The sequence below is a fragment of the Python bivittatus genome, unplaced genomic scaffold, assembly GCF_059951505.1.
Source record: "Python bivittatus isolate LINGU-HERP-01145 unplaced genomic scaffold, Pbiv_v1 ctg000430_np1212, whole genome shotgun sequence".
Lineage (NCBI taxonomy): Eukaryota > Metazoa > Chordata > Lepidosauria > Squamata > Pythonidae > Python > Python bivittatus.
Window position 1 is genome coordinate 5,698,406 of NW_028277071.1, and position 60,839 is coordinate 5,759,244.

Consider the following 60,839-nt stretch of genomic DNA (forward strand, 5'->3'; position numbering starts at 1 on the left):
GGGCGAAGTTCGGGATGAACTGACGATAGAAGTTCGCAAACCCTAGGAAGCTTTGGAGTTGCCTCCGGGTTCGCGGCGCTTCCCAGCCCAGGACATCCCTTACTTTCGCCGGGTCCATCTCAATTCCCCGGCTGGATATTCGGTAGCCGAGGTAGTCTAGTTGCTCTCGATGGAACTCGCATTTCGAGAGCTTTGCGTACAGCTGTGCCTTCAGCAGTCTCTGGAGCACCGTGCGCACCAGGCTCACGTGCTCCGCCAGGGTCTCGGTGTAGATGAGGATGTCGTCCAGGTAGACCAGGACGCCCCGGTAGAGTAGGTCGTGCAGCACCTCATTAATTAGCTGCATAAATACCCCCGGGGCCCCTTTTAATCCGAACGGCATCACGGAAAACTGGTAGCTTCCGAGCGGGGTGTTGAACGCCGTCTTCCACTCATCTTTTGCGCGGATCCTAACTCTGAAGTAGGCTTCGCGCAAGTCCAGTTTTGTGAACACCCTCCCCTTCGACAGATGCGACATCAAGTCCTTCATCAGGGGAGGGGGTATTTGTACTCCGTGCTGATTGCGTTCAGCCCCCGGTAGTCTACGCACATACGGAGCGAGCCGTCCTTCTTCTCCCGGAATAACACCGGGGCCGCTAATGGTGACTTCGCGGGTTGGATGAATCCCCGTGCTAGGTTCTTGTCTATGAACTCGCGCAGGGCTCCCATCTCCCTCCTCGACAGGGAGTACATTTTTGGCTTAGGCAGGGTCGCTCCTGGCTCTAGCTCGATGGCGCAATCACTGGGCCGGTGTGGTGGGAGCTGGTCAGACTCCTTCTCCCCGAACGCTGCCGCCAGGTCTCGATACTGCCTCGGGATTCCGCCGCCCGTCGGGGGTTCCCCGGGTCCGGCCCCTCGCTTTGCGGTTGCCTCGCCAGTCGCCGCTGCCTCCCCTCGCCTCGGGATCGTGGCGGGTCTCCGGGGTCCCGGCGCTGCTGCTGCTGCTGTTGCTGTTGCCGCCCGGGTCTCGGGCCCCATCTGCTCTCGCCCCGTCTCCCGGTGTCCCGGACCCTCCGCTTGTCCGCCGGTGGTTGCGGCTGCCTCCGTCTCCACGGCTCGGTCCCCTCTGCTCTCGCCCCTCGCTGGTCTGTCGACCCCGAACCGCACTGCCTCCGCCGTCCAGTCGACTCGTGGGTTCCGCCGCCGCAGCCACGCCAAGCCGAGTACCACCGCGTAGTCGGCCACCGGGACCACCACGAACCTCAGTTCTTCCCGGTGACTCCCGATCGTCATCTGGACCGGCTCGGTGTAATACTGAGCTGGCCCCCCCCCTGCCAGCGTGCCATCTAACTGGCTGAATGAAATGGGCTCCCGGAGGCGCCTCAGCTGTAGCCCGAGCCCCGAGACCACCGCTGGGTGCATCAAGCAGTGGGTGCAGCCCGAGTCCAGTAGCGCCCGTAGCTGCGCCTCCCTCCGGATCTCACCCCCGGACGTGTATCCTCACCCGGAACGGTGGGCAGTCCTCGTCTCCTATTGGGTCCGCGCGCCTCGACTCCCCTGCTCGCACTGGGACGCCGTTCAGTGCGAGCGCGCCTCGTTTCCCGCCGGCTCCGAGTCCTCTCCGGAGGATGCTGTCTCCGGGGTCGACCACCCCCCGCGTCCTTTCTCGGTCACCGCCGCCACTGCCCCCTTCCGCGGTCGGTCACCGGTCCTTTTCCCGTTCGCACGCGGGGTTTTGACTTCGGGCCGTGGTGGGGCGCCTTCCCGCTCCGTCGGGCACTGCGCCGCTCGGTGGCCTCTGCCTCCGCATCGGAAACACAGATTCGGGGCTCTGGTCGCCTCTCGCCTCCCGGTGGACTGCCGACGACCGCTCCGTCTCTCCTCGGGGGTCCTCTCCCTCGGCCGGTCCCTCGTCTGGTCCCGTCGTCTTGTTCTCTGTTGGATCTGCCGCCACGCCGATTCCGCCGTTCCGGCCAGCCAGATCCAATCCTTCACTGTGGCCGGGTCGTCCCGCCCCAGTGCCCGTTCCAGGATCTCTGGGTTGAGTCCCCTCTTAAAATACTTCACCTTCAGGGACTCCGGCCAGTCCGCGAGCTTCTCGGCCAACCTCCGGAACTCCAGGGCATATTCCGATACCGATTTGCCCCGCTGCCTGAATTGTAGGATGTCGTCCTCCGCCCGCTTGGCGCTCAATGTGTCCTCGAATCTGTCCCGGAGCACCTGCATGAAGTCCGGGAAACTCCGTAGTTCCGCCGCGTTGGCATCGTACAGCCCGATCACCCAGCTGGCGGCTTGGCCATCTAGCAGCTCGGCCACGTAGGATACCCTGTCCTCGTCTCTAGCGAACAGGTGACCACCCCTCTGCATGAACCCCCTGACGTGCGTCAGAAAGTGCGGCAGCTGTTCGGGGTCCCCTGAGAACTTCCCAGTGATACCTCGAAGTCTCAGGGCGTCTGCCGCCCGTTGGTCCTCCGACCGGGGCGCCGTGGGTGGTGCCGGCGGGGGTGTCGGACCGCCCCCCTGTCGCTCGCCTCCTCGTTCACCGCCGGTGGCCCCACTCTCTGCAGTAGGGTCTGGAGCATCGCCTCCACGGCGTCTAGGCGTCGCTCGACTCTCTCCTCTAGTCGGGCGAATTTCTCGCTCCACTCACGGTCCCGGAACCCCGAACCCCGGGTCATCGTAACGCCCGAATCGTCTGGTCCTTGATTCACGCCCATCGACCACCGCTCGGATGGAGTGCGCCCGGCCCTGGCCGCTGCCCCGTCGCTCCCGGGCGGCTCCGACCGCCCTTCCGCGAGCCTGGATCCCTCGCGCTCCAGCTGACCCACGGATTCCTCGTCGCTGGTCATGCCTGTATTGAGAAAGAAAACGCTCCTCGGTGGTACCGGGTAGCGCTGACGGTGAGTCCTGGCTTTATGTGAGATTTGCCCGTTCGACAGAGAAACTCTCGTGACACGTGTGGTTCACAAAGAAGGTTTACTCATGCGTAACGTAGTAGTCACAAGCAAAGCCAGGACTGGCTTGGTACAATTGCATCACTTGTTATATTCCCCCCTTCCCGCGCTTTTTCCCGCCTCGTGATCGCGTTGCGGCTGTGGGCTATTAGGCCCCCCAATGTCCCCCTGATCGTTCATGATGGCAGGGTCGGTCAGAGTCCATTGTCCTTGATTGCCAGTCCCCCTCCGGCTGGGTTGGCCCCTCCCTGCTACGTGCAGACCGCGGGTTCTGTGCTGCGTTGCGATCTTGTTCCGCTGCCCTGCGGCCCCGTTCCTTGCTTGCTCGCGCCGTTATCAGTTCGTAATTAAAAGCTTCCGCTGCGGTTTTCCTGTTTAGCTGGCCGCAGGTGGCTCGTTAATTAGCGGCGCTTTCGGTTCCTCTTTTCCCCGCTAGCTACCGCCGGTGGATTCCGCGTGGTCTGGTTGCGAGCTTCCCTGCAGCCCCGTGCTTCCCTGAAACCTCGTGCTGACCGAACCTGACAAGATATTGCACTTTTATTTCACTAGGTCATTTCAAAGAATTAGCCAGCCAAAGCAGTTTCTGAAATGGGAAGAACAGTTAAAAATTAATGTACATACTTAATATTTCAGGAAACAGAGGCAGTGTTCTTTCTTCCATTGACTATTTCCAAAAGCTTGTTCCTCCTTTCTTTAATTTTGGGCCATGTGATTAGCTAGTGTAAAACATGTGTGAGAGAATTTTTTCTTGTGTGAATACATTCCTTGATGTTTTTCACACAGTCCAATCCAATCCAAACTGATGCTACTGAATCAAACCCAATATATTTAACAAGAAAAATAGAGGAAGAATCCACAGTAAATATTACACAATTTGCTGATTTATTTTCTCTTTCCTGTCCCCTTTCATACTGTCATCTTTTTCCTAAGCCATTGCTCTGTCCTTCTCAGGACCCTGCCCAGAGCCTCCTTCACCTGATTGTTCCTCAGACAGTAGATCATGGGGTTGAGAAAGGGTGTAATGGCAGTGTAGAAGACAGTGACTGTTTTAGTGACACGTGACTGACCTTTCCCAGTTGGAGCTACATACATTCCTGCCACAGAACCATAGAAAAAGGTCACCACAATGAGATGGAAGGATATAGTGGAGAAAGCCTTCTTCCTGCTATGTTGGTTAGAGGATTTGATCAGCATGTGAATGATAGTGCCATAGGAAAGCATTACAAAGAAAAAGTTGCCCAATATAATCAAAATATTCATGAACATCTGGCTGATAAAAGAAGCATTTTTAAAAGGCGGGCAGGCCAGGGATAGGAGGATTTGATCACAAAAAAAATTATCAATAATATTGGAGCCACAGAAGGACAGCCTGGAGATCAAAATTACTGGGACAGCATATCCCAAGAACCCAGCAATCCAGCATCCAGCTACAAGCTTGGAACAGTTTTTTTGAGACATAATTGTTGGGTAGCGGAGTGGGTGGCAAATGGCCAAGTAGCGATCCAATGCCATGGCTGAGAGGAAGAAGGATTCAGTGCTGCCAAATGAGCAGAAAATGTAGAATTGAAGGAAACAGGTGTGAAAAGAAATGATTCCTTGAGGAGAAGCTAGATCGAAGAGCATACGGGGTACAGAAGTGGTCGCATAGCACATTTCCAACCAGGAAAAATTTCCCAAGAGGATATACATGGGCAGCTGGGCCAAGTGATCATCTAGATGTACCAGAGTGATAATAGTGGTGTTTTCAATCAAAGTAATTATGTAAATAAAACTAAAAAGGATAAGGAGGTAGAACCGCCTTTGCGGTCCACCCTCCAAACCCAGTAAAATGAATTCCTGGACTGTGGTCCTGTTGGCCAGCTCCATCTGGAATCAGAGAGAAAAAACAACAGAGTTCCACATTGTTAAAAAAAAGTACCATTCACAAATGTTTCTATATGTTTCTATCCAGGATCTAAAAATGCTTAAATATGGAAGAGTCAGAACTGATAATTTAATTTAATTTAATTTAATTTAATTTAATCTAGTTTTAATTCAATTTATTTGATTTAACTGATTGTGAACAACTCCAATAGTGAGAAGGAAATCTTCTGGCATTGCTTACCTCCTCTAAGGCTGTCCTTGAATAAAGTCTCTTCAAGAATGATGGAGAATGAACAACAGGTCAGAGAAAAGGATAGGAACCTTATGAACTCATTAGTAAATCTCTCTCTGAAAAAGCAAAAGGAAATCATGTATCAACTTGAAAAATTAAAAAATAAACTCTTTTTAGTTTCTTCTATCACTGAAGCCTTTTCAATGTTATTACTAAAGTATCATAGAAATTCAAGAATAAATGCTATGAGTACATCATTCACACAGCAGTCTTGACCTAAATGTTTGCACTCAGAGTTGTGCAACAAACCTCAGATGCCTTCATCCCATCAAGAGCCAAAGTCAACTATTCCATATATCATAGGACATAGATGAAACAAGATGTGATAGATACTGTTAGCTCTTCAAGATGGGCCAGACTAGGAAACCAAAGCTATGAATGCTAATACTACTTTTATTATAAGGTTACAGTAATAAAATCTTGGAATCCTGAATATGTAGCAGCTTAATGACGCTGGAAGTTGCCGGCCAGAAATGGTCGACACTTCAGTGGTTCGAGCCCAGCTCTGTGCGGCAGAGTGAGCTCCTGTCTCATCCCCAGCTTCTGCCAACCCAGCAGCTCGAAAGCATCCATGAGTAGATAAATGGGTACTCTCACCCCGGTGGGAGGAAAAACACTGGCAGCACCTTGCACAGGAGATGGGACCAGTTGCCGTTAACGCGGAAGCTGTGTGTGTCCAAAAAAGACATGAAGCAACGGAAACCCTGCCTTCCTGTGCCCATCAGCTGGGCTCCACTCTACGAAGGAGGCAATGGCAAACCACTTCCAAAACACCTTGCCATGAAAACTGCAGGGACTCGTCCAGGCAGGTGCCGCAGAATCCATCACGACTGAGTGTGGATAAAAAAAAGAAACAAACATTCCTTTATCTTCATGAGAATAAGGGTGGGTCCTATCCAAGTCGCTTTCTCAAATTACATTTCTGCCCCAGACTCAGATTTCTTTTATCTCACCATTGTCTTGCTTGTGGCTCTTCCTCCTGTTTCTGAAGGTTATTGCTTCTTCCCATACAGATACAGACCTAGAACCCCCCTTAACATCAGAGCAAGTAACAGAGCCAAACATAGAGGGCAACAGGGTGTGGGTGGGAGGTGTTGGAAAAGATAGCGCCTCTGATTACAACTGAGGTTGAGCACCAAGATGGAGATACGTGGGGGAAGATACAGTGGTATCTCGGGATACGAACTTAATCCGTTCCGTGACTCTGGGCGTATCCCGAGTTGGAACTCGGAGTAACGGAGTAACCCGACGCAAATTTCCCCATAGGGTTCAATGTAATTACCGTTAATCCGTTCTGGCGTCCGCGGACCACGCGTCAGGGGCAGGAAAACAGCTGCGGACCACGTGTCAGGGGCGGAAAAATGGCCGCGGACCACGTGTTGGGCAGAAAAATGGCCACAGACCACGTGTCAGGGGCGGAAAAATGGCTGCAGACCACGTGTCAAGGCGGAAAAATGACCGTACCCCGAGGCAGAGTTCTCACATCGAGGTAAATTTTTGCGGCCGGAGCTGGTCGTAACCCGAAAAGTTCGTTAGTAGAGGCGTTCGTATCCCGAGGTACCACTGAACAAAGCTTTGGATGCTTGCAGAAGAGCTAAACCCCGAGGTTGATGAATTACAGCACCTGCACTTAGATGTTGGCCGCAAAACTGGTGTCGCGTAGCTACGGGGCTCCAGTGTGAGGGTCTCCAAACAACACGCAGGATGAGAGAAATTCAACCCAACTCATTTATTACTGCAGCAATAAAGGAGGACATATCCAAGTGTGACTACATAGGGAGCATGCTCCGTGCTTGTCATTAGGCCTTTTATACAATATTCAAACAGAGAAAAAGAATATGATTGGTCAAAATCTGATACAGATTGCACATGCGTATAACACCTTGCCTATCCCATAATATACAAGTGGGGGTGCAATTATGATATAATTATAATGACATAGGAGGTATGGTTTTAGGGTCCTTTCATCATAAGGTTACAATAGTTCACCAGTCTAACCACAGAACCGGTCTTATCTGGTTCTGACCATTAGTCCTGAGTTCCCCTACTTGACCCTCAGGATCACAACCCCCTTTTCTGCCCAGAAACTGTCGTGCAGAGTGATAATCACAAACACTCCTGTTTGTGCAGAGCGCAGCAAAAACTCCAGGAAAAAATTAGCCATGAAAGCAAACACATCAACAGCTATTCACAATGCAATGTCCATTTCTTGTTTCCAAAGAAATCCAGTAAAAAAATATATACTAACTGGTGTTTATTGATAAAAATGCAAAAACTCCATAAAATGCAAATATCATACAAAATATAAAGAAAAACACATCTTCCCATTATATTGTAGCATCCAAGACTTATTAGCAACACAAGCTTAACAAAATCTCTAGCTACAAACTCTTAGAGAAGAGGTACACTACTTGGTACTTTGTTACAACTACGTAGCCCATAAAACCTACATAGTGGCTAACACTAAAACAACTAACAACTACTCTGAGAGGCTGAACATTTTCCTCTCCTTATATTATAGCTCTATGCCACCCCCACTGGGTACCTAGCATACATATGCCAATAGGTGGCAGTAAATAGCACAATACACAACACACAATAACAGGTGTTTTTCACATGATCTCTATAACCAAAATATTATTTGTTATTGTTGTAAAGATAACGGGATGAATCCTTTCCCATGAGAAAGAAAATCCTGACAGAAACAGACAATATAGACCTTCGTAGACCCTAGAGAGAAGTTCAGACTTCCAGGAGTCTGAGACAGATGTTCCCCATTCAGTGCACTATGAACATCAGGTTTCCCGAAATCTGGAGTAGAGCAGCTAATTTAAGGCATCACGGGACTTGTGTCTTGTGGGGTGTAAGCTCAGGCTTGACCTGAGAGGCTGTCCTGGAAAGAGAAATGAGGCAAGAACAAGAGAGGGCCAAGAAAAGATAATCAACTGTTCAGAGTCAAAATCTTTCTAGCTACTTCCCTGAGTAATCTAGTAAATCTGCCAGCACTGAATAAGTGGGTCACTTTAGCCACATTAATGCATCAGAGCAGAATCCTACTTTAGCTATTAATAGTGAGAGTTTGTGAAATGGTAGGGGCACCACATTTGCCACCATTCCGTCTCCTTGCCTGGCTATCGTGGAGTTTCTCTGGTTGGAAGGATATTTCCAGAGATACATTTTATCAGATTTCGTTCCAAATCCAATTTTATCTTCTTACAGGAGATCTGGAGGAAAGAGCACCTAATGCTAAATGGCTATTACTCAGTTTTCCTCAAGGAAACGGGGAACAGGGAGAGAGTTAGATTAAGTGCGGAGCTCACAACATTCATCTTTACCAAATTGCAGGCATCAGTCAATAAACCTGCTGCTTCTAAGAGAGGTGAAAGGGCAGTGCTGGTCAATTTCAAGCTCGGCAGCATATTGCTAATAAGCACCTCTTTCTCTCCTAGTAGATCAAAGATCTCTGTTCTGAATTAGGAAGTAGCACAGTTAAACTAATAACCATCCAGTCTGTGGCTTTGCACCTCTGAGTGGAGACTTTACTTACAGGACAGGCCAAATGACCCAGCCCTAGAATTTAGATGTAGAATTTCATCATCATCCTCTATTCAGCAGCTACTTTTGATCATCTTTTGTGGCTGGATCCAAACTGAGCACCATATATATCTCAAAGACTTTAAAAGCCTCCAGTAAATATTGCTGCTACCTTCTCTCCAGGCAGGTAGGGATCACTTACCCTGAGCTCCACTCCTTCACCCAGAGGAGAGGGATGTGTGGGTGAGTCCTTGTTGTTCTGTCAGCTGCAAATGAGGAATCAGGCTGAGGCTGCCTTGTACAAGATGGTCAATCAAAGTGACTTCAGTCTGGGCTGAGGTTTTGAATTGCTACAAGCATGGTCCAAAATCATTAGAAGCTACCCCAATGAACAAATGCTACTGTGCTATAAGATCCTGATTGGGCTTTTCTGGCAGATAACAAGCCCTTTCTGCATTAAGCAGGAGCATGTTATCCAGCATGGATCAAATCACTGGGGTGAACAGGATTGCTTGGGTTCACAGAAAAAGCCACCCGCTGTCATTTATAGCATCTTCTCACAACACTCCTTATCCAGTGGAGCATTATAAATAATTATTAGCAATTTAAAAAACAACAGAACACAGAAGAAGGTGCCTGGAAGCTATCAAGAGTGGTCGTGAGAGCGAATGCCCCAGATAAATTGTGGAGAGTTGCAGCAACAGGAATTCCCTGGGCTGGTGTGAACTGATTGGCCACCACTCGTGGATTTAGGAGACAAACTCATTGAACAAAGCAAATCCTTAAAAGCCCCCAAAGGGATTCAGTATCACCTGAATTCACAGAGAATTATTTTGCCTGGGGAGGATGTCAACCCTGGTTTCGGTCTTAACTTACAGTGAAAGATCGGCTGGTATACTCTAAGTGTGGAGGGGAGGTGGCCATAAATATCAGCACTTCCAGCTCTTGGACATCAAGCTAAGTGCTTCTAGCAAGTTTTATTCAAACACTTTGTCTTATTTTAGTGATTTGTACATTTATTTCTGGAACTCCTTGAGTGGCCCTCATAGTTGCATTATACCACAAGACTCATTGGAAGACAACGTGCAAATCAGGTCAGTTCATATAGAACAGCATCTCCATAAGGATGAATCCTTGCTCCACTCTCAGTTTTTACATCAGAGCAATGGGGCTATTTAACCAGGGAGAACTGTTGTCTCCTGAAGTTCATCAGGAAACGTGTGGCAGCAGTGATACTGGATGAAGATAGAGGAGGTCCAAGAGCCCCAGAGGTTCTAAGCAGAACAGTGAAAGCTTTGACCCTTCACCGCACATCAAATATGAGAAAAGTATGGTTAGCTAATCTGTGAACAGGCCCCAAAATTTGGCCTGGTAGCATAAGGCATTGAGCAGGAGTAGGAAAATGCCCCCATTACGCATGCTTTCTTAAACACCCAAAGGAGTTCTTTGCCCATTCTTTCCTTCTTCTGTTCCAGAAGGGCAGAATATTTCCCAGCTATATAGACCTATATAAATAAGCCATAAATGAATGTATTTGAGGCCTAGACAAGGATGCAACTCCTCTACAAATCCCAGCTAACCCCATGGACCAATTTTGCTAATTGTCAGGTGTTCAAAATTTCCAAGAAAGTGGTTTCCAGTTGGTTGATGTGACGTTACCATAAAGTGGTAAAGAACTGAGTACAAACTGGTACTACGCTCTAATGATTGGCTGAAGCTTAATTTTTTACACAAAGCTTGCTCTTTCTAACTGTGAGGAAGTAGGTGCCTAGCAGAAGTTGACTCCAATGATGTCATGTGGAGAAATGGGCTGTTCCTTGCAATATATTAAGTTCCTCTTTGTTCCACCTCAGAGTGGAAACTAAGCTAATTTTTGCAAAATCAGTCAGTTCACCTTTTGTTTCTTGTGTGCTCATAAACGAGCCACACAGGGTTTCAGGAGCGAAGCCCTTAACACTTGACTGTGTTCCTAGGCCTGGAGTTACTGTCTTTATGGAACCCTTGTTGTGGTTTTTCATGTTAGGGTTGTTCTCCTCTCTGGGCTGTTATATTTTGTTGTTACATCTTTAACTGTTCTAATTATATATTTGATAGGTTCGAAGCTACCCAGAGTCTTTTGGAGTGGGTGGCTATAAATAATAACTACTATTACTACAACAATCGGAAGATAGCACTCTTCCTGTCAATGGCTGAAGCAGACGCTCTTGAAGAATGCAATATATTCACATTAATAGCTGAAGAAAGAAATTACTTGAAAGCTCTGTTGCAAAACGTTCTATGACAAGCAGCAAAAGTCACTCAGTTACATTTTAAAATTATAGGACACAGCAGTGATAATATTGCAGGTTTCGCCATCACACAATATCAAGGCTTATGGCAAGGAAGGAGAGCCATGGCCTCTGGATAGTAACGTGGCTTTGACCCTAACAAAGGAACCAACAGCACGTAATACAGTATGTGAAAGTAAAGTACAACCCTGTGGAATTAATATCTTTCCAGGGCAATTCATGATCTGTTCCTTGCAACATGTGAAATTCCTTTCTGGGGGGTTCTTGCTGTTTTCTGCACTGATAACGTTACTTGGCCTGGTAATAAAACATCTTCAGGAACACAATGAAGCTCAGAGAACACCAAGAACCCAACAGTTCATCCCTGAGTACATATATTTTCTACTTGTGAAATTCCATTTTGTTCCAGATCAGAGTGGAGGTCAAGGTCCCCTTAAGAGAAAACACTTCACCTCGCGCGTCATTGTCTCCTTATGACAACATGTTAATTGGCCAATAAATATAGACTTTCCAGGCAATAGGACATCATAGACAACTTGCAATGCCAGGAGACTCTTGGTGTCTTGGGAGGCAAAGGCAAATTTAAGCACGGGAGCATTTTAGCACTGGATCATTCCAGTGACCCTGTTTCAATAAGATCTGTAGGAATTTCTCAGTATATTTTATGGACGACTCACATGACTGAATTAATATTTAAATTTAAAGCTTCCCATTCAATGCACTATGAACTTCAAGTTCCCCCCAGATCAGGAGCATAATTACTTAGGTATTCCCTATATAAAGAGGTCTCCTTTCTCCTCTCCTCAAAATTCAAGCAAACATGATGGAAGGCATGCTCTAGGTATCATTTGTCTACTTCCATAGCACTCAGGGTGTCAGTAAAGTTAAAGGTAATTTTACGGGATTTTTAAAATTCAGTGGCAAACCAATTTGGAAATATGTCAGAGAAAACATGATGTGAAACTGTCATGGTCTAGGAACAAGCAACTATGTATGTATATATGCACAACTGTTGCCTATCAGAAAAGTCATATCATTCATCCAGCCATGCAAAAGAGCAGACAGTCTATTTCATTTTATTTATGATGTTAGATATTGCACTTTTATTTCACTAGGTCATTTCAAAGAATTAGCCAGCCAAAGCAGTTTCTGAAATGGGAAGAACAGTTAAAAATTAATGTACATACTTAATATTTCAGGAAACAGAGGCAGTGTTCTTTCTTCCATTGACTATTTCCAAAAGCTTGTTCCTCTTTTCTTTAATTCTGGGCCATGTGATCGACTAGGGTAAAACATGTGTGAGAGAAATGTTCCTGGGTGAATGTATGCCTTGATATTTTTCACAAAGTCCAATCTAATCCAATCTAATGTAATTGAATCAAATCCAATTTATTTAATTTTTAACCTATTCTAAAAGACAAACAGAAATAAATTCCACCATAAATATTACACAATTTGCTGGTTTACTTTCTCTTTCCACTGCCCTTTTCATACTGTCATATTTTTTTCACCCATTGCTCCGTCCTTCTCAGCAACCTGCCCAGGGCCTCCTTCACCTGATTGTTCCTCAGACAGTAGATCAAGGGGTTGAGAAAGGGTGTTACAGCAGTGAAAAAAACAGTGACTGTTTTAGTGACACGTGACTGACCTTTCCCAGTTGGAGCTACATACATTCCTGCCACAGAACCATAGAAAAGGGTCACCACCATGAGATGGAAGGATATGGTGGAGAAAGCCTTCTTCCTGCTACGTTGGTTAGAGGATTTGATCAGTGTGACAATTATAATGGCATAGGAAATAGTGACAAAGGAAAAGTTGCCCAATATAATTAAAATATTCATGGACATTTGGCTGCTAAAGGAAGCATTTTTAAAAGGCAAGCAAGCCAGGGATAAGAGGACTTGATCACATACAAAATTGTCAATAATATTGGAGCCACAGAAGGACAGCCTAGAGATCAAAATTGCTGGAGCAGCATATCCTAAGAACCCAACAATCCAGCAACCAGCTACAAGCTTGGAACAGCTTTTTGGAGACATAATTGTTGGGTAGCGGAGTGGGTGGCAAATGGCCAAGTAGCGATCTAATGCCATGGCTGAGAGGAAGAAGCATTCAGTGCTGCCAAATGAGCAGAAAACGTAGAACTGAAGGAAACAGGTATGGAAAGAGATGATTCCTTGAGGAGAAGCTAGGTCAAAGATCATACGAGGTATCGAGGTGGTCACATAACACATTTCCAACCAGGAAAAATTTCCCAAGAGGATATACATGGGCAGCTGGGCCAAGTGATCATCTAGATGTACCAGAATGATAATAGTGGTGTTTTCAATCAAAGTAATTATGTAAGTAAAACTAAAAAATATAAGAAGGTAGAACCGCCTTTCCAGTCCGCCCTCCAAACCCAGTAAAATGAATTCCTGGACTGTGGTCCCGTTGGCCAGCTTCATCTGGAATCAGAGAAAAAAAATAACAGAGTTCCACATCGTTAAAAAAGTACCATTCACAAATGTTTCTATATGTTTCTATCCAGGATCTAAAAATGTTTAAATATGGAAGAGTCAGAACTGATAATTTAATTTAATTTAATTTAATCTAGTTTTAATTCAATATATTTGATTTAACTGATTGTGAACAACTCTGATAGTGAGAAGGAAATCTTCTGGCATTGCTTACCTCCTCTAAGGCTGTCCTTGAATAAAGTCTCTTCAAGAATGATGGAGAATGAACAACAGGCCAGAGAAAAGGATGGGAACCTTATGAACTCATTAGTAATTCTATCTCTGAAAAAACAAAAAGAAATCGTGTATCAACCTGAAAAATTTAAAAAAAAAACTCTTTTAATTTTCTTCTATCCCTGAAGCCTTTTCACTTTTATTACTAAAGTATCATAGAAATTCAAGAATAATTGATATGAGTACATCATCCACACAGCAGTCTTGACCTAAATATTTGAGTTTTCAACCAAACTTCAGATGCTTCATCACATCAAAGTAAACCATTCCATATAACATGGGATATAGATGATACAATAGATAGTAGAAGACACCTGCCAATAGATACAGCTTTAGAACTGCCACCTTAACATCATAGTAAGTTACAGAAGCAAAGGCAACACAGTGTGAGTTGGAGCTGTTTCAAAAGGAAGCTCCCTTGATTACAACTGAGGTTGAACTCAGAGACAGAGATATACAGGGGAAGATACAAAGCCTTGTGGCCTCATAGAAGAGCTAAACTCCAAGAAGGAGCTGTCATAATTCAATGAAAAACAGCACCAGCAATTAGACCCTGGAGGGAAGTCCAGACTTCCAGGAGTCTGAGGCAGAAGCTTCCCATTCAATGCTCTATGAACATCAAGTTCCCCCCAGATCAGGAGCAGAGAAGCTGTTTTGAGGCATCCTACACGTCCAGTACTTGTGTACTGTGGGGTGTAAGCTCTGGCTTGACCTGAGACGCTGTCTTGGAAAGAGGAATGAGAAGAGAACAAGAGAGGGCCAAAAAAAAAAAAAGTAACTGCTCAGAGTAAAACTTTTTCCAGCTACTTCCCTGAGTCATTTATTAAATCCACCAGGAGTGAATAAATGAGTCTCTTTAGCCACATTAATACACCAGAGCAGAATCATACTTTAGCTATGTTTTACACAGTGAGAGTTTGTGAGACGGCAGGGGCAGAACATTTGCCCCCAGTCCATCTCCTTGTCTGGCTATCATGGAGTTTCTCTGGTTGGAAAGCTATTTCCAGAGATACATATTTTATCAGATTTCGTTCCAAATCCAATTTTATCTTCTTACAGGAGATCTGGAGGAAAGAGCACCTAATGCTAAATGGCTATTACTCAGTTTTGCTCAAGCAAACGGGGAATAGGGAGAGAGTTAGAGTAAGTGCAGAGCAAACAACATTCATCTTTCCCAAATTGCAGGCATCAGTCAATAAACCTGCTGCTTCTAAGAGAGGTGAAAGGGCAGTGCTGGTCAATTTCAAGCAGCGTATTGCTAATAAGCACCTCTCTCTCTGCTAGTAATTGAAGTTCTGGAATAGGACGTAGCACAGTTAAACTAACGACCATCCAGCCTGTGGCTCTGCTGATCGGAGGTGGAGACAGGACAAATGACTCGGGCCCAGGATTTAGATGTAGAATTTCAGCAGCCTCCTTGACACAACAGCTCCTTTGGATCTACGCCAGTCCAGAGATAGGAAATGAAATATCACAAAGCATTTCCTGGTGCAATTTTCCAGCCAAGGAGATATCTCCATTATTAATGAAAATGGGAATGTTTGTGGGAATGGAATAGATCAGTGGAAATTACTTTGGGGGTGGATCTAAACTGAGCCCCCTTCATGGATCACTGCCTTGTCGTGGCGAAGGGGCTTGCGTAACTCAGTGAAGCCATGAGCTATACCGTGCAGGGCCACCCAAGACGGACAGGTCATGACAGAGAGTTCTGACAAAATGTGGTCCACTGGAGAAGGAAATGGCAACCCACTCCAGTATCCTTGCCAAGAAAACCCCATGGACAATGTTAAAAGGCTAAAAGATATGACGCCGGAAGATGAGCCCCTCAGGTCCGAAGGTGTCCAATATGCTACTGGGGAAGAGCGGAGGGCATTTCCAAGTAGCTCCAGAAAGAGTGAAGCGGCTGGGCCAAAGCCGAAAGGACGTTCTGCTGTGGATGTATCTGGAAGCGAAAAGAAGGTCCGATGCTGTAAAGAACAATATTGTATAGGTACCTGGAATGTAAGATCTATGAACCAAGGCAAGCTGGATGTGGTCAAACATGAGATGACAAGATTGAACGTCGACATCTTGGGAATCAGCGAACTGAAATGGACGGGAATGGGTGAATTTAATTCGGGTGACCATTATATCTGCTACTGTGGGCAAGAAACCCTTAGAAGAAATGGAGTAGCACTCATAGTCAATAAGAGAGTGGGAAAGGCAGTAATGGGGTACAACCTCAAAAACGACAGAATGATCTCAGTGCGTATCCAAGGCAAACCATTCAATATCACAGTCATCCAAGTCTATGCCCCAACCACTGATGCTGAAGAAGCTGAGGTTGACCGCTTCTATGAAGACCCACAACATCTTCTAGAACTAGCACCAAAAAAAGATGTCCTTTTCATCATAGGGGATTGGAATGCTAAAGTAGGAAGTCAAGGAGTAATCGGAATAACAGGCAAGTTTGGCCTTGGAGCACAAAATGAAGCAGAGCAAAGGCTAATAGAGTTCTGTCAAGAGAACAAGCTAGTCATAGCAAACACTCTTTTCCAACAACACAAGAGACGACTCTACACATGGACATCACCAGATGGTCAATACCGAAACCAGATTGATTATATACTTTGCAGCCAAAGATGGAGAAGCTCTATACAGACAGCAAAAACAAGACCAGGAGCTGACTGTGGCTCAGATCATGAGCTTCTTACTGCAAATTTTAGGCTTAAATTGAAGAATGTAGGGAAAACCACTAGACCACTCAGGTATGACTTAGATCATATTCCTTGTGAGTACACAGTGAAGGTGATGAATAGATTTAGAGGATTAGATCTGGTAGACAGAGTGCCTGAAGAACTATGGACGGAGGTCCGTAACATTGTACAGGAGGCAGCAACTAAAACCATCCCAAAGAAAAGGAAATGCAAGAAAGCAAAATGGCTGTCTGATGAGGCTTTACAAATAGCTGTGGAAAGAAGGAATGCGAAAAGCAAGGGTGAAAGGGAAAGATATAAGCAACTGAATGCAGATTTCCAGAGAATAGCAAGGAGAGATAAGAAAGCCTTCTTAAATGAACAATGCAAAGAAATTGAGGAAAACAATAGAATGGGGAAGACTAGAGATCTCTACAAGAAAATTGGAGATATGAAAGGAAAATTTAGTGCAAAGATGGGCATGATAAAGGACAAAAAAGGCAGGGACCTAACAGAAGCAGAAGAGATTAAGAAGAGGTGGCAAGAATACACAGAAGAACTATACAAGAAAGATCTTAATGTCCCCGATGTCCATACTGGTGTGGTCACTGACCTTGAGCCAGACATCCTAGAGAGTGAAGTCAAGTGGGCCTTAGGAAGCATTGCTAACAACAAAGCTAGTGGAGATGACAGTATTCCAGCTGAGTTATTTAAAATACTAAAAGATGATGGTGTTAAAGTGCTGCACTCAATATGCCAGCAAGTTTGGAAAACACAACAGTGGCCACGGGATTGGAAAAGGTCAGTTTATGTTCCAATTCCAAAGAAGGGCAATGCCAAAGAATGCTCAAACTATTGCACAATTGCACTCATTTCACATGCTAGCAAGGTTATGCTCAAAATCCTACAAGCTAGGCTTCAGCAATACATGAACCGAGAACTACCGGATGTACAAGCTGGGTTTCGAAGAGGCAGAGGAACTAGAGATCAAATCGCCAACATTCGCTGGATCATGGAGAAAGCACGAGAGTTCCAGAAAAATATCTACTTCTGCTTCATTGATTATGCAAAAGCCTTCGATTGTGTGGATCACAACAAACTGTGGCAAATTCTTAAAGAGATGGGAGTACCAGACCACCTTACCTGTCTCCTGAGAAATCTGTATGCGGGACAAGAAGCAACAGTTAGAACCGGTCATGGAACAACCAATTGGTTCAAAATAGGGAAAGGTGTACGACAAGGCTGTATACTGTCACCCTGCTTACTTAACCTATATGCAGAGTACATCATGAGAAATGCCAGGCTGGAAGAATCACAAGCCGGAATTAAGATTGCAGGGAGAATCATCAACAACCTCAGACATGCAGACGATACCACCCTAATGGCAGAAAGTGAAGAAGAACTAAAGAGCCTCTTGATGAGGGTGAAAAGGAGAGTGCAAAAGCTGGCTTGAAACTCAGCATTAAAAAAACTAAGATCATGGCATCTGGACCCATCAATTCCTGGCAAATAGAAGGGGTAGAAATGGAAGCAGTTACAGACTTCATTTATTTGGGCTCCAAGATCACCTCAGACGGAGACTGCAGCCATGAAATTAAAAGACGCTTGCTCCTTGGGAGGAAAGCTATGGCAAGCCTAGATAGCATATTAAAAAGCAGAGATGTCACCTTGCCGACAAAGATCCGCATAGTCAAAGCTATGGTTTTTCCAGTAGTAATGTATGGCTGTGAGAGCTGTACCATAAAGAAGGCTGAGCGCTGAAGAATTGATGCCTTTGAACTGTGGTGCTGGAGAAGACTCTTGAGAGTCCCCTGGACTGCTAGGAGGTCAAACCAGTCAATCTTAAAGGAAATCAACCCTGATTGCTCATTGGAAGGATCGATAATGAAGCTCAAGCTCAGATATTTTGGTCACCTAATGCAAAGAGAGATCTCTTTGGAGAAGACCCTGATGCTGGGAAAGATTGAAGGCAAAAGGAGAAGAGGACGGCAGAGGATGAGATGGTTAGATAGCATCACTGAAGCAATGAGCATGAAACTGAGCAAACTCAGGGAGGCAGTGAAGGACAGGAAGGCCTGGCGCAATATGGTTCATGGGGTCACGAAGAGTCGGACACAACTTAACGACTAAACAACAACAACTAAACTGAGCATCATATAGAGGCATCTCTCAGAAACATTTACAGCTGCTGATAAATGTTAATGCTACTTTCTTTCCAGGCAGGTAGTGATCACTTACCATGAGCTCCACTCCTTCATCCAGAGGACAGGGATGGGTGGGAGAGTCCTTCTTGTTCTGTCAGCTGCAAATGAGGAATCAGGCTGAGGCTGCCTTGTATAAGATGGTCAATTAAAGTGACCTCAGTCTGGGCTGAGGTTTTGAATTGCTACAAGCATGGTCCAAAATCATTACAAGCCACCCCAATGAACAGATGCTACTGTGCTACAAGATCCTGACTGGGCTCTTCTGGCAGATAACAAGTCCTTTCTGCATTAAGCAGGAGCATGTTATCCAGCATGGATCAAATCACTGGGGTGAACAGGATTGCTTGGGTGCACAGAAAAAGCCACCCGCTGTCACTTTTAGCATCTTCTCACAACATCAACTGAACACTCCTGATTCAGTGGAGCATTATAAATAGTTATTACCAATTTAAAAAACAACAGAATACAGAGAAGGTGTCTGGAAGTGATCAAGAGTGGTCGTGAGAGCGAATGCCCTAGATAAATTGTGGAGAGTTGCAGCAACAGGAATTCCCTGGGCTGGAGTGAACTGATTGGCCACCACTCGTGGGTTTAGAAGGAGACAAACTCATTGAACAAAGCAAATCCTTAAAAGCCCCCAAAGGGATTCAGTATCACCTGAATTCACAGAGAATTATTTTGCCTGGGGAGGATGTCAATGCTGGTTTCGGTCTTAACTTACAGTGAAAGATCGGCTAGTATCCTCTAAGTGTGGAGGGGAGGTGGCCATAAATATCAGCACTTCCAGCTCTTGGACATCAAGCTAAGTGCTTCTAGCAAGTTTTATTCAAACACTTTGTCTTATTTTAGTGATTTGCATATTTATTTTTGGAACTCCTTGAGTGGCCCTCATAGTTGCATTATACCACAAGACTCATTGGAAGACAACGTGCAAATCAGGTCAGTTCATATAGAACAGCATCTCCATAAGGATGCATCCTTGCTCCACTCTCAGTTTTTACATCAGAGCAATGGGGCTATTTAACCAGGGAGAACTGTTGTCTCCTGAAGTTCATCAGGAAACGTGTGGCAGCAGTGATACTGGATGAAGATAGAGGAGGTCCAAGAGCCCCAGAGGTTCTAAGCAGAACAGTGAAAGCTTTGACCCTTCACCGCACATCAAATATGAGAAAAGTATGGTTAGCTAATCTGTGAACAGGCCCCAAAATTTGGCCTGGTAACATAAGGCATTGAGCAGGAGTAGGAAAATGCCCCCATTACGCATGCTTCCTTAAACACCCAAAGGAGTTCTTTGCCCATTCTTTCCTTCTTCTGTTCCAAAAGGGCAGAATATTTCCCAGCTATATAGACCTATATAAATAAGCCATAAATGAATGTATTTGAGGCCTAGACAAGGATGCAACTCCTCTACAAATCCCAGCTAACCCCATGGACCAATTTTGCTAATTGTCAGGTGTTCAAAATTTCCAAGAAAGTGGTTTCCAGTTGGTTGATGTGACGTTACCATAAACCATAAATAAATGTATTTGAGGCCTAGACAAGGATGCAACTCCTCTACTTTTAAGGTCCCCTTAAAAGAAAAGAGTTCACCTCGTGTGTCATTGTCTCCTTATGACAACACACTAATTGGCCAGTAGATATAGACTTTCCAGGCAATAGGACATCATAGACAACTTGCAATGCCAGGAGACTCTTGGTGTCTTGGGAGGCAAAGGCAAATTTAAGCACGAGAGCGCTTTAGCACTGGATCATTCCAGTGACCCTGTTTCAATAAGATCTGTAGGAATTTCTCGGTATATTTTATGGACGACTCACATGACTGAATTAATATTTAAATTTAAAGTTCTTTCTGACATTTGGGCTTCAGAGAAAACCTTGGCAAAACTCTTGTCAATTTCATCTGGTTTTTAAAAAGTAAGGAGGTAAAAGAAAGGGCCCACAGTATTTCATCCTTCCTTGATATTTGCACTTAATGTTGCAAGACATAAATAGAAAATATTGGGTTGTGAATAAAACTTTAATCTATTTATCCCTGGGATATTTTCTGGTTTAAAAATAGCATCCCAAAATATGTCTGGGGTGAAGCAGGCCTATTATTTTGGATCAACTCACCTCTGAGGTAATTAAAAAAAAAAAAAACTTTTTCAGAATTTTTTTAAAAATGTGGTTTACGTTGGAATGCTTCTTGGCAGTACAGTTAACTTAAGTATTTCTTGTTTGACGTGTCTGGTCTAGATGCAATTAAAGGTTCTGAAATGCTTTATAGTAGCTGGAGGTTTTGGGGGCGGCGGAATTATCTGTAGCTCTTATAAAGATAATCCATCTCTGTGGAATGATGAAGGAAATTGATTCTATTGATATTAGTTATTTGTACGACCTATATCAATGGAGGATCAACTTAAACAGTGTGAAATAATTTTCCTGTGACTGTAAATTGAGATTAGTACATTTTTCTGTGTGTGGATGTGTATTGGACACTTCAGAGTATGTTGATGGAAAAGAAACTCAGGAGTTGGAATATTAACCCATATTTATTTAATTATTTATTTATCCAATTTATATAGCCACCCATTGCACAAGAAGTGACTCTGGGCAGCGTACAACAAAGCTAAAATCATAAATACCTGAAAGAGTTATCAATTACTATTAGTAAAAATATAAAAAACTATTTTAAAAAAGCTAAGACCAAGAAATAAGGGGATGTTAATAATAATTTATTTATTTATTTATTTATTAAATTTATTGACTTTGGGTGGCTCAATAATGGAGCCATCTCACTAGTTCAGCAGTCCCCTGGGGTCCCCAGACCTGATGACACAACCAGCTCTTGAGGAACCTGCAGAAGATCAGAAGTGATGGAGCCAAACTCAGCTCAGGGGGGAGAATATTCCTCAATGCAGACACACAGAAGTAAAATCCCACCATCTAGGGACCGCCAAACATAGCTCCCTCAACAACAGAACCCATAACATGCTCTCTCTGGTGGAACAGGCAGATGTAATTGGGAAGAGGTGGTCCTTCAACCCAAATACTTTAGTCTTGCCTTATTATTGTTGCATTTTGAGTTGAGATCAATAGGATTGTTAATATGAGGCTGGATCAATTGCCTGAAATTTAGGATACATATGTTCTTCTTGGCTATGTCCCTGATACTTGAAATCTACTTAAAGAACTGGAGTTTAGGAGCATGGGAGTTCGTAAAATGATTTATAACACTGGAAATAAAGGTGTACACAGCTGGGTGATTACATTTCTCCTTTCCACTCCTGTTTTCACAATGCCATCTTTTTCCTCAGCCATTGCTCCGCCCTTCTCAGCACTCTGCCCAGGGCTTCCTTCATCTGATTATTCCTCAGACAGTAGATCATGGGGTTGAGAAAGGGTGTAATGGCAGTGTAGAAGACAGTAACTATTTTAGTGACATGTGACTGACTTTTCCCACTTGGAGCTACATACATTCCTGCCACAGAACCATAGAAAAGGGTCACCACCATGAGATGGAAGGATATGGTGGAGAAGGCCTTCTTCCTGCTGCGTTGGTTAGAGGAGTTGATCAGTGTGAAAATGATAGTGCCATAGGAAATAGTTACAAAGATTAAGTTGCCTAATATGATGCAAGTATTCATGGCAAATAGAATAAGTGGAGCATTTCCTAATGGAGGGCAAGCTAAGGACAGGATCCCTTGATCACACAAAAAGTGTTCAGAGACATTGGGGCCACAGAAGGATAACCTAGAGATCAAAATTACTGGGCCTGCATATACCAAAAAGCCAGCAATCCAGCAACCCGCTACAAGCTTGAAACAGGTTTTCTGAGACATAATTGTTGGGTAACGGAGTGGGTGGCAGATGGCCAGATAGCGATCCAAGGCCATGGCTGAGAGGAAGAAGTCTTCAGTGATGCCAAGTGAATAGAAAATGTAGAACTGAAGGAAACAGGCTTGGAAGGAGATGATCCCTTGCGGAACAGCCAGATCAAAGAGCATACGTGGCATGATGGTGGTCACGTAGCAGATCTCCAGCAGGGAGAAGTTTCCCAGAAAGTTGTACATGGGGAGCTGTGCTAACTGTGCATCTACATGTACCAGCATGATAATAATGCTATTCTCAGCCAAAGTGCTTATGTAGATTACAGTAAAAAGGATAAGGAGGAAGGACCGTTTTTGCTGCCCATCCTCCAAACCTAGCAAAATGAATTCCTGGACTGTGGTCCCATTGGCCAGCTCCATCTGGAATCAGGAAAAAGAATCAGAATCAGACATCCTTAAAGATTCACCAATATATCTATCTATTTCCATAAAGGATTTAAAAATGGCAGAGTGTAGAAATTGGCAGAATTACCAAATCAAGAAGAAGGATATACTGTATTCTGGCATTGCTTACCTCCTATAAGGCTGTCCTTAAGTAAACGCTGTTCAGGAATGATGGAGAATGAACAGCAGGTTAGAGAGGAGTATGTAAACCTTATAAACTCATCTTTAGCTCGATCACAAAAAAAGCAAAAAGAAATCACGTATCAACTTGAAAAATAAAAAATAAACTCTTCTATCACTGAAGTCTTTTCAACGTTATTACTAAAGTATCATAGAAATTCAAGAATAATTTATATGAGTACATCATCCACACTGCTGTCTTGACCTAAATATTTGAGTTCTGAACCAAACTTCAGATGCTTCATCACATCAAAGTAAACCATTCCATATAACATGGGATGTAGATGATACAATAGATAGTAGGAGACATCTGCCAATAGATACAGCTTTAGAACTCATAGAAGAGCTAAACCCCAAGAAGGAGCTGTCATAATTCAATGAATAACAGCACCAGCAATTAGACCCTGGAGGGAAGTCCAGACTTCCAGGAGTCTGAGACAGAAGCTTTCCATTCAATGCACTATGAACATCAAGTTCCCCCCAGATCAGGAGCAGAGAAGCTGATTAGAGGCATCCTACATGTCTAATACTTGTGTCCTGTGGGGTGTAAGCTCTGGCTTGACCTGAGAGGCTATCCTGGAGAGAGGAATGAGGCCAGCGGAAGAGAGGACCAAGAAAAGATCAGTACGTGGCCAGAGTCAAAATCTCTCCAGCTACTTCCCTGAGTGATTCAGTGATTCTTCCAATAGTGAATAAATGAAGCCATATTAATGCACCACAGCAAAATCCTACGTTAGCTATTGAACAGTGAGAGTATGTGAGGCAGTGGGGGCTGGCATTATTGCCCCCATACCCTCTCCTTGCCTTCCTATCATGACGTTTCTCTGGTTGGAAGGCTATATCAGTATGTATCTGTATGTATGTATGTTTAATCAGATTTAATTCCAAATTTGATTTTACTTTCTTACAGGAGATCTGGAGGAAAGAGAACACAAGGCTAGATAGTTATTCCTCAATTTTGTTCAAGGAAGCAGGGAGTAGGGAGAGAGTTAGATTAGGTGGGGAGCTCACAGCACTGGTTTCTCCCAAACTGCAGGCAACATTCACTAAACGTGCCACATTTAAGAGGGGTGCAGTGAGACTGCTGGTCAAAGTCAAGCTCTCCAGTACATTGTGGATAAACATCTCTCAGTCTCCTAGTGTATTAGAGATCTATGGACTGGACTGGGAAAGAGCACAGTTACACTAACAGCCCTTAAATGCTCTAGCGCAGCAGCTCTTAGGTAGAAAGTGTACTGACAGGACAGACCAAATGACCCAGCCCTGCATCTAGAATTTCAGCAGCCTCCTCGATGTAAGAGCTCCTGTGGGTCTACATTGTCTCCATTATCAATGAAAGGGGTGAGGAGATATGAGAAAGTTACCTTGGGGGCTGGATCTAAACTGAGCATCATATACAGCCATCTCTCAGAAACTTTTAAAGCCTCTGGCAAATGTTACTGCTGCTTTCTCTCCAGGCAGGTAGTGATCACTTACCATGAGCTCCACTCCTTCACCCAGAAGACAGGGACGTGCGGGAGAGTCCTTGTTGTTCCTGTCAACTGCAAATTTGGAATCAGGCTGAGGCTGTCTTGTATAAGACGGTCAGTGAAAGTGAGCCGAGTCTTGGCTGAGATTTTGAATAGCTACATTACAAGCCAACCCCATGAAAAAATATTTTGGTGCTAGGAGATCCTGACTGGGCTCTACTGGGAGACAATAAGTCATTTTTGCAGTAAGCAGGAGCATGTTACGCAACATGGATCAAAATACTGGTCTGACAAGGATTGCATGTGTGGAAGAAAAAAATCAGTGTGTCGTCTATAGCCTCTACTGGCAACATTAGAACACTCCTTATCCAGTGGAGCATTATAAATTGTTCTTAGCAATTAAAAAAAAAAAAGATTGCAGAAGAAGGTGCATGGAGGCAATTGTGAGCAATTGTAAGAGTGAATGCAACAGGAATTCCCTGGGCTGGAGTGAGATGATTGGCCACCACTCCTGGGTTTAGAAGGAAAGAAAGTAATTAGGCAATTAGGCAATTCAAACCTAGAAAGGCTCCCAAAGGAGGTTTAGTGCCTACTGAATTCACAGGAAATGTTTATGCCTGGTGGGGATCCCAACCATGGTTTCCTCTTCCCTCACAGTAGAAGATCAACTGCTGTGTTTGGCGGGGGGGGGGGGGCGGTTGCCATGATTATCAGCATTTCCAGGTAGTGCAAGAAAGACAATTCCCATAAACTAGCTGTGGGCCATCAACCTATGTGCTTCTAGCTCTGTTCCAATACTTTAGCTTATTTTACCGTTTTTATGCTTATCCTGGAAGCTCCTAGGCTGGCTGGAGACCTTGGCAGAATGGTAGGATGGCTTTAGATCAAACCAATCTGTGTGAGATCTGAACTCAGTATTTTACCATTTGATCCGAAAGTAGCTTTGTCGATTGCATTCATAGACTTTCATTGAAGGCTTATGACTCAGTATCTAGGGAAATCCTTGGGCAGATGAACTGGCTGGGTTTTGATCAAACTGTTCCATGCTGGATCTGAACCCAGTGCTTTAGAATGTGATCCCAAAGTAGTTTTTTCTATGGCTTTCACAGACTAACACAGACTTCTGACTGAGCATCTAGGGAAAGCCTTTGGTAGAAACTCAAAAACTCCTCAGTGAATTCCCCACCAGGCCCAGTAATTCCCTGTGAATTCAGCAGGCACTAAACCCCCTTCAGGGGGCTTTCTGAGTTTGATTTGCCTAATTAGTTCGTCTCCTTCTGAAACCATGAGTGGTGGCCAGTCATCTCTTCCTAGCTCAGGGAATTCCTTTTGCTCTTTATCCAAGGCATTCACTCTTGCAACTGCTCATGATTGCCTCCACACACCTTCTTCTGCAACCTTTTTTTCCTAAATTGCTCATAACAATATATGTTGCTCTACTGGATAAGGAGTGTTCAGTTGGGATTACCAGTAGATGATATAAATGACAGACAGTGCCTTTGTGTTCCTGTTCACATCAACGTTTTGACCTATGCTGGATAACATGCTTCTGCTTAATGCAAAAATGTAATGTGGGCATGTCCTTGAAGAGAGGTGGAGGAGCTGCAGCCTAGACAACAGTCTGATAAACAAAATCCGAAGGGAGGGCGTGGAGAAAGCAATTCAGAAGGACCCTTCCTAGTTTTCGGGAGAGTAAAAGTGAGGAAGGGAAGAGGTACTTTCAGACTCGCAAGATTCTGTACAAGTTACAGTACTGTTACAATAACGGTAGTGTTTGACCTCATGGTTGGTGCTTCTTGTTTGGATTACCTTGAAGCACTGACAAAAAAGGACTTCTTATACCCCAGTAGAGCCCAATCAAGATTGTAGAACAACACAGAAATTTTCGCTGGAGTGCTTTGTAATGATTTTGAGCAATGCTTGTAGTAATTAAACATCTCAGCCCAGACTGAGCTCATTTTGGTTGACCATCTTGTGCAAGGCAGCCTCTCCCTGAATTCTCCTTTGCAGGAGAAACAAGGACTCTACCACACATCGCTGTCGATTGGTGAAGGAGCAAAGCTAGTGGTAAGTGATCACTACCTGCCTGGAGCGAAATGAGTAGTAACATTTATCAATGGCTTTAAATATTTCTGAGAGATGGATTTTCTATGATACTTTAGTAATAATCTTAAAAGGAATTCAGTGGAAGAAGGCCCTGCCAATAATGTGTTTCTTTTTATTTATTTTTCAAGTTGATACATGATTTCCTTTTCCAATTTCTGTGAAAGGGTCATAAATGAGTTCATTAGATTCCCATCCTTCTCTCTAACCTGCTGTTCATTCTCCACTCTTGAAGAGACTTTATTCAAGGACAGGCTTAGAGGAGATATGCAATGCCAGAAGATTTCTTTCTGATTACCAGAGTTCTTCATAGTCAGTTGGCACCTAAATCGAATATTAAATTAAATTGTTGATTTTGCCTGTTTTAGATCCTGGATGGAAACACATAGAAATATTTAAGCCGTTTTACTCCTGGATAGAAACAAATAGAAACATTTATGAATGGCATTTCTTTAATGTGATTCTGATTCTTTTTTCTGGTTCCAGATGGAGCTGGCCAACAGGACCACAGTCCAAGAATTCATTTTACTGGGTTTGGAAGGTGGGCAGCAAAGGCGGTTCTACCTTCTTATCTTTTTTAGTTGTATTTACATAATTACTTTGATTGAAAATGCCACTATTATCACTCTGGTACATCTAGATGACTGCTTGGCCCAGCTGCCCATGTATACCCTCTTGGGAAATTTTTCCTGGCTGGAAGTGTGTTATGTGACCACCTCAATACCTCGTATGATCTTTGATCTAGCTTCTCCTCAAGGAATCATCTCCTTCCAAGCCTGTTTCCTTCAGTTCTACATTTTCTTCTCACTTGGCAGCACTGAATCCCTCTTCTTCTCAGCCATGGCATTAGATCGCCACTTGGCCATTTGCCACCCACTCCACTACCCAACAATTATGTCTCAAAAAAACTGTTCCAAGCTTGTAGCTGGTTGCTGGATTGCTGGGTTCTTGGGATATGCTGTCCCAGTAATTTTGATCTCCAGACTGTCCTTTTGTGGCTCCAATGTTATTGATAATTTTGTGTGTGATCAAGGCCTCCTATCCCTGGCTTGCCCGCCTTTTAAAAATGCTTCCCCTAGCATCCAGATGTCCATGAATATTTTGATTATATTGGGCAACTTTTCCTTTGTCACTATTTCCTATGGCATTATAATTGTCACACTGATCAAATCCTCTAACCAAAGTAGCAGGAAGAAGGCCTTCTCCACCATATCCTTCCATCTCATGGCGGTGACCCTTTTCTATGGTTCTGTGGCAGGAATGTATGTAGCTCCAAGTGGGAAAGGTCAGTCGCCTATCACTAAAATAGTCACTGTCTTCTACACTGCCATTACACCCTTTCTTAATCCCATGATATATTGTTTGCGGAACAGTCAGGTGAAGGAGGCCCTAGGCAGGGTGCTGAGAAAGATGGAGCAACAAATGAGGAAAAAGGTGGCATTGTGCTTAGGGGAGGGAAAAGGAGAAAGCAAATTTATTGACTGATTGATCTATTGATTGATTGATTGATTGATTGTATTTATATGACCACCCATCTCATAAGAAATTACTATGGGTGGGTACAACAATAAAATAAAACAAACTTATAAAAACAATCATTATAAAAATATAAAAATCATTATTAAGAAATACATTTTATTAAAAATTAGCAATATACAAACCACAAGGCATGGAGAGAGTGAGTATATCAACCACAACAGTGGAGCCATCTGAGAATGCCTCCAGTTCCCTGGGGTCCCAGGCGCAGTGACACAATCAGGTCTTGAGGGGTCTTTGGAACATTAACAGGGAGGGAGCTAACTTGACTTCAGCGGTGGGGGGGAGAAAATTCCATAAGGCGGGCACCACGGCGCCGATGGCAGAGAGTATCAGTGGTTATGGCAGAGATCATCAAGCTATGTAATATTTACTCTGAATATTTCCTCTACTTGTCTTTCTGAATAGCTCCAAAACTGAATAATTTAGTGGAATGGATTAAATTGCATTAGTTTGGTTTGGACTGCATGACAAAGTATCAAGGAATATATTGATATTCATGCAGAGGAATTATTTCTCTCACCTGTTTTAGACTAGCTAATCACATTGCCCAAAATTAATCAAAGGAACAACAAGCTCTTGAGAAATATGGCTGGTGTGGGTCTTCCGGGCTGTGTGGCCGTGTTCTGGAGGTTTTGTTTCCTAACACGGCCACACAGCCCGCAAGACTCACACCAGCCATCGTATGCCGGCCATGAAAGCCTTCGACAATATCTTGAGAAATACATAACAGAAGGGGGGGAAAACCACCTTTCTTTCTTGAAGTATTAATTATTTTCTGTTTTAACTGTTCTAGTGACTGTTTTGGATGGCCTATTCTTTGAAATGACCTAATGAAATAAAACTATAATATCCAACATCCTAAGTAATATGTAATAGATGGTTGCTTTTTGCGTGCAGGATGAATCAAATTAATTCTCTGTTTTCTGGGATAATTAAACAACTAGCAAATCTGGGGTGATTGGCACAACTTGTGGACATGGATGTACATGGATGCTTGTTTCTAGACCACGACAGTTTCACATCATGTTTTCTGTGACATGTGTCCACATCGGTTTGCCATTGAATTCTAAAAATCCAATAAAATTACCTTTAATATAACTGACCTCCTGAGTGCTCTGGAACTAGATGAATGAGACCTAGAGCAGGCCTCTCTCCTTCCATCATGTTTGCTTGAATTTGGAGGAGAGGCGTGTTTATAAGAGCATCGGAAGTCTTTTTTGTTCCCTCCGTCAAATTGACCCTAGACTCGGTGAAGCCCCTATCAAAACATTTTTTTTCTTTTTCTTTGTTTACCATATAACAAAAAGAGATGTTCTGCACCATTTGTATTGCACAGGAGTACAAAGGGGATAACAAAAACACAAACGTAGACAAATAAAAAAGGACTAGTTGCCTTATCTCTACCTAGCTCAATGTCCTAAACTATTACATTACATATGCTATATTTCTAATCTACTATACTATGCAGCCTTATACTATGCCTACTCTATTACTCTAATATCCTACTCTGGCTCTACTCTGCCTCATATAATATCTCTCACCGTATCTCAATGTTTTTCTAACTTTGACTTCCTCTGTCTCTTTCCTAACTTTACTGTCCTCCTAATCTAAGCCGGTCCCTTTCTTCTGGAGTCTGGTTGGTGGTATGGTTTTATACGCTGCCTTGCCTTGTTGTATCGCATTAAAGTTTCTGCCATCCAATGGCTGGTCAGCAGATGGCAGTCCAGAGTCTCTCTGGTGTCCTCCGCCATCTTTACCTGCTTTAGACAGGATTGGCCTGGAGGCTTCCTGCTTGGAAGTCCCTTTGTCTCTGCTTGAGAGGGAGGGCTGAGGAAACAAAGGAACAACACCACACCCACCTCTTCAGGCTTCCACCTGCTGCTTTTCAGGGTTTGAAGCTCAGCAGAGGTTCAAGCTCAGTTGCAGCTTCCATGGGGCTCTCATTCTGCTTCATTCTCAGGAGAAAGCCACCATCAATAGCTTCTGTTCCTTTTTCTCTCCTGGGCTCTGCAGAAGACCAAGGAACAAATCCAGGGTTTGGAAAATACTGCTGTTTTATAGGCAGCTGTTAATGCCCTTACACTGGAAAAAGCTTAAAGGGAAGGGAGGGAAGTAGAACAGATGTTTGTCAGTGTTCAGGCATTTTCTCCATTCTGCAATGAGGAATAGTAAAGTAAGTAGGAGGCAAAAGTTGAAAGGAGCATGAAAGATCCAGTGGGATAAATATTAGCAGAATGCAGAACAAGGAAACAGGAATCCTAAACAAATCTGTCAGTAATTCAATCACTGAATTCATAAAACAGACCTAGAAATTAAATAATTCATACAAATCTTATTGAAACAGGATCACTGGAATGATGCAGTACTGACACATGACCTGTACCCAATATAGGGAAGTGAAGTGCTCCCATGCTTAAATTTGCCTTTGCCTCCCAAGACACCAAGAGCCTCCTGGCATTACAAGTTGTCCATGATGTCCTGTTGCCTGGAAGGTCTATGTCTACTGGCCAGTTAGTGTGCTGTCATAAGGAGACAATGAAACAAGAGAGGAACTATTTTTCTTAATGTGAGCATGGCCTTCACTCCACTCTGATCTGGAACAAAAAAAGAATGTCAATAGTAAAAAATATATGTACTTGGGTTGAACTGTTGAGTTCTTGGTATTCTTTGAGCTTGACTGTTTTCCTGAAGATGTTTCATTACCAGGTCAAGTAACATCATCAGTGCAGAGAACAGCAAGATCCCAAGAAAAAGGAATTTCACATGTTGCAAGGAACAGACCATTCTTCTCCATAAAATAAGTAGGTCCAGGTTTTGGTGACTGCCAGCTTTATCACATCCCCATATTTTTAAATGAAATAGCATATCCACATAACATTCAAAACTTTCCAGTTAGTCTACTCAGCATTTTATGTGTCCAAAGTAACTCATAATATGGTTGCACTCCAGTCTAGTCTAGGACCATCTGCATTGTATCTCATTAAAAAACAACAAAAATGGAATTACATTGAGAAGACACCTCTCTTTCTCTGTCACACACACACACACAAACAATATTTTATGATGACCAAATTTGTACCCCAACATTAACTGGGAAAAGATTACATTTGGGGGCAGGAGAGGCATGGCCTGGGTCCTGTCTGTTTGGGAATGCCATCTGGCAGGGCCCAGGAAAAAATATTTTTCTGTTGTGGCACCCACACTTTGGAACATCTTCTCCCCAAGACATGGTTTTGTCACTGAGCTTGGGGATACAGATATGTGGCAAAGTCTGTGCAATGGTTGTGTTGATCTGTTGTTGGTTATTCTGTTTTTATTGTTGTTAAGTTATTGATGTTCTGTTTTCTTGCAGTATAGAAACCAATTTGTGTTTGTTTTGTTGCCATGGTGGGTATCAGAAGGAAGCAAAGGAATCCACCAAGTGGGAGCCCTGGGCCATCACTGTGGCCAATATGAAGGAACGGTTGAAATCCAGAAAAAAAATATTTCACTGGCTTCATTTCCAGCCAATCTGTGCACAAGAGAGAAGCAGCTGAAGGCTGCAGTGTGGAAATGTCCTTAGACAACCTCCATCCCATAGCATAGCTACATGGTAGATCTTCAGCATAACAGGGTATTTGGCTCCAAGTCACCAAATAGAAACTACATCACATTTGGTTGCTCAAGAACATCCATGTTTTGCAAGTACACACCTCAGAAAAACAAGAGTTTCTAGAAATCCTTGAAGGCATAGGAACCTGTCTCCATGTTTTGGTGACTAATGACACAGATGCTGTGGGACACCTCCCCAAGAGAAACCAGATATGTAGGAGAGATCCTCAAGCCGTGATCTATACTCCTGCCCTCCTCTTCTTCTCTGAGCATCCCTGAGCAGGGGGATGGAACGGCACACTGCAGTCAATGAGATACAGGAAGAGTCAACAGAAGAGGGAGGTGAGAATTAACAAGAAATTAGCAAAAGAGAACAGCCTGACCAAATAGGTATTATTTCAATTCTTCCATAGCTTAAAATTGAAAGGTCAACATCGTGGACAATTGTATAGCCGCCTACTTTCCACAGATCCAGAAAAAAGTCAAGTTTGACGTCTATTCCCTTTCCCTTTTTTCTAATGAGGAGGATCAGGAGACATCATCATCAGCATATCTCCAACAGCCATTCCTGCCTACTGAAGCTCTTTCAGAAAAAAGAATGGCATCAACTATGCTTGTTCAATTCAAATATTTTGCCCACGCAAACACACTTACTCTTGAAACAAGCTAAGCACTTTGGGAGTGACCCAGAGAGGAACTAGTAGTTGTGATGGAATTTATGGAGGGCTGAAAGGGACATAAACAGCAAGTATATCTGGATGTGGAATTCTTCAGTTATCCACCAGCTTGTAACTACTGTAAGTACTCTTTGAACTTTTCCATGCTGTAAACCTTCTGGAGATAAAGCTGGCTTAAGAAATCCTTTTCAAATTTGAACGCTTTTCTTGAATTTGGCTAGACAAATAGTTTGATGTTCTCTCCAGCCCACATTTATCACAGTCCTTGAGTGGCAGATTCCCTGCTTCTCTACCCCTCCTGGATCAGTAAAAAAGAAAGGAAAGAAAGATCCAATCCCAGCTCAGCCATGAATTTGCTGGTTGGCAAACTTTAGTCCAGGTGACATTTCCCAGCAGAAACACTTATCTAGAGTTATGATATTCCCAAAGATTATGGGCCTTGAGTACTCAGGTGTATATTCTGTTACATGCTATATGTTAAAAGATGGAGACAGCAAATAGGACCACAGCACAAGAATTCATTTTGGTGGGCTTTGGAGGTGGACAGAAGAAACGCTTCCTGCTCCTCATTTTTTTCACTACTCTCTATATCCTTACTTTGGCTGAGAACATTGTCATTATCACTGTGGTGCTCTTGGACACCTTCTTGGCCCGGCTTCCCATGTACATCCTCCTAAGCAACTTCTCCTGGCTGGAGATGTGTTATGTGAGCACAACTGTTCCCCGTATGATCTTGGATTTGGTTTCACCAAATGGGATCATCTCCTTCCATGCCTGCTTCTTTCAGTTCTACATCTTCTTTACTCTTGGTGCCACGGAGTGCTTTTTCCTCTCAACTATGGCCTTGGATCGCTATTTGGCTATTTGCCACCCACTACGCTACCCCTCCATAATGTCCCCCCATTCCTGCTATGCCCTGGTGGCTGTCTGTTGGATTCTTGGCTTCCTGTGGAATCTAATCCCAGTTGTTATGATCTCCAAGTTGAACTTCTGTGGTCCCAATGTAATTGACCATTTGATATGTGATCCTGGGCCCATCCTTTCCTTGGCTTGCTCTCCACATGGAAATATGCTCCTTCGCTATCAGTTTGCAATGAGTGCTCTGGTTATCATACTCAATCTATTCTTTGTTGTGTTATCCTACAGTGCTGTGGTTCTCACCTTAGTGAAAGCCACTCACCGAAGTGGCAGGAAAAAGGCCTTCTCCACCATATCCTTCCATCTCATGGTGGTGACTCTTTTCTATGGTTCTGTGGCAGGAATGTATGTAGCTCCAAGTGGGAAAGGTCAGTCACGTGTCACTAAAATAGTCACTGTCTTCTACACTGCCATGACACCCTTTCTCAACCCCATGATTTACTGTCTGCGGAATGATCAGATGAAGGAGGCCCTTGGCAGGGTGCAAAGAAGTAAGGTAACTGTGCTGAGATTTAATGCAAATAAATGATAGGAAACTAGAAGAAAACAGTACAAATATAACTAACCATCCAATCAGTGAGATAAACAAATGTCACAGTTGGAAAAGAGGAATATACTATCTCATGAAGTATTTTGCATGGTCTAATGCAATGCAAAACCTTACTGGAGATTTTTAAAAAAGAATAGTTATTTTCTTTTTGTTTTTAATGAACCTTTCTTTTTTCAGAACTGATTTCTATTTCATTTTGGTCCCATTTCATAAGACACAGTTGCAGCCCAAGTCTACGGAAAGTCTGACAGCCAAGCTTCATTAACACTTTTTATTAAACCCCTTAATATTTTTGGCTTCATCTCATGTTATTTCTGATGGAGGGAGAATTGCTGATAAATAATATATTATACCTATCTCTTCTCTAGTCATTCAAATGATTCCTCTTCCTGCAAGGGATGGAAAAGCCTGGAGTTTGAATATGTGCATTTTAATTAAATTGTTGTGTAGCTATGAAAATGATAGTGTATTAGAAGTCAAAAGCAACATATGATTAATATAAGTATAAAAATACTTTTAATTAAATTTGTAATACTCAGCTATGGAGTACTAAACTTTATGTTGAGGTTTGTAAATGCTTGTCTCATTTTTTTTTTTTAAAAAATGGGTTTATATCTATTCTGTGGTAGATTGGGTTATCTTGCTTTGCGTAAACAAACTATTCATACTTGATGGTGACAATGATACAGATCTTATATATTCCTTTTTTATGTTTTTCTATTGTGTCATTTTTTTTTAACTTGGAATTCCTGTCTGCTGTCCTTACGGCTTGCAACAATTGTTTCTACAGATCGTATTATTTGTAATTTTAAAGCCATGAAATTATTTCGTAAAAAAAACATTGTGAACTCAAAGAGGAGGGATAGTAGATAATAACGAAGTTGTGCTTCAGAAGTTAAATAATGTGATATAGTTTATATGGTTTTAATGATTGTTTTATATTGGTTCTTTTTAACTGACTGTTGTACGCCACCCAGAGTCGCTGTCTGGTGAGATGGGCAGCTATACAAATATGATTGATGAATGAATGAATGAATGAATGAATGAATGAATGAATGAATGAATGAGCAAACTTCTGGAGGAGTCAGTGTCTTGGCTGCTGAAGCAGGCACTCGAAAGTTGTGCAAGGACAGAAAAAAATTGTACACAAGCCAGAAGTGGTTGCGGGCAGCCAATAAAAATGGCCACCTGTAGGTCTTTCATTTTCACATTATGCCTCTCAAGTTAATTAACTTCTCAAACTGGGGGTGAGGGGGCATTGGAGGGGTGAAAAAAGTCAAGATGGTGGCTGGGGCAGTGCAATTTAAGCCCTACACCTTTTTTATGTGTGTTGTGCAACACACGTAAAAAAGAGGCGGGGCTTGATCACATGGTTGCCATCTTTAATTTTTGACTCTTCCTGCAGATGCCCCTCACAGTACTCCCAAACCAGTTTTCTATCCTGTATCAAAACTGTCAATAAATTTCCTCAGTTCATTAGTCCCTCTTAATGAATTGCAGAAACACAGCCCTGAGAAACACAGCCCTGAGATGAGCTTTCTCCCCAAGCTCAATTTCTTGATGCATTATTCCTTGTTAAACTATTTTAAAAGCACAGTCCTAGTAAAATGAAACTTGCTGCAGTAGGGGACAGTACCTAGCTGATCTGAAACAATGAAGTGAAATCAAACATGGTTGGAATTTGGATGAGAGACCACCAGGTGATAGCACAAACTAGAAAACTGAAAAAATATTCCAGAAGAAGGCAATGGCAAACCCACCCTCCCTCCCTCCCTCCCTCCCTCCTTCCTTCCTTCCTTCCTTCCTTCCTTCCTTCCTTCCTTCCTTCCTTCCTTTTCTTTTTCTTTTTCTTTTTTGCAAGAAAACAACTTGGACATACCTGTGAGGTCACCAGGAGTCAAGCTTGAGTGAGGAAAATTTCCCTTTTAATTGATTTTAATTAAAATTCTATTGTGTGAATCTAAGGTGGTTGGCCAAAGCTCACCTCAATGGAATCTTTACTTTTACATGAACTGACAACATTTAAATTTCTGATACACTATGGAAAACTATTGTTTTTTCCCCCGGTTCTTGATTACATGGCAAGGGGCGGCAGTTATTGCTATTTCAGTTTTTTAGAACCTATGTTACCCTCCATATGTGTTTCTATCCCAAAATGAAACAGATGCCAACATTGAATTTATTTATTATTTGAAAAATGTATATACTTCCCCCCATCTTAATACATAAACCTGGATGGCTAATAACAATACACAAATACACACACAAACGCAGATAGAGAGATGATGAGATGAGATGAGATGAGATGAGATGAGATGAGATGAGATGAGATGAGATGAGATGAGATGAGATGAGATGAGATGAGATGAGATGAGATGAGATGAGAGAGAGAGAGAGAGAGAAAGGGATGATAGAGATTACACACCTCTAATCACAAAACAAAAATAACCATAATACAATAGCTGAGGCACCATAACAGACTCACAACACAACTACCATAACTATCACATACTGTATATCAGGTTTAACTAACATCCTGGCCTAGCACCAGGGTGAACATCCAAATCTTCACAGCCTCCTGGAAGATTAGGGCCCTCCGGATCTCGTGGGGAGGCTGTTTGGTAGGGCAGGCCCCACATATGATCATGAGAGCACGATTGTGTTGATACAATGAAAAGGGTTCTTAAGGTCAGAAAAGCATCCCTGAAAATTGGGGCATGTGGGGAATAAAACATCTGGGTTAAATGCATGGTATTTAGATGAGAAAGCAGAAACAAAACCATGGAAGGAGACCATGTCAGTTTATTTCCATGTCAGTTTCTCATTTGGGGTAAGCAAAATTATTGAAAGTAGAGAAGAGGTATCCAAAATAGTAAGCCAAAAAAAAAAGCATGAAGTGAGAAAAAAAGAAATACAGCTAAATCTAATTTATACCATTTATGTAGCTCTCCCCACCGTTTTGTCCTTGCCAACCATCCTTATTTAATGGTTGCATTCATCCATCCCCTAAGCCAGAACGTTTAAACTGGTTTGTGGAACAATCCGTGGTGGCCAGGTTTGCTCATCATAAGCTGATATGCAAGTCCAAAACACCCATGGCTTGGCATATTGGTTGAAGTCAATATTTTTACACATGTGCACAGAAATAATCTTTGTTGTTCAAATGCTCACTTGGATCTTCAGATTGTCATTGGGTATAATGAGAGGAGATGTTGGAGACCTGTCTCAGGATTTTGCTTGCTTCTAAAAGCAGGTCATGGGAACTGCAGTGGTGGGATTGGGACCATAGTGCTTTCCCCTACCCTCCATGGCGTGATCTCAGGTTTGTTTCCCCCATACGTATGCCTTATCTCAGGGTTCTTCAACCTTGGCAACTTTAAGATGGGTGGACTTCAACTCCCAGAATTCCCCAGCCAGCCTTGCTGGCTGGGGAATTCTGGGAGTTGAAGTCCACCCATCTTAAAGTTGCCAAGGTTGAGGAACCCTGCCTTATCTGCTTACATCCCACAGTATGGTTACTTCTGAATATTAGACACTGAGAATTATATCCTGGAGTCAAAAAATGGAAGGAGATGTAGCCAGTTGTGATGGAATGTATCTTCGAAGAGGAGGATGTTGTGGGGGATAGCAACAGAGACCAAGACCACCAGGAAGGCAAAGGAGACCGAAGACAACACAGTCCTCAGGGGGAGTGTGGGAAGCCTAAGAGGTTCAGGATAGCCACTCCCTAGAATCTCCCAGGGTAGACCCACGAGTTGCAGTAGTAGTATAGATTTAGTCTGGCAAGATTCTGTCTATATCGGGTAAGCAAATAAAGGAATTTAACTCAACTGGACAGTTTCACCGTTGTTTCTTGGGCTGGGCCTGGCACTGGTAACTTGGGGTTTCTGAGTTTCTGAATTCTTGGCACTACTAATTAAAAACTATTGTGGAACGATTTTGTCTTCTTCAAAAGGTGAACTGAGAAACTGGGAAGACCGCAAACAGAAGATGACATTGAAACCTCTCCATATATATATTGAGAGAGAGAGAGAGAGAGAGAACAGAAAAGAGGTTATTTTAATTGTATTTATTTATTCATGCAATTTCTATAGCCGCCCGTCTCAATCCAAGTGACTCTGGGCCACCAACAATTTCAGTGATAAAAGGTCTTCTGCAAATACTTCAGGCATAAGGACAATAAACAGATTGTGTAGAGCTACACAACTTGCAGCAAATTTCCAGACATTTCAGTTAAACCTAATGAAAAAAGGTACAGAATGATCTGCTGTCTAATGAAGGTTAAATGGTACAAAATGGATAATAGTGAATCGTGGAAAGGAATCTGACAGTCCTGCTTGTAATACTTGGTGTCTGAGCTGCTCACAGAAAACTTTCATTATTTAATTTACTTGCTCTTCAACAGTGCTCTAGCACAGTTTCATAGCCTGGATTATTACATTTGCTAAAGCAGATATACTGCTTTTTCTCGTTGAAGGCCAAAAAAATACATGGACTGAAATAAAAATTTAACTGGAGTTAATTTAAATCACTTAATCTGATTATTCCCTGTACATTTTATAAATTTCCCCTTTAGCCAGGTATTCTTGGAGAAGTCATTGAAACTTTATTTAACAAGGAGCATCTCCATTGTGAGCGATCATTCATGACCATTTTATTCTTTTTACACACCATGTTAACCCATAAACCATGGCTTACAATCACAGGGGTTAAGTACACACAACACAACATACCAAAGCGGATAAAAAAAACATGATTGTTTAGCACAAAATATGAATTTAGCCACCGCATGATATCAAGGGATGACTGCTGATCATAACTATGTAGTTCCATCTTCTAGAATTTCTAAATCTGAAATAGAATAACCATCCAATGTTTGCTTGGCTTCAGGACAATATGATTATTTATGACAATATTATTCGTAGAAATTGTAAACAGATAACAAACAGATTAAGGTGGAGTATGTGAAAATTATGAACAACAGTCAAAAAAATCACGACAAGATATAACACAGTACTAAACACTATCTCAAATACAGTTGAAGTTTCTGTTCTTCAAGCATCATACTTTTCTGTATCCCATGATAGTATTTAAAGTAACAGCATACTTTCACTGTACTCTAGTTGTTAATTGTTAATTGCTTTCCTTATTTTTGTACCTGAAACCCAATAAGAATGATTTACTTTCAGATTTAAAAGATCCTAGAATGGGAAAGGCCCTGATCTCCTGACCAAGGTCCAGACCAACCATCCACGAATCACAGCCCCTAATTCTCCCCTAACAGTGTCCTTTTTAGGGCACATTTCATCTCCTTGTTCCTCAAGCTGTAGATCAGGGGGTTGAGCAAGGGGGTCAGCACTGAATACAAAAGGGTCACCACTTTGTTGCTTCCCCCTGAAGCTTCGGGGACTACGTAAGTGACCATGATGGAACCATAGAAAAGGCTTACCACTATCATATGTGAGGTACAAGTGGAAAAAGCCTTCTGTCTCCCGGTAGCTGAAGACAGCCTCATTACTGCTCGAAGGAGGGCAATGTAGGAGCACGCAATGAAGAGGAACGGGCCAAAAATAGCAATGGAGCTGAGGCTGTAGAAGGCCAGTTCTGTGCCAGGGGCTGGAGTGCACGAGGAGGCCAATAGTGGTCCTGGGTCGCAGATAAAGTGATCGAGGAGGTTGGATCCACAGAAATGGAGCTGGGAAATCAAAATGATGGGTGCTAGAAACCAGAGAAAGCCAGAAGCCCAGCAGAAAGCAGCCAGAATGCAGCAAAACCTTTGAGACATGAGCACTGGGTATCGCAGGGGATGGCAGATGGCTAAGTATCGGTCTAAGGCCATTGCGGCAAGAAGGAAGCTTTCGGTAGTTCCCATAGAAAAGAAAAAATAGAACTGGAGAAAGCAGCCATGGAAGGAGATGACACCCGGTAGTGGAGATGCCAGATCCAAAAGCATCCTGGGGGCTGTGGTGGTTACATAGCCCATCTCTAGAGCAGAAAAGTTCCCCAGAAGGATATACATGGGCAGCTGGCTGAGTTGAGAGTCCCAGAGAACAGCCCACACAATGCAGAGGTTCCCCACCAAGGTGAAGGCATAGCAAATGGAGAGCAGAGAGCACAGGAACAGCTGGAACGAGGGCGAAAGGGAAGGGAAGCCCAAGAGGACAAAGCCCGTCGTCACCCTGGTATCGTTGGCTTGATCCAAAGGGTTGTCCCTCTGCTGCTGTGAGAATCACATTGGGAAAATGATCAACTTCTGAAAGAAACCATGCTATGACCTGCTTCCCCAACTTGGTGGGGACTACATAAGGGGTCATAAGGATATAAGGACTTCAACTGCCAGAATTCTCAGCATCTGCCATAATAACTAGGAAATTCTGGGAGCTGAAGTCCACATCCACAGGAGGTCCAAGACCGTTATGAGTTAACCCTGGCTGGAAGCTCTACTCACTGGCCTGAAAGCCCTCTGTTGCTGTTCTCCACTTCCAATATTCAGATAAGCAATTCCTTTCAGCTTCTCCACTAGTCCATTCCCCTACACATCACCTGATAGTACTATTTTTGGTATAAACATTAATGTCTGTGTGCCAGTGAGCTACCCACAGTGCAGGAATAGATGTAAAAAACAAAAATAAAGTTGGAGAGTTTATAAAAGAAATCTGCAAAGCCTGAAGAATATCCCTTTAGAAAGCAGGAAGATGGAACTGAGGTTTGGAGTGAATGTAAAGGTCAAGAGAAAATAAGCAGGAAGAACTTAAAATTGGAAGGAGAAATATTTTAAAATGATGGGCATTTTGAATTCAAATTATAGTAGAAATATCAGCACAGATCTGTTTTAACATCTGAAATCTGAACCAAAGAAATAGATACTGTAGCTGGCTTTGGTTCTAGAATTTCAGTAAATACCTAACTTTCTTTTAAGTTGGAAGGCACAAAGTTATTTCCAAGAAAGAAGGAAAGATTTCCCCATTGATGTTGCATTGCTTTTCACCCTGCCCACCCATCTTTTCTCTTTTCAAGAAACCCCGGGGGTCATGACTGATGGTCCCATTTCCTTTTATTCTCATGACATCCCTGTGAAGAAAGGTTATGCTGTACAAAACTGGGTAGCCATTCAAAAAAAATTGAACTGTGATCTACTCAGTCTATTCCAGACTCACAGTCTTTCCCATCTCATTCTCAAACACTTTGTAGAAAGCCTCTGGAACCATTCCGTCAAAGCCAATCCTATTTTAATCCTAAACAACTCACTTTTCAGGATCATAGCATCATTCATGCAGACCATTGAGTTCAATCTCCTGCTCGGTCCAGGAATCCAAATTGGGCATCCCAGACAGAGGGACATCAGGTCTTTCCCTGAGCACATCCAGTGAAGTAATGGATTCCATACTGAATTGCTGTTATTGTTAGCAATTTTTTCTAACATTTAATCAAAACTGCTTCTCTGGCACTTAAATCTGTCATTCCAAGTCCTGTGCCTTCAGTGTCTCCTCATAGGATCAATCTTATTGTCCTTCTCTGGACCTTATCCTGTCTAGGTTTGCTAGGCAGCTCCCAAAGTCATTTCCTAACTGCAATTGCAATGTTATCAAAGACAATTCTACCAAGCCAGCTTTCCCCAGCCCATTACTATCCATCATATTTGATGCACACTAAAAGGGTGCAAAGCAAATTCACCTGCATGAAGAATCCAGATTGATTCTTCCTGAAATAGTCCTTTACATTTACAAGTCAACAGAACTCCTTACCACAGGTTTGGAGACATCCCAGGATGACATCTGTCATGCTAATTTGATATGTCCCGATCTGGCGCACAAGGACATTAGAGATGAGGAGAAAAGAAATAATATTAGTCTTTATTTTATAAGCAGAAATCCTTGTGTAGCACCAAACATGTGTTGGTTCCTATGTTCAAATGTCTTGGATTTAAACATACTGATTGATTATCTGCCATCAAGTCAGTGTTGACTTCTAGTGACCACATAGCTAGACTTTCCTGAGAGAGGATCAACCTATTGCTTTATTGTATGTAGCTTAGGTCTATATGAGTTTTTCAAGTCTGCCAGCTCAACAAGATCAATGTTTTATACACTGAAGTTTACCTTTCTCTCTTTTTCTTCTCCTAAACTTAAGGAAGGGTTAAAATTTGGAGTCAACTGAGGATTCCTTCTTCAGTTCTAACAGAAAAATTAATAGGTTAGAGAGCTGGGTTGATCTGGAAGTCCATCCACAGTTCCCATTTTTTAAAACTTGATTCAAGGATGGAAGGACGATTGGATTTAGCAATTGAAAGAGGGGAGATGATAAGAGGGTTGACTAACCATAATATTTGACAGAAGGGAATGTGGACAAAACACTCATGCAAATCTGCAACCCTTACCTGATTCAGAAGAATACTCTGCAAGTGCAGCCAACTTTCCCATTATGAAGAGCTTACCACAAGTCAGACATTGTGTTTCCATAATTGAATGTCTCGGGAGGGCCCTGTCCACAGAGAGTGATGAAGAGGAAGCAAAGTTGGGATGTTTTCACTGGTCAGAGCCATGAGTCTTTCTGGCTGAGAATCCTGAGCATTGTAAACCAAGACGACTACAGGGTGGCAGGAGGACCTAGTTACAGTAGCTCACACCTGCATTACTACCCAGTTGGATTACTGCAATGCACTTTACATGGGGCTGCCCTTAAACACTATTCAGAAACTGCAACTGGTTCAAACATAATGGCCATGTATTTACTGCCTCCTGGCATTGGGAGCACAGAACACCGATTTTGCGGGCTGTGCACTGGTTAAGAACATGAGCAGAGCCCTGTGGATCCTGCCCTGGCCCATCTAGTCCAGCAGTCTGTTCTCACAGTGGCCAACCAACTGCATAAAGAAGCCCACTAGTCTGCCAGCAGATAGCCTTCAGAGGCAGTACCACGGCCATCAAGGCTAATAGCCAATGATCTCCATGACTTCCATGAATTGGTCCAAACTTTCTTTCTTTCTTTCTTTCTTTCTTTCTTTCTTTCTTTCTTTCTTTCTTTCTTTCTTTCTTTCTTTCTTTCTTTCTTCCTTCCTTCCTTCCTTCCTTCCTTCCTTCCTTCCTTCCTTCCTTCCTTCCTTCTTTCTTTCTTTCTTTCTTTCTTTCTTTCTTTCTTTCTTTCTTTCTCTTAAATAACTTTATTAGATTTTTAAAACAAAGAGATAAAAACTGACAAGAACTAACAATTAGAAAGCAGAAAAGAGAAAAAGGTAAAGAATGAAAAGGAAAACGAGATCAAAAGTGCAGAAAGAAAAAGAAATACAAAAGAAAATACTTCTGACTTTCTTTTACAGCAGATATGCATATAAAGTTGCCTTAAGCTCTTACTCTAAGATTACAACATGACTCACATTTTTTCTATTGTTTATTGTTATTTCTAGTCATCAAATCCATATATCATGATTTCATTTTCTGTTTCACAAAAAAAAAGTCCAAAAGGGGTTTCCAGTCAGCATTAAAATTTATCAGTCTTTTTTCTAATCAAACCTGTCAATGTCACCAACTCAGCCAGTTCCATCAATTTCATCCGTTCTTCCACTGTAGGTAATGTCAAATCTTTCTACCATTGTGCATATTAAAATTTTGCTGCTGTTATCATATATAAAAATGAAGTTCCATTGGTTTTTTTCCAATGTTTATCCATCAATCCCAAAAGAAATGTCTCTGGTTTCAAATGTATATTAGTCTCTTCTGAATTTTTATTTGAGTTCAAAATTCTTTAGCTTTTTTACATGTCCACCAAACATGATAAAAAAGTCCCTTCTTGTTGTTCACATTTCCAACATACATTTGAAGTACCTTTATAAGTTTTAGATAATTTTTCTCATGACAAATACCAAAGACACATGATTTTATAAAAATTCTCTTTAAGATTATAACACAGTGTAAATTTCAATCCTTTCATCCACATATTCTGCCATTGTTCCATTTGTATATTATACCCAAAGTTTTTAGCACATTTTATTCTTTCACTTGTTCATCTTCTGCTTCAAAAATCAATAAAAGTTTATCTATTTCTACATAAGAACTTCATCATTTCTACATTATTCTTTTCCAACCCTTTTCTGAAGTCAGCCTAGATGGTACCAGCACCATATCTTGTAGCAAATTCCAAATTTGAATTAATTGCCAGTTGGTTTGGGGGTACAATGTGAGGCATTTGTGTTGACTCATAAAGCTCTTCATGGCTTGGTTGGTGGGATTTGCAGACCCACCTGCTCTATAAAGGTTTGGTCCAACCTATTAGATCAGTTTCTCAACCTTGGCAACTTGAAGATGTGTGGACTTCAACTCGCAGAATTCCCCAGCCAGCATGTTGAAGTCCATACATCTTCACGTTGCCAAGGTTGAGAAACACGGATCTAGATCTTACAGAAGCAGCTGGATGTAGTCCCACACTTTATAGGAATGTGGAGATAATTTTTGTGAAAGTATGCAGGAGTCATGAAGAGACAAGAAAAGATGACTCAGTCCTGGGGAAAGGAACAAGAGCAAAATAACCCTGGTTTGATTTTGTTTGGTATCAGAGGGGGCAGAAGGAAACTCTGGCAGGCTTTCAAGTTCAGTTATAATACCCCACAATAATAAAGGAACATTCCTGTAATCTTTGCAATGCACGTTTCATGACCTGCTGTACCTCAAAGGGTTGCACACGCTTCCAGGAGGTAAAGGGGCCTGAAGCTGTTTTGTTGGGGGTTCTTTCTTCTGTATTCATTTGGGTTTTTCCAATGCCATGATTTGTTTCAGTCGCCCTGTGGATATTTTAACTGTTGTTATACTGTATACTCTGTAAGCCACAGAGAGTCACTAGATCAGTGTTTCTCAACCTTGGCCACTTTAAGACCTGTGGACTTCAACTCCTAGAATTCCCTAGCCTTGCTTCCCTTGCTGGGGAATTCTGGGAGTTGAAGTTCACAGGTCTTAAAGTGGCCAAGGTTGAGAAACACCACATTAGATTGTGGTGGGGTATAAGTTGACTAAACAAGCAAATACTATGGGGCATGACTACAAAGGCAATAGGGCTTCGAAAGAACAAAGGGGCAGTTATTCACTGAACATACAGGTAGTCCTCCATTAAGGACAGTAATTGGGACCGGGATTTCCATCGCTAAGCGATGCGGTCATAAAGTACAATGTCATATGACTGCATCACTTGGAGGCAGCAATCCCGGCACTCCCCACTGCCGTCGTTAAGTGAGTCCCGGGTGGCTCACCAGCAGGCTGGCAGGCAGGTGAGGTGCAATGCAAAGTGCAGTGCGAACACAGCAGGGCTAGGTTTGGCTACTGCTGGGCAGAGGACAGTGCATGAGTGGCCTATGAGGCACAGCACGAGCCTGGTGGGGTCAGAGGTGGCTGCTCTTGGGTGGGGGAGGATGTGAGTGACTTACCAGAGTGATTTGCAACCTTCCCTGCCGGCTTCCCTGTTGACTTTGCTTCTCAGAAGCTGGCAGGGAAGGTCACAAGTGGTGATCACATGACCACAGGACACTGCAACCATGATAAGTGCGAGCCAGTTGCCAAGTGCCCAGATCACGATCATGTGACCGCAGGGGTGCTGGGATGGCCAGAACTTCGAGGATTGGTTGTAAGTACCACTCGTTCAGCGCCATCATAACTTTGAACGGTCCCTGAATGAGTGGTCATTAAATGAGGACCACCTGTAGTTTCTTTCTAGGGAATTACTTTATTTTGCTTTCCCAGAGCTCTGCTCATCTTCCAGTATCCTTTCCCAGTTTATCAGTATTCTTTGGCCTTCTAAGTGTTCTATGGCGAAGCTGACAGTATAGTTTTCCTGGAAAAGTGTTTTTCTAATGGGGTAGTTACCCAGTTTGACACTATATAGCTGAGCCTGAACTTTGGTTTCCCTGGGAAGATGTACTTGGGTTAGGGGCTTTAACCTGGCCCCACAACATTTCCTACATACATGACCAGAAAGAAATGGAATGAACATCCCTTGCATGATTCCCTAAGAAAACAAATTAGGCAACAACATAGATCTAGCTATATTTTCTCCTTCACATTCTAGTTTTCCATGGGCAAGACATTTTTCCATATGATAGAAGGTGACCAAAGTATTTGGACGAGGGTATTTTTCTAATATACCATTAGGTCTTTGCAAACAACTCCTCCATAATGCACTCTATTGGTTTGTTTGCCCGATATTAAGCAAAAGCAAAACCCAGAAGAAAAAAACTAACATCTTTGGGAATAGTTCCCTAAACGGGAAGGAGTTAATTGGACTCCAAAGGCATATTACTTTGAGTTTGTATTTGAGGGACACACACCCAGTCCAAATACTTCAAGCCAGCCTTCAAGCATAATTTCAGATTCAGGACTATTTTGTCTTTGGATAACACCTCACACTCCTGCCTGCTACCATAGCTGAGCATACAATGAACCATCATCTGTTCCTCCAAATCTTGATCCTGCATTTGAGATGAGCCTTCAGCTAGACAGATCAATATTTTGCAGATGCATCAGATACCGGCAAGTATTTTCAATGTAAAGTCAACGGGGGGCGGGGGGGAGGGGTCAAAACTGGGAGAGATACATTTGAATGGGTATCCATAGAACCAAATGATTTAGGCTCATTCAAGAAAATGTGGATCCCATTATATGGGAAAATAGGGAAGAAGATATAATTGTGAAAAGCATCCACTATTTTCCATTATATCCATCATTTGAAAAACTCTAGAGGACAAAACAAGTTGTCCCCTGGACATATGTAGATATATGCATAGACACATCTTCTAATGCCATTACCATCTGTGCTTATTCCTACAAAGGCTGAGGAGGGAAGACTAGCTATGTTGAGTTAGAGTCCTCCAAGAGAGTTCAGATGGCTTCCCATTCAGGCTTCAAGTGGCATGGTTGCTCAGCCTCTCCTTTCAGTGGAAACAGAAAGATGGGAAGGTGAAACTTTTTTCTGGTATGTAATGAGGATCCTTTTATTGCATTTCAGATGGAGTTGGCTAATAAGAGCAACATTCAAGAGTTCATTTTGCTGGGCTTTGGAGGTGAGCCACAGATACATCACCTGCTCATTATTTTTTTTGTTGTTCTCTACATCCTGACTTTGACAGAGAACATCATAATTATCATCCTGGTGTCCCTAGATTCCCACCTGGCCCGGCTTCCGATGTACATCTTGCTGAGCCACTTTTCCTGGCTGGAGATGTGTTATGTGAGCACAACCATGCCCCGTATGCTTTATGACCTGGTAACTTCAAAGGGGAACATCTCTTTCCATGTCTGCTTCCTCCAGTTCTACATCTTCTTCTCACTCGGCAGCACAGAATGCTTCTTCCTCTCAGCTATGGCTTTGGATCGCTACTTGGCCATCTGCCATCCATTGCGTTACCTGCAACTAATGTCCAAAAATATCTGCTATGCCCTGGTGGCTACTTGTTGGGTCCTTGGCTTTCTGTGGTACATTGTCCCTGTGATACTAATGTCCAAGTTGTCCTTCTGTGGCTCAAACATCATCAACCATTTACTATGTGATCCTGGACCAATTCTATCCTTGGCATGTCCACCATTAGGAAAGACTCCTTTTATTTGTCAAGTGTTTATGAACACTGTGGTTATAGTCAACCTCCTCTTTGTCGTGCTTTCTTACAGCATAGTGATTCTCACACGGATGCAAAAATCTAGCCAAAATAGCCTTAGGAAGACTTTCTCCACCATCTCGTTCCATCTTGTGGTGGTCACACTTTTCTATGGGTCAGTGGCAGGGGTTTACTTAACTCCCAGAGGAGGAAGTCAATCAGATATCACTAAGCTAGTAACAATCTTCTACACCACCATTACCCCCTTTCTAAATCCCTTGATTTACTGCCTGAGGAATGGCCAGGTGAAAGAGGCCTTGGGCAGGTTGCTGAAAAGAAAAGTGAGATTTACGTAAAACAAGGAAAGACTTTAAACAGCTGGAGAGGAGCTGAGGAAATAGAGAACACATCCTCAGTTGAGGAGAGAGACTCCAACTTTTAGAACAGAAGTCCTCAATCATTCTGTTTAAATGGACAAACTTGGAATTTTGTGGCAAGTCCAGTGTTACAGAATAGTTGCCATGATGGGCGTGGATAATCGCAAAAAACATTTAATAGAAGGCAAACTTGTTTCCAAATCCAACCACTTCAGAATATGCTACTAGTTCAGTTTATCCTTGGGTTTTCCCCTCCTCTGGATAACTGGAACATTTCTAATGAAAGCACTTGGCTCCAACCATAGGATCTGTGTGGGGCCCACCATATATTATGCGTAACACTGGTATTTAACTTTGCGACACACAGGCTTTCATCTATCTCTGTCTATTCTATTGTCTGTCTGTCTGTCTATCAATCAATCATCTATATATCTAATCTCTATCTATCTTCTATCTATCTCTATATCATCTATATCTATCTATCATCTATCTGTTGAGGCATGGAGCCTGAAGGACACCAAAGAAAGTATCAGACAGCACATTTGTTGGGAGATGAGGACATGTCCCAATCTGAACAACTTCCAGATGTCTGAATTTCAAGTTCTAAAGTTGCCAGCAATGGCCAGGTTGGCTGGGGAATTCTGAGATTTGAAATCTACACATTTGGAAGTTGCTCAGGCTTAGAAATGCTGAGTTAGAACGTATTAGAAAGCTGTCTCTCACTCCTTAGTTTTAATATTCTTTAACCAAAATGCCCTGAGGTTGGTAGGTCAGGAAGAGCTTTAAGTTAATTTGACAACCATATCTGATTAAAATCAAATTACCTCTGGCTATTGGGATTCAGAATGCAGTGTGCAAATCTTTTAGGCAGAACTATTGGTGTAGGCCAATTCCTTCAATCCTGGGCTAAGGGACAATTTTGGGAATTAGCATGGGTTGACTGAGCCAGAATTGGCTGGATTCACATGTACTTAGCCACAAATTATGCTTTAGAAACCAGAATAGCTAGGTTTCAACAAATCACTACGCCACAAGCTATGTTACGGTTTGCATGATGTGGAAACTGCTTATAAAAAAAAACATTAGCTGATCCAAAGAAAGTTTCACTTGTGTTGTTTTGTCTGTCCCCCCACATGACATGTAAACGACTGGATGAGCCTCTGTGTGATTAAATGGTATCATAACCCAGGGCCTGCTTTTACCCAAAATTTCAGTATATCGTATTGTTTCTGAGGACGAGGAGCTTCCATTCTGAAGCAACTTCCTCTCCATCTATTCCACTTGCTTTGTCTGTGCTACTAAAGAGTCATTGAGAGCCAGGGGGCATACAAATTTAATAGATGATGATGATGATGATGATGATGATGATGATGATGATGATGATGGCTGGTTGCACAGTCAGCCAGATGTTTAGAGTGGATTTGGCATTTTTATCCACCTATTGAGTCCTTCCCAAGGACCCGGGATAGGCAGATGTTGTTTGATGGTGTCAGAGGATATAAGCTGTTCCAAGTAAAGCTGCCTTTTGCAATTGACTGGTGGTGATTTTGTTGCTGCTGCTGCTGCTGCTGCTGCTGTTGTTGTTATTATTACATGCAGGAAGAGGGAACTCAGAAAATAGATCTGAAGGCAGCCAGGAGCCGAGATCAATACCAGGAGCATTTTATACTGGAATCAGGTTCAGGAGAAAAAGGGGTATCCATAGGCGAAATGAGATTTTTAAAAAAATCAAGATCGTGGCCATGATCGTGTGATCAAGCTCTCCCTCCTTCTAAAAATGTGGTGCTTGTAAAAGGGGGGCAGGGCTTTGGTTATGCAGTTGCAGACACAATCTGGACTTTTTTGACCTCCCATGCAGATACCCCTGGTAGTTGGGAAAAAAACAAAGTGTAAAGCCAACTCTTTATAGCAGAACCCACTATTCCATCCCCTAAAAAGATTTGTTTAGTGCAACTATGTTTCTATAATTGATCTAAAGTGTCCTTAATGACTTCAAGGGCAACTTTGACTGATCAGAAAGTGTTAGTTTACTTAAAGACTCATATTATTACAACCTCCTCTCTTCACCTAGTTGGGGAAAATTCTGGGCAGGGCTTCCTTGCGTTGTGTTTCTTTGGATCACTGAGGGAATACAACATTTTTGCAGCATGAGTTATAGGCTGAACCTGCATGAAGTAAGACAGTTAATTTATCACTTGGGCAAACACCAAATCCATTGTTCCATCTCAGTTCCTCCAAGGATCAGCACAGACATCTACAAAGGGGCCTTGAACAACTTCTTCCTTCTTCTCCTCCTCTTCTTCCTTCCCTTTCTCCTCCTTCCACTTTTTTTCATATAAAAAGCCAAATGAACAGGAGGAAAAGAAAAGAGAGCTTTGCGCTGACTTTCATGTTTATAAAATATGGCTTCTGCCTCGGCCTCTTGTACAAAAGCAACTAAGCTGTGGTTTAGTGAACAAGCCATGGTTGAGCTAACTACAGCTTAGTGCAGAGTATCAACATCTTGTATGGAGGGGCTTCATATCTCAGCTCACTGACTGAGAGTGAAAATATATGGGAATCCTAGGAGCACCATAGCTATACCACAGTGGAGGGTCAAAAAATGGACATGTGAACTTCAACATTCCTGGAGTGTAGAGTGCTGGAAGTAAGTGAGTACATTCATGTGGAGGAGAAGAAAAAACTCTTGTTACAATTTCATACAGAGAGTCCTGTCTTGGTAAGCTACTTTCACTATAGGAAGAGTTCTGGAGCAACTGATTTATCTCTGGAAATTGCCGTTCTGTTCAATAAAGACCTGATCAATTAAATAAATTTCAGTTACCACATTGTTATTACTTTTAAAACAATCAGAGAAGTTGTGCCATTCCCAAAATAGCCACTACAGTTGTCACCTACTTGGAGAACTCTATTTAATAGGGTTGATCAGAAATGTATTCGTTTGTTACTACACTTGATCTTAGCCAAAAGGCTGAGAAGCAAAATTCAGGAGAGCCTTATCTTAGCCCGATTTAACGCTCTCCCTACAGCCGTTCTAGAAGGAAGATACAGGAAAATCCCTTATGATATTCGATATTGCCCCTGTGGCATGGGTGCCATTGAAACCACAGTCCATGTTCTTTTGTATTGTCAGTTTTATAGGGACATCCACTTTCAGCTGATTACCCCTTTTATTTAAATTCCCCGGGCACTCCGATAATTTTTATTTGCACTATTTGCTAAATAATCAAGAAAAATCTATTTCCTTAAAAGTTGCAAAATTTTGCTACATAATGTGTAAGCTTCGCCCGCAAATGGTTGCTAATAGTTATTGATGAAAGGGGTAATACTGTTGTCTGTTTTATTGTATGTATTTTATTGGTCAGTGACTGAAATAAATATGATGATGGTATTTGTTTGTTTAGTAAACTTACACCCCACACAATCTAATAACTCTGCAGAGTATATGGTGTAAGAACAGTTAAAACATCCACAGGGCGACTGAAACAAATAATGGTGTGCAAAATCCCCAATGAAAACAACACATATTCAGCCCCCCTTACATCCTGGAAGTGTGTGTGGTCCTTTGAGGTAGGCCATGTCATGAAACAGGCATTGCAAGAATTACAGGAATGTTCCTTTATTATTGTAAGGTATTATAACTGAACTTGAGAGCCTCCAGAATTTCCTTCTGCCCCCTCCGATACCAAACAAATCAGGGTTATTTTGGTCATCCCGTTCCTAGGACTGAGTTACCTTTTCTCTTAATGGATCCTGCACACTTTCTTGAAAGTTATTTCCACATTCCTATACAGACTGGGACTACAAGCTGCTGCTTCTACAAGATCTAGAGGGCTGGACCAATCCTGCTTAGAGTAGGTGGGTCTGCAAATCCCTCCAACCAAGACATGAAGGGCTTTCTGAGTCAGCACTAGTGCTTCAAATTGTCCCCCCAAACCAATTTGCTGCCAAACTGGCTGGCTTCAGAAAAGGTTGGACCAATTCATGGAAGTCATGGGGATCATTGGCTATTAGCCTTGATGGCCGTGGTACTGCCTCTGAAGGCTATCTGCTGGCAGACTAGTGGGCTTCTTTATGCAGTTGGTTGGCCACTGTGAGAACAGACTGCTGGACTAGATGGGCCAGGGCAGGATCCACAGGGCTCTGCTCATGTTCTTAACCAGTGCACAGCCCGCAAAATCGGTGTTCTGTGCTCCCAGTGCCAGGAGGCAGTAAATACATGGCCATTATGTTTGAACCAGTTGCAGTTTCTGAATAGTGTTTAAGGGCAGCCCCATGTAAAGTGCATTGCAGTAATCCAACTGGGTAGTAATGCAGGTGTGAGCTACTGTAACTAGGTCCTCCTGCCACCCTGTAGTCGTCTTGGTTTACAATGCTCAGGATTCTCAGCCAGAAAGACTCATGGCTCTGACCAGTGAAAACATCCCAACTTTGCTTCCTCTTCATCACTCTCTGTGGACAGGGCCCTCCCGAGACATTCAGTTATGGAAACACAATGTCTGACTTGTGGTAAGCTCTTCATAATGGGAAAGTTGGCTGCACTCGCAGAGTATTCTTCTGAATCAGGTAAGGGTTGCAGATTTGCATGCGTGTTTAGTCCACATTCCCCTCTGTCAAGTATTATGGTTAGTCAACCCTCTTATCATCTCCCCTCTTTCAATTGCTAAATCCAATTGCCCCTCCATCCTTGAATCAAGTTAAAAATATTGGAACTGTGGATGGACTTCCAGATCAACCCAGCTCTCTAACCTATTAATTTTTCTGTTAGAACTGAAGAAGGAATCCTCAGTTGACTCCAAATTTTAACCCTTCCTTAAGTTTAGGAGACGTAAAAGAGAGGAAGGTAAACTTCAGTGTATAAAACATTGATCTTGTTGAGCTGGCAGACTTGAAAAACTCATATAGACCTAAGCTACATACAGTAAAGCAATAGGTTGATCCTCTCTCAGGAAAGTCTAGCTATGTGGTCACTAGAAGTCAACACTGACTTGATGGCAGATAATCAATCAGTATGTTCAAATCCAAGACATTTGAACATAGGAACCAATACATGTTTGGTGCTACACAAGGATTTCTGCTTATAAAATAAAGACTAATATTATTTCTTTTCTCCTCATCTCTAATGTCCTTGTGCGCCAGATCGGGACATATCAAATTAGCATGACAGATGTCATCCTGGGATGTCTCCAAACCTGTGGTAAGGAGTACTGTTGACTTGTAAATGTAAAGGACTATTTCAGGAAGAATCAATCTGGATTCTTCATGCAGGTGAATTTACTTTGCACCCTTTTAGCGTGCATCAAATATGTCGGACTACAGCTCCTCGTAGTGAAACTGGTGGGGTGTGTCAGGACCTGTAGTCCGACAGCGATGGATAGTAATGGGCTGGGGAAAGCTGGCTTGGTAGAATTGTCTTTGATAACGTTGCAATTGCAGTTAGGAAATGACTTTGGGAGCTGCCTAGCAAACCTACTGTATGTGATGGGATAACTAGACAGGATAAGGTTCAGAGAATGACAATAACAATGATCCTATGAGGAGACACTGAAGGCACAGGACTTGGAATGACAGATTTAAGTGCCAGAGAAGCAGTTCTGATTAAATGTTAGAAAAAATTACTAACAATCGGAGCGATTCAGTATGGAATCCATTACCTCACTGGATGTGCTCAGGGAAAGACCTGATGTCCCTCTGTCTGGGGTGCCCAATTTGGATTCCTGGACCGAGCAGGAGATTGAACTCAATGGTCTGCATGAATGATGCTATGATCCTGAAAAGTGAGTTGTTTAGGATTAAAATAGGATTGGCTTTGATGGAATGGTTCCAGAAGCTTTTTACAAAGTGTTTGAGAATGAGATGGGAAAGACTGTGAGTCTGGAATAGACTGAGTAGATCACAGTTCAATTTTTTTTGAATGGCTACCCAGTTTTGTACAGCATAAGCCTTCTTCACAGGGATGTCATGAGAATAAAAGGAAATGGGACCATCAGTCATGACCCCCGGGGTTTCTTGAAAAGAGAAAAGATGGGTGGGCAGGGTGAAAAGCAATGCAACATCAATGGGGAAATCTTTCCTTCTTTCTTGGAAATAACTTTGTGCCTTCCAACTTAAAAGAAAGTTAGGTATTTACTGAAATTCTAGAACCAAAGCCAGCTATCTATCTCTTTGGTTCAGATTTCAGATGTTAAAACAGATCTGTGCTGATATTTCTACTATAATTTGAATTCAAAATGCCCATCATTTTAAAATATTTCTCCTTCCAATTTTAAGTTCTTCCTGCTTATTTTCTCTTGACCTTTACATTCACTCCAAACCTCAGTTCCATCTTCCTGCTTTCTAAAGGGATATTCTTCAGGCTTTGCAGATTTTTTTTATAAACTCTCCAACTTTTTTTTTTTTTACATCTATTCCTGCACCTTGGGTAGCTGACTGGCACACAGACATTAATGTTCATACCAAAAATAGCAGTATCAGGCAATGCGTAGGGAAATGGCCTAATGAGCAAGCCATAAGGAATTGCCTATCTGAATATTGGAAGTGGAGAACAGCAACAGAGGGCTTTCAGGCCAGTGAGTAGAGCTTCCAGCCAGGGTTAATTCATAACGGTCTTGGACCTCCTGTGGATGTGGACTTCAGCTCCCAGAATTTCCTAGTTATTATGGCAGATGCTGAGAATTCTGGCAGTTGAAGTCCTTATATCCTTATGACCCCTTATGTAGTCCCCACCAAGTTGGGGAAGGGGGTCATAGCATGGTTTCTTTCAGAAGCTGATCGTTTTCCCAATGTGATTCTCACAGCAGCAGAGGGACAACCCTTTGGATCAAGCCAACGATACCAGGGTGACGACGGGCTTTGTCCTCTTGGGCTTCCCTTCCCTTTCGCCCTCGTTCCAGCTGTTCCTGTGCTCTCTGCTCTCCATTTGCTATGCCTTCACCTTGGTGGGGAACCTCTGCATTGTGTGGGCTGTTCTCTGGGACTCTCAACTCAGCCGGCTGCCCATGTATATCCTCCTGGGGAACTTTTCTGCTCTAGAGATGGGCTATGTAACCACCACAGCCCCCAGGATGCTTTTGGATCTGGCATCTCCACTACCGGGTGTCATCTCCTTCCATGGCTGCTTTCTCCAGTTCTATTTTTTCTTTTCTATGGGAACTACCGAAAGCTTCCTTCTTGCCGCAATGGCCTTAGACCGATACTTGGCCATCTGCCATCCCCTGCGATACCCAGTGCTCATGTCTCAAAGGTTTTGCTGCATTCTGGCTGCTTCCTGCTGGGCTTCTGGCTTTCTCTGGTTTCTAGCACCCATCATTTTGATTTCCCAGCTCCATTTCTGTGGATCCAACCTCCTCGATCACTTTATCTGCGACCCAGGACCACTATTGGCCTCCTCGTGCACTCCAGCCCCTGGCACGGAACTGGTCTTCTACAGCCTCAGCTCCATTGCTATTTTTGGCGCCTTCCTTTTTATCATTTGCTCCTATGCTAGCCTCGTCCGGACAGTAATGAGGCTTCCTTCAGCCACCGGTAGACGGAAGGCTTTTTCCACTTGTACCTCACATATGATAGTGGTAAGCCTTTTCTATGGCTCCATCATGGTCACTTACGTAGTCCCCAAAGGTTCAGGGGGAAGCAACAAAGTGGTGACCCTTTTGTATTCGGTGCTGACCCCCTTGCTCAACCCCCTGATCTACAGCTTGAGGAACAAGGAGATGAAATGTGCCCTAAAAAGGACACTGTTTGGGAAAAATTAGGGGCTGTGATTCATGGATGGTTGGTCTGGACCTTGGTCAGAAGATCAGGGTCTTTCCCATTCTAGGATCTTTTAAATCTGAAAGTAAATCATTCTTATTGGGTTTCAGGTACAAAAATAAGCAAAACAATTAATATGACTAGAGTACAGTGAAAGTATTCTGTTAAAATACAATCATGGGATACATAAAGGTATGATGCTTGAAGAACAGAAATGTGAACCATATTTGAGGTTTTTAGTACAGTACGATATCTTGCCCATGACTTTTTTGACTGTTGTTCATAATTTTCACATACTCCACCTTAATCTGTTTGTTATCGGGTAGAAAGAGGGTTTTACAATTTCTGCGAATAATATTGCCATTAATAAATTCTATTTCTTGAAGCCAAGGAAACATTGGTTATTTTGTTTCAGATTTAGGAAATCTGGAAAATGGAACTACATGGTTATGATCAGCAGTCATCCCTTGATATTATGCTATGGCTAAATTCATATTTTGTGCTAAACCATCATGCGTTTTTCTCTGTATACATGTATGCATGTGTGTGTGTGTATGTATGTATGTATGTATATTGTTGCATTATAACACCCCATCACATGCTAGGCATTTCTGTTAGTGCAGACTAGTAAAATCAGTCGTACACTAACAAGGAAGCTAGCATGGAAAGTACCAGCAACAACCTGGGGAAAAGCCTCAAATTTCAGGAGGCAAGCCCCCGCAGCTTGTCACGTGCTCAATCGAAGCACATGATCCCTTGTGTTTCATGTATTATCATATATGGTTATGGGCTTGTATTAGGTAGTGTGACGTATATATGCTTAACCCAGCCCTCTGATGTATTAACCCAGCCCTCTGATGTACTAACCCAGCCCTCTGATGTACTCAATAAAAGAGGTTTCCAGACTCCGGTCTGGGCGCTCTCATCCCCCTCAAAGGAGAATCAGTTTGGTGTCTTCTTTCCCCTCACTCGTGAGAGGCCCGCTGTAACTGCGTGAATGTTACAACTGGTGACCCCGACGTGATCCCCAATAACTGGGTAATCGTCCGTCGCCCTCCGCCTGAGACCTCCGATACTCACGCCCGGGAAAGGGCTCGATGCGTCTCAGCCGCCTGCCGGCTCTCTCGTAGGTATCGGGGGCAGGTTGTCCAAGCCCCAGGTTGCGTACCTCCACGAACTTGGAAACCTTCTCAAGGCCCCTTCTCCCTCTGCCTGAGACCTCCGGTGCTTACGCCCAAGAACGGGCTCAACGCATCCCAGCCGCCTGCCGGCCCCCTCGTAAGTATGGGAGGTGGGTTGTCCAAGTCCCAGATTGTGCACCTCCACGAACTTGGAAACCTTCTCAAGGCCTCTAACATTATTCTTTCTAATCGAGGCACCCCATTGCCTCCAATTAAGAAAAAAAGGCTAGCTGAACTGCTAAAATATGTCTGGCTCAAATGTCCGGTCTATCCTGAGACCGGGTCAACAAAAGCCACATTGTGGAGAAAGATTTTGAAGTATTTAAATGAGCCACCAAAAGCTCCACAGCAAATTATTGTCTCCTGCCGTATTCTTTTAGAAGCTCTGGAAGTTTACGATGAGGAGCCGAGGATGGCTGCTGCTGAAATCACAGCGCCTTCTCTTTACGAGGGCCATTCACCATCGGCCCCCCCTCTCCCTCTAACATCAAAAGGAAAGGGATGAGGAATTTAGGGCCATTTGCCATCGCCCCCCCCCCTCCCTCTAACAACAAAGGAAAGGGATGAGGAACTTTTCCCTCCTCCGGCAACTCCAACTGCCGGACCCCTGGTACGCGCCATGATAGAGGCTCCTGCTAGAGGGGAATTAGATTTGGAGGATATGCAATCTTGTGCTGCCTTCCCTGTCTCATATATTCCCGATCCCAACAACCCCAATAACCCTCCTACCCAAGTGTTTGCTCCTTTGTCTTATAAAGTTGTAAAGGATATTAAAACTGCTGTAACTACTTATGGCTTACAATCTCGCTATTCTATGGGCTTGTTTTTAACACTTGCAAATTCTTCTGACATGATGATTTCTGATTGGCAAATGCTGTGTAATATGATTTTAACTCCTGCTCAGTATGTTGTGTGGTGGTCAGAATATCAAAAACAAATTGCCCTTATTGTGCAGGATGGTTTCTCTGCAAATGTAACCAATGATCACTTGCTGGGACAAGGAATTTTTACAACTGCTGCCGCTCAAATCAACTCTCCAAGGGCTTCATTTCCCTTGGTTTCACAAGCAGCTGTATCTGCATTGTGGAAAGTTGATGATTCCTCAGCCACCCCCACACAATCCTTTTCAAAAATCATGCAGGGATCTACTGAAAATTATTCTGAATTTCTTAGCCGTTTCCAATTAGCCATTGAGCGTCAGATTGATAATGAGGACGCTCGTAATGAATTGTTATTAAAACTAGCCTATGAAAATGCAAATGCTGATTGTCTGGGTCTCTGTGTATTACAAAGAACCTCTCGTGCCTCAGTGCTCGGTTGGAAGTGATTTGTGTGTTTCCCCAATTATTTCCACGCTGTTGACCAGGGCTGTGTGTCTGTCTGCTCCAGCCGCACCTATCTGGAAATCCAGGTAGAAAGCAAAGGGGGCTGACAAGATCCACGTGCCTCAACAGGCTGTGAGTGTGTGTGTGAGTGACCATAGGCTGAACCTGGGAGCAGCGTCTGTAACATACCCATTAGACTTGGCCACTTTGGAAACAGATCTGCGAGAAGCAAGGAAAGCTGTTGGAAATGTTGGAGAGGAAAGTAAAGTAAAGACTGTGGGGAGGTGCGAATAATAAGAGATAGGTGGAAAAGAAGTGGGGGAGACAGCAGGAATAGGAATTTGTGGAGTAATCAGGGGCAGAGAGTAGGGTATGGAGAGGAGCGTGTGCAAGTGTGGCGAAAGCTGAAAGAAAACATGGAGAGATGGGATGGGGCTCCTACTAGAAGCTTGTAGGAGCGGGTGAAGCAGTTATAGAGAAGTCAGGGAGGAAAGCATGGATCAGAAGAGGAAGATGTAGGGAAAGTTAAGGAGAAAGAGCAGTTTTTTTTCTGCTCCAGCAGGAACTGAAGCTGGAAGGGGAGGATATGTGAATTGGAATCCCGAATGGCTTAAAAAACCTAGCAGAACTAAGAACAGATATAGCTAAAGTCTTAGAACAAACTGATGCTGTTTCCAAAGAATCCACAATTACATTAAACCAGGGGATCAAGTTATGGTGAAAAAAGGAAAACCAGGAGGAGCCCTGGGACCACGATGGAAGGGACCACATACAGTCCTTGATGTAATTTCACCCCATCTAGTGTACCTGGACACAAACAGATGGTGGCACCGTTCCCAAGTTAAGCCTGTGTAACTTGTGTAAATAGGCTAGGTTATTTTTCTTTTCTATTCCCTTTTTTGTTTGTTTGTTTTTGTTCCCCCCCCCTTTCTTTGTTTTCCTTTGCTTTTTGTTTGTTTGTTTGTTTTTGTCCCCCCACCCTTTTGATTTTATCCAAAGGATCCAAGCATGACGATCTACAGTACATCCAAATTCTCCTGCTGGGACAATGCCTAGAAGCTCTGCAGCACAGTTCTAACAACAATTTTTTTGTAGAACTGGCACAAACAGCTATGAACAGCTCAGCTTTTGGGTAGGGTGACTTTTGGCAGTGGGAGGAATCACATCTACCTGTTTCTTTGGAATACCCTCCAGCCTAGAGACATTAAGAGATGTTACTGCTTTAAAGAATTTCACTAATGACTTGTGGGAGGGAATGTTTTTTCACTTTGGATCTTCTCCAGAACCTGAACCATGGACAAACTAGAGGAGAATGACCCTGAATCTTTCAGGTGTAACCAATGAAGAAGTGACTGATATTAGTCCTCCAAAACCGTGTAGCTATTGACTAAGAGCAGGACAAGGCTGCAAATCCTTTCAATGTTTTTGTTGTTTTAACCTTGTAGGGCATTATTTTGATACACAATTTTATACTCTATATATACACAATTTTATATATTTTATATATGCTTCACATAATGTATAACCATACCTGTAACAGTGCACTCTATTTTATTTCTAAAGGGTTAACTTGCTTTTGCTTTGTAAAGAGCACTGGTTTCTTCCTCCCCCCCTTATCTCTTTGCTGAATGCCCGATTGTCTTCTAATAAGCAATTAGCCGAGTACAAGCTCAATGTTGTATCAAGCTTTTCGCAACAGTTGTGAGGCCCTGCATTCCAGAGAGAGATAAGAAAAATCTTGTATGCCATTCCCTTGGTAACCAGAAGAAAAAGTTACATTTAAGTTCACCTTCCTAAGAACCACCTTTCACTTGTTCAGACCGTCCCAAAAATCCCTTGTATGAGGGGATGTATTATCTGATTATAGATTTAAATGTCTATAAAGCCTCTGATGTTTGTGTTGTGAGGTGTGATTCCATCAACATTTTTTGTTAATGTGTTGATTGGGGTCACCCAGCTGTGTCTTGATCAAACTACATTTGCTATTCATCAGAAGTCTTACATTGAGACAAAACTAGCCAAGCTTAAAAATTCTAGCCTCTCACATTTCCCAAGATCCAGAGGGATGGAGCTGGTCATGGCTCACATCTTGGTTACCAGACTTTGGATCTTGGGGAAGGAAAATTGTTCAGACCTTGTTGTTTGTATTATTTGTTTTTATATTAATTTCTTCAATCTTTCAATGTGTTAAAATTGTTTTCTGGAAATATTGTATTTCCATGTCAACTGGACAGCAAACCTATTGGCAAGAATACCTAAAAAAACCTGTAATGCTCTGAGTGGGTGATGAGTGAACCCCATTTTGTGGCATCTCCTGTTTAACTCGATGCCAAGGGGAGGAATAGGTCAGACTTGGTGGCTTCCGTCCCTCTAGCTAGTGCCTGGCAGCCTGGTTGGGAAGGACGTGGGTAAGTGTGTGTGTGTGGCCTTGAAGGAAGAGTGCTGCTTCTATGCTGACCATTCTGGAATTGTTCGAGAATCCATGACCAAACTGAGAGAGGGCCTGAATGCTCGCAGGCGAGAGCGCGAAGACCAACAAGGATGGTTTGAGGGATGGTTTAATCTCTCCCCGTGGCTCACAACCTTGGTTAGCGCTCTCGCTGGACCGTTATTATTGTTGATTATAGCATGTACAGTTGGTCCTTGTGTCCTTAATAGGCTTATAAGGTTTTTTCAGGACAGACTGGGTACCATGGAAGCACAGGTCAACATGGTCTGCACTCATAAATACCTGCCTCTCCCAACCACGGAACCAGTGGCACCTGAACAGCTTTTTTGCAAACCTCAACTCACCTTTATCAGTGATGAGGAGGAAGCTGCTCTTTAAAATAATAAA

The 60,839-nt window shown here is 42.9% G+C and overlaps 8 protein-coding genes and 1 pseudogene across 8 annotated transcripts; 4 read left to right on the forward strand and 5 right to left on the reverse strand.

Annotated features, from left to right (window-relative positions):
• Positions 1–3,839: 3,839 nt before the first annotated feature.
• On the reverse strand, positions 3,840–4,799 carry LOC148215339 (olfactory receptor 11G2-like). Its single transcript, XM_088144113.1, has one exon. It carries the CDS (start codon positions 4,797–4,799, stop codon positions 3,840–3,842), a length of 960 nt encoding a protein of 319 aa, XP_088000239.1.
• A 7,607-nt stretch (positions 4,800–12,406) lies between these two features.
• Positions 12,407–13,357, reverse strand: LOC112543047 (olfactory receptor 11G2-like). The gene has a single exon (XM_088144164.1). The coding sequence runs from the start codon at positions 13,355–13,357 to the stop codon at positions 12,407–12,409; it is 951 nt and encodes a 316-aa protein (XP_088000290.1).
• Positions 13,358–21,793: 8,436 nt separating this feature from the next.
• Positions 21,794–22,783, reverse strand: LOC148215340 (olfactory receptor 11H6-like). Its single transcript, XM_088144114.1, has one exon. The coding sequence runs from the start codon at positions 22,748–22,750 to the stop codon at positions 21,794–21,796; it is 957 nt and encodes a 318-aa protein (XP_088000240.1). The 5' UTR covers positions 22,751–22,783.
• Positions 22,784–27,012: 4,229 nt separating this feature from the next.
• Positions 27,013–28,011, forward strand: LOC148215341 (olfactory receptor 11H6-like). Its single transcript, XM_088144165.1, has one exon. It carries the CDS (start codon positions 27,013–27,015, stop codon positions 28,009–28,011), a length of 999 nt encoding a protein of 332 aa, XP_088000291.1.
• Positions 28,012–32,811: 4,800 nt separating this feature from the next.
• On the forward strand, positions 32,812–33,780 carry LOC103052179 (olfactory receptor 11H6-like). Its single transcript, XM_007444819.2, has one exon. It carries the CDS (start codon positions 32,818–32,820, stop codon positions 33,778–33,780), a length of 963 nt encoding a protein of 320 aa, XP_007444881.1. The 5' UTR covers positions 32,812–32,817.
• A 5,287-nt stretch (positions 33,781–39,067) lies between these two features.
• LOC103052418 (olfactory receptor 11G2-like) lies at positions 39,068–41,576 on the reverse strand. Its single transcript, XM_088144115.1, has 2 exons — positions 41,547–41,576; positions 39,068–40,015 (listed from the first exon to the last, which is right to left on the reverse strand). Exons 1-2 carry the CDS (start codon positions 41,574–41,576, stop codon positions 39,068–39,070), a joined length of 978 nt encoding a protein of 325 aa, XP_088000241.1.
• A 5,209-nt stretch (positions 41,577–46,785) lies between these two features.
• LOC103055978 (olfactory receptor 11H6-like) lies at positions 46,786–47,727 on the forward strand. The gene has a single exon (XM_025177422.2). The coding sequence runs from the start codon at positions 46,786–46,788 to the stop codon at positions 47,725–47,727; it is 942 nt and encodes a 313-aa protein (XP_025033190.2).
• A 2,834-nt stretch (positions 47,728–50,561) lies between these two features.
• LOC112543194 (U2 spliceosomal RNA) lies at positions 50,562–50,731 on the reverse strand (annotated as a pseudogene).
• A 2,184-nt stretch (positions 50,732–52,915) lies between these two features.
• Positions 52,916–55,499, forward strand: LOC103067985 (olfactory receptor 11G2-like). Its single transcript, XM_088144116.1, has 2 exons — positions 52,916–52,945; positions 54,552–55,499. Exons 1-2 carry the CDS (start codon positions 52,916–52,918, stop codon positions 55,497–55,499), a joined length of 978 nt encoding a protein of 325 aa, XP_088000242.1.
• Positions 55,500–60,839: the final 5,340 nt, after the last annotated feature.

Excerpts from the sequence above, each read along its gene's own strand:
- LOC148215341 (XM_088144165.1), top strand. The coding sequence starts at position 27,013 with ATGGAGCTGGCCAACAGGACCACAGTCCAAGAATTCATTTTACTGGGT.
- LOC103052418 (XM_088144115.1), bottom strand. The coding sequence starts at position 41,576 with ATGTCATCCTGGGATGTCTCCAAACCTGTG. Across the intron at positions 40,016-41,546 it reads GGGATGTCTCCAAACCTGTG|AGGGACAACCCTTTGGATCA; the intron begins GTAAGGAGTTCT and ends TCACAGCAGCAG.
- LOC103067985 (XM_088144116.1), top strand. The coding sequence starts at position 52,916 with ATGTCATCCTGGGATGTCTCCAAACCTGTG. Across the intron at positions 52,946-54,551 it reads GGGATGTCTCCAAACCTGTG|AGGGACAACCCTTTGGATCA; the intron begins GTAAGGAGTACT and ends TCACAGCAGCAG.
- LOC148215340 (XM_088144114.1), bottom strand. The coding sequence starts at position 22,750 with ATGGAGCTGGCCAATGGGACCACAGTCCAGGAATTCATTTTGCTAGGT.
- LOC103052179 (XM_007444819.2), top strand. The coding sequence starts at position 32,818 with ATGGAGACAGCAAATAGGACCACAGCACAAGAATTCATTTTGGTGGGC.
- LOC112543047 (XM_088144164.1), bottom strand. The coding sequence starts at position 13,357 with ATGAAGCTGGCCAACGGGACCACAGTCCAGGAATTCATTTTACTGGGT.
- LOC148215339 (XM_088144113.1), bottom strand. The coding sequence starts at position 4,799 with ATGGAGCTGGCCAACAGGACCACAGTCCAGGAATTCATTTTACTGGGT.
- LOC103055978 (XM_025177422.2), top strand. The coding sequence starts at position 46,786 with ATGGAGTTGGCTAATAAGAGCAACATTCAAGAGTTCATTTTGCTGGGC.